The 69974-nt window shown below is 49.8% G+C and overlaps 1 protein-coding gene across 1 annotated transcript; it reads left to right on the top strand.

The window, feature by feature from the left end:
- The first annotated feature begins 32441 nt into the window (after positions 1–32441).
- Positions 32442–69625, top strand: s27a2 (Very long-chain acyl-CoA synthetase). Its single transcript, NM_001141797.1, is given in 10 exon segments — positions 32442–32968; positions 33274–33483; positions 37727–37885; positions 46307–46431; positions 64707–64901; positions 65397–65487; positions 65718–65913; positions 66437–66534; positions 68458–68588; positions 69037–69625. Coding segments are annotated over 10 exon segments (1857 nt in total). The 5' UTR covers positions 32442–32493; the 3' UTR covers positions 69214–69625.
- Positions 69626–69974: the final 349 nt, after the last annotated feature.

The following is a 69974-nucleotide window of genomic DNA, read 5'->3' as shown; positions in this document are numbered from 1 at the left end:
ATATAATGTCACAAAAACCCAGAAGACAGCTAAATGCAGCACTAACCTTTGATGATCTTCATCAGATGACACACCTAGGACATTATGTTATACAATACATGCATGTTTTGTTCAATCAAGTTCATATTTATATCAAAAACCAGCTTTTTACATTAGCATGTGACGTTCAGAACTAGCATACCCCCCGCAAACTTCCGGGGAATTTACTAACAATTTACTAAATTACTCACAATAAACGTTCACAAAAAAACATACCAATTATTTTAAGAATTATAGATACAGAACTCCTTTGTGCAATCGAGGTGTCCGATTTTAAAATAGCTTTTCGGTGAAAGCACATTTTGCAATATTCTCAGTAGATAGCCCAGCCATCACGGCTAGCCATTTAGACACCCACCAAGTTTAGCCCTGACCAAAGTCAGATTTACTATTACAAAAGTTTGATTACCTTTGTTGTCTTCGTCAGAATGCACTCCCAGGACTGCTACTTTAATAACAAATGTTGGTTTGGTCCAAAATAATCCATCGTTATATCCAAATAGCGGCGTTTTATTCGTGCGTTCCAGACACTATCCGAAATGGTAAATCAGGGTCACGAGCATGGCGCAATTCGTGACAAAAAATGTCTAAATATTCCATTACCGTACTTCGAAGCTGTTTAAAATCCATTTTTATGCCATTTTTCTCGTAAAAAAGCGATAATATTCCGACCGGGAATCTCCGTTTAGGTAAACAGAGGAAAGAAAACAAAGCATTCGGTCGACGCGGGCACGCGCCTGAGTCTCACAGTACTGTAACCAGCCACTACCCAAACGCCCTACTTTTTTTCAGCCAGAGCCTGCAAAGCCACGATTCAGCTTTTTTCCGCCTTCTGAGAGCCCATTGGAGCCGTAGGAAGTGTCACGTAACAGCAGAGATCCTTTGTAATGGATAGAGATGGCAAAGAAGGCCAAGAAATGGTCAGACAGGGTACTTCCTGTACAGAATCTTCTCAGGTTTTGACCTGCCATTTGAGTTCTGTTATACTCACAGACACCATTCAAACAGTTTTAGAAACTTTGGAGTGTTTTCTATCCAAAGCCAATAATTATATGCATATTCTAGTTACTGGGCAGGAGTAGTAACCAGATTAAATCGGGTATGTTTTTTATCCAGCCGTGTCAATACTGCCCCCTAGCCCTAACAGGTTAAAACCCACTACAGCTTCTGCCAAGAGGTTTGAGCCTGTTTGGCGCAGCTGCTTATATGGGCATCTCCTCATTGCCCTGGGCTAGGTTTCTGGTTTGAGTCCAGTGTTTCCAAACTGCATCCCAAATGGCACCATATTCCCTATATAGTGTACTACTTTGACTTGAGCCCTATTCCCTATATAGTGTACAACTTTGACTAGAGCCCTATTCCCTATATAGTGTAATACTTTGCCTTGAGCCATATTCCCTATATATTGTACTGCTTTGACTAGAGCCCTATTCCCTATATAGTGCACTACTTTGCCTAGAGCCCTATTCCCTATATAGTGCACTACTTTGACTAGAGCTCTATTCCCTATATAGTGCACTACTTTGACTAGAGCTCTATTCCCTATATAGTGCACTGCTTTGACTAGAGCTCTATTCCCTATATAGTGCACTACTTTGACTAGAGCTCTATTCCCTATATAGTGCACTACTTTGACTAGAGCTCTATTCCCTATATAGTGCACTACTTTGACTAGAGCCCAAAGGCCCTGTTCAGAAGTTGCGCATTATACAGTATAGACACAGCCCAAATACACAGACAACCCCCCCCCCCCTTCCCCACGCATTACAGTTGAACAAAATGGAGGGTACTACAGGTGTAGAGTATCACTCCTTGAAGTACCCTACGTAGTACTGTACTGGCCATGATATGGTGCTTTAAACCTGATCTGAGAAGCACATCATTCCCATGCCACTGCTCACTACTAGCGCCAAGCTCCTTGTGCGTAGGGTCCAGGGCAGAGCTGGAGCTTGAACACTCACATTTCCAGAGCTGGGCAGATTTTGAAGTTATGAAATGATGAAACTTGGCTCTAGGAGGACCCTATATAATTATGTATTACGATAACATAGATAGGTCAACCACATTGAATGCATTGGTTACTTGCCTGTCAAAGTGCAAGATTGTATTGATAGGTATCCAAGCAGTGCATGTAGAGGCAGACTACTGCATGGCTATTTGACCAAGAAGGAGAGTGATGCAGTGCTGCATCACATGACCTGGACTCCCCAATCACCCCACCTCAACTCAATTGAGACGTAGGTAGGGGATGTTGACAGAAGCAGGTGAGTGAGGGCTGGTAGGGGATGCTGAGAGAAGCAGGTGAGTGAGGGCTGGTAGGGGTTTGCTGAGAGAAGCAGGTGAGTGAGGGCTGGTAGGGGTTTGCTGAGAGAAGCAGGTGAGTGAGGGCTGGTAGGGGTTTGCTGAGAGAAGCAGGTGAGTGAGGGCTGGCTGATCCCTGCTGCCTCACCTGATATGAGCAGGAAAGTGAAGCAGATATTTTTAGACCTGCTCATACAAAAGACAAGAGACTGTTGCTTAAATTCAACTAAATGTGGAGAGGGGAAAACTAGAGGAGAGGGGAGAGCTGGAGGAGAGAGGGAAGAGCTGGAGGAGAGAGGGGAGAGCTAGAGGAGAGCGGGGAGAGCTAGAAAAGAGGGGAGAGCTGGAGGAGAGGGGAGAGCTAGAAGAGAGGGGAGAGCTAGAAGAGAGGGGAGAGCTGGAGGAGAGGGGAGAGCTAAAGGAGAGCTAGGAGCGAGAGCTGGAGGAGAGGGGAGAGCTAGAAGAGAGGGGAGAGCTGGAGGAGAGGGGAGAGCTAGAAGAGAGGGGAGAGCTGGAGGAGAGGTGAAGTAGCTAGAATAGAGGGGAGAGCTGGAGGAGAGCGGGGAGAGCTAGAAGAGAGGGGAGAGCTAGAAGAGAGGGGTGAGCTAGAAGAGAGGGGAGAGCTAGAAGAGAGGGGAGAGCTGGAGGAGAGGGGAGAGCTAGAGGAGAGCTAGAAGAGAGAGCTGGAGGAGAGGGGAGAGCTAGAAGAGAGGGGAGAGCTGGAGGAGAGGTGAAGTAGCTAGAATAGAGGGGAGAGCTGGAGGAGAGCGGGGAGAGCTAGAAGAGAGGGGAGAGCTAGAAGAGAGGGGAGAGCTAGAAGAGAGGGGTGAGCTAGAAGAGAGGGGAGAGCTAGAAGAGAGGGGAGAGCTAGAGGAGAGCTAGAAGAGAGAGCTGGAGGAGAGGGGAGAGCTAGAAGAGAGGGGAGAGATAGAAGAGAGGAGATAGCTAAAAGAGAGGGAAGAGCTCGAAGAGAGGGGAGAGCTAGAAGAGAGGGGAGAGCTAGAAGAGAGGGGGGAGCTAGAAGAGAGGGGAGAGCTAGAAGAGAGGGGAGAGCTAGAAGAGAGGGGAGAGCTAGAAGAGAGGGGAGAGCTAGAAGAGAGGGGAGAGCTGTAGGAGAGGGGAGAGCTAGAAGAGAGGGGAGAGCTGAAGGAGAGGGGAGAGCTAGAAGAGAGGGGAGAGCTGGAGGAGAGGTGAAGTAGCTAGAATAGAGGGGAGAGCTGGAGGAGAGCGGGGAGAGCTAGAAGAGAGGGGAGAGCTAGAAGAGAGGGGTGAGCTAGAAGAGAGGGGAGAGCTAGAAGAGAGGGGAGAGCTGGAGGAGAGGGGAGAGCTAGAGGAGAGCTAGAAGAGAGAGCTGGAGGAGAGGGGAGAGCTAGAAGAGAGGGGAGAGCAGGAGGAGAGGTGAAGTAGCTAGAATAGAGGGGAGAGCTGGAGGAGAGCGGGGAGAGCTAGAAGAGAGGGGAGAGCTAGAAGAGAGGAGAGAGCTAGAAGAGAGGGGTGAGCTAGAAGAGAGGGGAGAGCTAGAAGAGAGGGGAGAGCTAGAGGAGAGCTAGAAGAGAGAGCTGGAGGAGAGGGGAGAGCTAGAAGAGAGGGGAGAGATAGAAGAGAGGAGATAGCTAAAAGAGAGGGAAGAGCTCGAAGAGAGGGGAGAGCTAGAAGAGAGGGGAGAGCTAGAAGAGAGGGGGGAGCTAGAAGAGAGGGGAGAGCTAGAAGAGAGGGGAGAGCTAGAAGAGAGGGGAGAGCTAGAAGAGAGGGGAGAGCTAGAAGAGAGGGGAGAGCTGTAGGAGAGGGGAGAGCTAGAAGAGAGGGGAGAGCTGAAGGAGAGGGGAGAGCTAGAAGAGAGGGGAGAGTTGGAGGAGAGCAGGGAGAGCTAGAGGAGAGCTAGAAGAGAGAGCTGGGGGAGAGGGGAGAGCTAGAAGAGAGGGGAGAGCTAGAAGAGAGGGGAGAGCTGGAGGAGAGGGGAGAGCTAGAAGATAGGGGAGAGCTGGAGGAGAGCGGGGAGAGAGGGGAGAGCTAGAGGAGAGCTAGAAGAGAGAGCTGGAGGATAAGGGGAGCTAGAAGAGAGGGGAGAGCTGGAGGAGAGCTAGAAGAGAGAGCTGGAGGATAGGGGAGAGCTAGAAGAGAGGGGAGAGCTAGAGGAGAGCTAGAAGAGAGAGCTGGAGGATAGGGGAGAGCTAGAAGAGAGGGGAGAGCTAGAAGAGAGGGGAGAGCTGTAGGAGAGCTAGAAGAGAGAGCTGGATGATAGGGGAGAGCTAGAAGAGAGGGGAGAGCTAGAAGAGAGGGGAGAGCTGTAGGAGAGGGGAGAGCTAGAAGAGAGGGGAGAGCTGAAGGAGAGGGGAGAGCTAGAAGAGAGGGGAGAGTTGGAGGAGAGTGGGGAGAGCTAGAGGAGAGCTAGAAGAGAGAGCTGGGGGAGAGGGGAGAGCTAGAAGAGAGGGGAGAGCTGGAGGAGAGGGGAGAGCTAGAAGAGAGGGGAGAGCTGGAGGAGAGGTGAAGTAGCTAGAATAGAGGGGAGAGCTGGAGGAGAGCGGAGAGCTAGAAGCGAGGGGAGAGCTAGAAGAGAGGGGAGAGCTAGAAGAGAGGGGAGAGCTAGAAGAGAGGGGAGAGCTAGAGGAGAGCTAGAAGAGAGAGCTGGAGGAGAGGGGAGAGCTAGAAGAGAGGGGAGAGATAGAAGAGAGGAGATAGCTAAAAGAGAGGTTAGAGCTCGAGGAGAGGGGAGAGCTAGAAGAGAGGGGAGAGCTGGAGGAGTGCAGGAAGAGCTAGAAGAGAGGGGAGAGCTAGAAGAGAGGGGAGAGCTGGAGGAGAGGGGAGAGCTGGAGGAGAGGGGAGAGCTAGAAGAGAGGGGAGAGCTAGAGGAGAGCTAGAAGAGAGAGCTGGAGGATAGGGGAGAGCTAGAAGAGAGGGAAGAGCTAGAAGAGAGAGGAGAGCTGGAGGAGAGCTGGAGAGAGGGGAGAGCTAGAGGAGAGCTAGAAGAGAGAGCTGGGGGATAGGGGAGAGCTAGAAGAGAGGGGAGAGCTGGAAGAGGGGGAGAGCTGGAGGAGAGCTGGAGAGAGGGGAGAGCTAGAGGAGAGCAAGTAGAGAGAGCTGGAGGATAGGGGAGAGCTAGAAGAGAGGGGAGAGCTAGAAGAGAGGGGAGAGCTAGAAGAGAGGGGAGAGCTGTAGGAGAGGGGAGAGCTAGAAGAGAGGGGAGAGCTGAAGGAGAGGGGAGAGCTAGAAGAGAAGGGAGAGTTGGAGGAGAGCGGGGAGAGCTAGAGGAGAGCTAGAAGAGAGAGCTGGGGGAGAGGGGAGAGCTAGAAGAGAGGGGAGAGCTGGAGGAGAGCGGGGATAGCTAGAAGAGAGGGGAGAGCTAGAAGAGAGGGGAGAGCTGGAGGAGAGGGGAGAGCTAGAAGATAGGGGAGAGCTGGAGGAGAGCGGGGAGAGAGGGGAGAGCTAAAAGAGAGGGGAGAGCTAGAGGAGAGCTAGAAGAGAGAGCTGGAGGATAGGGAGAGCTAGAAGAGAGGGGAGAGCTGGAGGAGAGCTAGAAGAGAGAGCTGGAGGATAGGGGAGAGCTAGAAGAGAGGGAAGAGCTAGAAGAGAGGGGAGAGCTGGAGGAGAGCGGGAGAGAGGGGAGAGCTAGAAGAGAGGGGAGAGCTAGAGGAGAGCTAGAAGAGAGAGCTGGAGGATAGGGGAGAGCTAGAAGAGAGGGGAGAGCTAGAAGAGAGGGGAGAGCTGTAGGAGAGGGGAGAGCTAGAAGAGAGGGGAGAGCTGAAGGAGAGGGGAGAGCTAGAATAGAGGGGAGAGTTGGAGGAGAGCGGGGAGAGCTAGAAGAGAGAGCTGGGGGAGAGGGGAGAGCTAGAAGAGAGGGGAGAGCTGGAGGAGAGGGGAGAGCTAGAAGAGAGGGGAGAGCTGGAGGAGAGGTGAAGTAGCTAGAATAGAGGGGAGAGCTGGAGGAGAGCAGGGAGAGCTAGAAGAGAGGGGAGAGCTAGAAGAGAGGGGAGAGCTAGAAGAGAGGGGAGAGCTAGAAGAGAGGGGAGAGCTAGAAGAGAGGGGAGAGCTAGAGGAGAGCTAGAAGAGAGAGCTGGAGGAGAGGGGAGAGCTAGAAGAGAGGGGAGAGCTGGAGGAGAGGGGAGAGCTAAAGGAGAGCTAGGAGAGAGAGCTGGAGGAGAGGGGAGAGCTAGAAGAGAGGGGAGAGCTAGAGGAGAGAGCTGGAAGAGAGGGGAGAGCTGGAGGAGAGGTGAAGTAGCTAGAATAGAGGGGAGAGCTGGAGGAGAGCGGGGAGAGCTAGAAGAGAGGGGAGAGCTAGAAGAGAGGGGTGAGCTAGAAGAGAGGGGAGAGCTGGAGGAGAGCAGGGAGAGCTAGAAGAGAGGGGAGAGCTAGAGGAGAGGGGAGAGATAGAAGAGAGGAGATAGCTAAAAGAGAGGGAAGAGCTCGAAGAGAGGGGAGCTAGAAGAGAGGGGAGAGTTGGAGGAGAGCGGGGAGAGCTAGACGAGCGCTAGAAGAGAGAGCTGGGGGAGAGGGGAGAGCTAGAAGAGAGGGGACAGCTGGAGGAGAGCGGGGAGAGCTAGAAGAGAGGGGAGAGCTAGAAGAGAGGGGAGAGCTGGAGGAGAGGGGAGAGCTAGAAGATAGGGGAGAGCTGGAGGAGAGCGGGGAGAGAGGGGAGAGCTAAAAGAGAGGGGAGAGCTAGAGGAGAGCTAGAAGAGAGAGCTGGAGGATAGGGAGAGCTAGAAGAGAGGGGAGAGCTGGAGGAGAGCTAGAAGAGAGAGCTGTAAAATAGGGGAGAGCTAGAAGAGAGGGAAGAGCTAGAAGAGAGGGGAGAGTTGGAGGAGAGCGGGAGAGAGGGGAGAGCTAGAAGAGAGGGGAGAGCTAGAGGAGAGCTAGAAGAGAGAGCTGGAGGATAGGGGAGAGCTAGAAGAGAGGGGAGAGCTAGAAGAGAGGGGAGAGCTGTAGGAGAGGGGAGAGCTAGAAGAGAGCTAGACGAGAGAGCTGGGGGAGAGGGGAGAGCTAGAAGAGAGGGGAGAGCTGGAGGAGAGGGGAGAGCTAGAAGAGAGGGGAGAGCTGGAGGAGAGGTGAAGCAGCTAGAATAGAGGGAAGAGCTGGAGGAGAGCGGGGAGAGCTAGAAGAGAGGGGTGAGCTAGAAGAGAGGGGAGAGCTAGAAGAGAGGGGAGAGCTGGAGGAGAGGTGAAGTAGCTAGAATAGAGGGAAGAGCTGGAGGAGAGGGGAGAGCTAGAAGAGAGGGGAGAGCTGGAGGAGAGGTGAAGTAGCTAGAATAGAGGGAAGAGCTGGAGGAGAGCGGGGAGAGATAGAAGAGAGGGGTGAGCTAGAAGAGAGGGGAGAGCTAGAAGAGAGGGGAGAGCTAGAAGAGAGGGGAGAGCTGGAGGAGAGGGGAGAGCTAGAAGAGAGGGGAGAGCTAGAGGAGAGGGGAGAGATAGAAGAGAGGAGATAGCTAAAAGAGAGGGAAGAGCTCGAAGAGAGGGGAGCTAGAAGAGAGGGGAGAGTTGGAGGAGAGCAGGGAGAGCTAGACGAGCGCTAGAAGAGAGAGCTGGGGGAGAGGGGAGAGCTAGAAGAGAGGGGACAGCTGGAGGAGAGCGGGGAGAGCTAGAAGAGAGGGGAGAGCTAGAAGAGAGGGGAGAGCTGGAGGAGAGGGGAGAGCTAGAAGATAGGGGAGAGCTGGAGGAGAGCGGGGAGAGAGGGGAGAGCTAAAAGAGAGGGGAGAGCTAGAGGAGAGCTAGAAGAGAGAGCTGGAGGATAGGGAGAGCTAGAAGAGAGGGGAGAGCTGGAGGAGAGCTAGAAGAGAGAGCTGTAAAATAGGGGAGAGCTAGAAGAGAAGGAAGAGCTAGAAGAGAGGGGAGAGTTGGAGGAGAGCGGGAGAGAGGGGAGAGCTAGAAGAGAGGGGAGAGCTAGAGGAGAGCTAGAAGAGAGAGCTGGAGGATAGGGGAGAGCTAGAAGAGAGGGGAGAGCTAGAAGAGAGGGGTGAGCTAGAAGAGAGGGGAGAGCTAGAAGAGAGGGGAGAGCTAGAGGAGAGCTAGAAGAGAGAGCTGGAGGAGAGGGGAGAGCTAGAAGAGAGGGGAGAGATAGAAGAGAGGAGATAGCTAAAAGAGAGGGAAGAGCTCGAAGAGAGGGGAGAGCTAGAAGAGAGGGGAGAGCTAGAAGAGAGGGGGGAGCTAGAAGAGAGGGGAGAGCTAGAAGAGAGGGGAGAGCTAGAAGAGAGGGGAGAGCTGTAGGAGAGGGGAGAGCTAGAAGAGAGGGGAGAGCTGAAGGAGAGGGGAGAGCTAGAAGAGAGGGGAGAGTTGGAGGAGAGCAGGGAGAGCTAGAGGAGAGCTAGAAGAGAGAGCTGGGGGAGAGGGGAGAGCTAGAAGAGAGGGGAGAGCTAGAAGAGAGGGGAGAGCTGGAGGAGAGCTAGAAGAGAGAGCTGGAGGATAGGGGAGAGCTAGAAGAGAGGGGAGAGCTAGAGGAGAGCTAGAAGAGAGAGCTGGAGGATAGGGGAGAGCTAGAAGAGAGGGGAGAGCTAGAAGAGAGGGGAGAGCTGTAGGAGAGCTAGAAGAGAGAGCTGGATGATAGGGGAGAGCTAGAAGAGAGGGGAGAGCTAGAAGAGAGGGGAGAGCTGTAGGAGAGGGGAGAGCTAGAAGAGAGGGGAGAGCTGAAGGAGAGGGGAGAGCTAGAAGAGAGGGGAGAGTTGGAGGAGAGTGGGGAGAGCTAGAGGAGAGCTAGAAGAGAGAGCTGGGGGAGAGGGGAGAGCTAGAAGAGAGGGGAGAGCTGGAGGAGAGGGGAGAGCTAGAAGAGAGGGGAGAGCTGGAGGAGAGGTGAAGTAGCTAGAATAGAGGGGAGAGCTGGAGGAGAGCGGAGAGCTAGAAGAGAGGGGAGAGCTAGAAGAGAGGGGAGAGCTAGAAGAGAGGGGAGAGCTAGAGGAGAGCTAGAAGAGAGAGCTGGAGGAGAGGGGAGAGCTAGAAGAGAGGGGAGAGATAGAAGAGAGGAGATAGCTAAAAGAGAGGGAAGAGCTCGAGGAGAGGGGAGAGCTAGAAGAGAGGGGAGAGCTGGAGGAGTGCAGGAAGAGCTAGAAGAGAGGGGAGAGCTAGAAGAGAGGGGAGAGCTGGAGGAGAGGGGAGAGCTAGAAGAGAGGGGAGAGCTAGAGGAGACCTAGAAGAGAGAGCTGGAGGATAGGGGAGAGCTAGAAGAGAGGGAAGAGCTAGAAGAGAGAGGAGAGCTGGAGGAGAGCTGGAGAGAGGGGAGAGCTAGAGGAGAGCTAGAAGAGAGAGCTGGGGGATAGGGGAGAGCTAGAAGAGAGGGGAGAGCTGGAAGAGGGGGAGAGCTGGAGGAGAGCTGGAGAGAGGGGAGAGCTAGAGGAGAGCAAGAAGAGAGAGCTGGAGGATAGGGGAGAGCTAGAAGAGAGGGGAGAGCTAGAAGAGAGGGGAGAGCTAGAAGAGAGGGGAGAGCTGTAGGAGAGGGGAGAGCTAGAAGAGAGGGGAGAGCTGAAGGAGAGGGGAGAGCTAGAAGAGAAGGGAGAGTTGGAGGAGAGCGGGGAGAGCTAGAGGAGAGCTAGAAGAGAGAGCTGGGGGAGAGGGGAGAGCTAGAAGAGAGGGGAGAGCTGGAGGAGAGCGGGGATAGCTAGAAGAGAGGGGAGAGCTAGAAGAGAGGGGAGAGCTGGAGGAGAGGGGAGAGCTAGAAGATAGGGGAGAGCTGGAGGAGAGCGGGGAGAGAGGGGAGAGCTAAAAGAGAGGGGAGAGCTAGAGGAGAGCTAGAAGAGAGAGCTGGAGGATAGGGAGAGCTAGAAGAGAGGGGAGAGCTGGAGGAGAGCTAGAAGAGAGAGCTGGAGGATAGGGGAGAGCTAGAAGAGAGGGAAGAGCTAGAAGAGAGGGGAGAGCTGGAGGAGAGCGGGAGAGAGGGGAGAGCTAGAAGAGAGGGGAGAGCTAGAGGAGAGCTAGAAGAGAGAGCTGGAGGATAGGGGAGAGCTAGAAGAGAGGGGAGAGCTAGAAGAGAGGGGAGAGCTGTAGGAGAGGGGAGAGCTAGAAGAGAGGGGAGAGCTGAAGGAGAGGGGAGAGCTAGAATAGAGGGGAGAGTTGGAGGAGAGCGGGGAGAGCTAGAAGAGAGAGCTGGGGGAGAGGGGAGAGCTAGAAGAGAGGGGAGAGCTGGAGGAGAGGGGAGAGCTAGAAGAGAGGGGAGAGCTGGAGGAGAGGTGAAGTAGCTAGAATAGAGGGGAGAGCTGGAGGAGAGCAGGGAGAGCTAGAAGAGAGGGGAGAGCTAGAAGAGAGGGGAGAGCTAGAAGAGAGGGGAGAGCTAGAAGAGAGGGGAGAGCTAGAAGAGAGGGGAGAGCTAGAGGAGAGCTAGAAGAGAGAGCTGGAGGAGAGGGGAGAGCTAGAAGAGAGGGGAGAGCTGGAGGAGAGGGGAGAGCTAAAGGAGAGCTAGGAGAGAGAGCTGGAGGAGAGGGGAGAGCTAGAAGAGAGGGGAGAGCTAGAGGAGAGAGCTGGAAGAGAGGGGAGAGCTGGAGGAGAGGTGAAGTAGCTAGAATAGAGGGGAGAGCTGGAGGAGAGCGGGGAGAGCTAGAAGAGAGGGGAGAGCTAGAAGAGAGGGGTGAGCTAGAAGAGAGGGGAGAGCTGGAGGAGAGCAGGGAGAGCTAGAAGAGAGGGGAGAGCTAGAGGAGAGGGGAGAGATAGAAGAGAGGAGATAGCTAAAAGAGAGGGAAGAGCTCGAAGAGAGGGGAGCTAGAAGAGAGGGGAGAGTTGGAGGAGAGCGGGGAGAGCTAGACGAGCGCTAGAAGAGAGAGCTGGGGGAGAGGGGAGAGCTAGAAGAGAGGGGACAGCTGGAGGAGAGCGGGGAGAGCTAGAAGAGAGGGGAGTGCTAGAAGAGAGGGGAGAGCTAGAAGAGAGGGGAGAGCTGGAGGAGAGGGGAGAGCTAGAAGATAGGGGAGAGCTGGAGGAGAGCGGGGAGAGAGGGGAGAGCTAAAAGAGAGGGGAGAGCTAGAGGAGAGCTAGAAGAGAGAGCTGGAGGATAGGGAGAGCTAGAAGAGAGGGGAGAGCTGGAGGAGAGCTAGAAGAGAGAGCTGTAAAATAGGGGAGAGCTAGAAGAGAGGGAAGAGCTAGAAGAGAGGGGAGAGTTGGAGGAGAGCGGGAGAGAGGGGAGAGCTAGAAGAGAGGGGAGAGCTAGAGGAGAGCTAGAAGAGAGAGCTGGAGGATAGGGGAGAGCTAGAAGAGAGGGGAGAGCTAGAAGAGAGGGGAGAGCTGTAGGAGAGGGGAGAGCTAGAAGAGAGCTAGACGAGAGAGCTGGGGGAGAGGGGAGAGCTAGAAGAGAGGGGAGAGCTGGAGGAGAGGGGAGAGCTAGAAGAGAGGGGAGAGCTGGAGGAGAGGTGAAGTAGCTAGAATAGAGGGAAGAGCTGGAGGAGAGCGGGGAGAGCTAGAAGAGAGGGGTGAGCTAGAAGAGAGGGGAGAGCTAGAAGAGAGGGGAGAGCTGGAGGAGAGGTGAAGTAGCTAGAATAGAGGGAAGAGCTGGAGGAGAGGGGAGAGCTAGAAGAGAGGGGAGAGCTGGAGGAGAGGTGAAGTAGCTAGAATAGAGGGAAGAGCTGGAGGAGAGCGGGGAGAGATAGAAGAGAGGGGTGAGCTAGAAGAGAGGGGAGAGCTAGAAGAGAGGGGAGAGCTAGAAGAGAGGGGAGAGCTGGAGGAGAGGGGAGAGCTAGAAGAGAGGGGAGAGCTAGAGGAGAGGGGAGAGATAGAAGAGAGGAGATAGCTAAAAGAGAGGGAAGAGCTCGAAGAGAGGGGAGCTAGAAGAGAGGGGAGAGTTGGAGGAGAGCGGGGAGAGCTAGACGAGCGCTAGAAGAGAGAGCTGGGGGAGAGGGGAGAGCTAGAAGAGAGGGGACAGCTGGAGGAGAGCGGGGAGAGCTAGAAGAGAGGGGAGAGCTAGAAGAGAGGGGAGAGCTAGAAGAGAGGGGAGAGCTGGAGGAGAGGGGAGAGCTAGAAGATAGGGGAGAGCTGGAGGAGAGCGGGGAGAGAGGGGAGAGCTAAAAGAGAGGGGAGAGCTAGAGGAGAGCTAGAAGAGAGAGCTGGAGGATAGGGAGAGCTAGAAGAGAGGGGAGAGCTGGAGGAGAGCTAGAAGAGAGAGCTGTAAAATAGGGGAGAGCTAGAAGAGAAGGAAGAGCTAGAAGAGAGGGGAGAGTTGGAGGAGAGCGGGAGAGAGGGGAGAGCTAGAAGAGAGGGGAGAGCTAGAGGAGAGCTAGAAGAGAGAGCTGGAGGATAGGGGAGAGCTAGAAGAGAGGGGAGAGCTAGAAGAGAGGGGAGAGCTGTAGGAGAGGGGAGAGCTAGAAGAGAGCTAGACGAGAGAGCTGGGGGAGAGGGGAGAGCTAGAAGAGAGGGGAGAGCTGGAGGAGAGGGGAGAGCTAGAAGAGAGGGGAGAGCTAGAAGAGAGGGGAGAGCTAGAAGAGAGGGGAGAGCTGGAGGAGAGGTGAAGTAGCTAGAATAGAGGGGAGAGCTGGAGGAGAGCGGGGAGACCTAGAAGAGAGGGGAGAGCTAGAAGAGAGGGGAGAGCTGTAGGAGAGGGGAGAGCTAGAAGAGAGCTAGACGAGAGAGCTGGGGGAGAGGGGAGTTCTAGAAGAGAGGGGAGAGCTGGAGGAGAGGGGAGAGCTAGAAGAGAGGGGAGAGCTGGAGGAGAGGTGAAGTAGCTAGAATAGAGGGAAGAGCTGGAGGAGAGCGGGGAGAGCTAGAAGAGAGGGGTGAGCTAGAAGAGAGGGGAGAGCTAGAAGAGAGGGGAGAGCTAGAAGAGAGGGGAGAGCTGGAGGAGAGGGGAGAGCTAGAAGAGAGGGGAGAGCTAGAAGAGAGGGGAGAGCTAGAAGAGAGGGGAGAGCTGGAGGAGAGGTGAAGTAGCTAGAATAGAGGGGAGAGCTGGAGGAGAGCGGGGAGACCTAGAAGAGAGGGGAGAGCTAGAAGAGAGGGGTGAGCTAGAAGAGAGGGGAGAGCTAGAAGAGAGAGCTGAGGATAGGGGAGAGCTAGAAGAGAGGGGAGAGCTGTAGGAGAGGGGAGAGCTAGAAGAGAGCTAGACGAGAGAGCTGGGGGAGAGGGGAGAGCTAGAAAAGAGGGGAGAGCTGGAGGAGAGGGGAGAGCTAGAAGAGAGGGGAGAGCTGGAGGGGAGGTGAAGTAGCTAGAATAGAGGGAAGAGCTGGAGGATAGCGGGGAGAGCTAGAAGAGAGGGGTGAGCTAGAAGAGAGGGGAGAGCTAGAAGAGAGGGGAGAGCTAGAAGAGAGGGGAGAGCTGGAGGAGAGGGGAGAGCTAGAAGATAGGGGAGAGCTGGAGGAGAGCGGGGAGAGAGGGGAGAGCTAAAAGAGAGGGGAGAGCTAGAGGAGAGCTAGAAGAGAGAGCTGGAGGATAGGGAGAGCTAGAAGAGAGGGGAGAGCTGGAGGAGAGCTAGAAGAGAGAGCTGTAAAATAGGGGAGAGCTAGAAGAGAGGGAAGAGCTAGAAGAGAGGGGAGAGTTGGAGGAGAGCGGGAGAGAGGGGAGAGCTAGAAGAGAGGGGAGAGCTAGAGGAGAGCTAGAAGAGAGAGCTGGAGGATAGGTGAGAGCTAGAAGAGAGGGGAGAGCTAGAAGAGAGGGGAGAGCTGTAGGAGAGGGGAGAGCTAGAAGAGAGCTAGACGAGAGAGCTGGGGGAGAGGGGAGAGCTGGAGGAGAGGGGAGAGCTAGAAGAGAGGGGAGAACTGGAGGAGAGGTGAAGTAGCTAGAATAGAGGGAAGAGCTGGAGGAGAGCGGGGAGAGCTAGAAGAGAGGGGTGAGCTAGAAGAGAGGGGAGAGCTGGAGGAGAGCGGGGAGAACTAGAAGAGAGGGGTGAGCTAGAAGAGAGGGGAGAGCTAGAAGAGAGGGGAGAGCTAGAAGAGAGGGGAGAGCTGGAGGAGAGGGGAGAGCTAGAAGAGAGGGGAGAGCTAGAAGAGAGGGGAGAGCTGGAGGAGAGGTGAAGTAGCTAGAATAGAGGGGAGAGCTGGAGGAGAGCGGGGAGACCTAGAAGAGAGGGGAGAGCTAGAAGAGAGGGGTGAGCTAGAAGAGAGGGGAGAGCTAGAAGAGAGAGCTGAGGATAGGGGAGAGCTAGAAGAGAGGGGAGAGCTAGAAGAGAGGGGAGAGCTGTAGGAGAGGGGAGAGCTAGAAGAGAGCTAGACGAGAGAGCTGGGGGAGAGGGGAGAGCTAGAAAAGAGGGGAGAGCTGGAGGAGAGGGGAGAGCTAGAAGAGAGGGGAGAGCTGGAGGAGAGGTGAAGTAGCTAGAATAGAGGGAAGAGCTGGAGGAGAGCGGGGAGAGCTAGAAGAGAGGGGTGAGCTAGAAGAGAGGGGGGAGAGCTAGAAGAGAGGGGAGAGCTAGAAGAGAGGGGAGAGCTAGAAGAGAGGGGAGAGCTGGAGGAGAGGGGAGAGCTAGAAGATAGGGGAGAGCTGGAGGAGAGCGGGGAGAGAGGGGAGAGCTAAAAGAGAGGGGAGAGCTAGAGGAGAGCTAGAAGAGAGAGCTGGAGGATAGGGAGAGCTAGAAGAGAGGGGAGAGCTGGAGGAGAGCTAGAAGAGAGAGCTGTAAAATAGGGGAGAGCTAGAAGAGAGGGAAGAGCTAGAAGAGAGGGGAGAGTTGGAGGAGAGCGGGAGAGAGGGGAGAGCTAGAAGAGAGGGGAGAGCTAGAGGAGAGCTAGAAGAGAGAGCTGGAGGATAGGGGAGAGCTAGAAGAGAGGGGAGAGCTAGAAGAGAGGGGAGAGCTGTAGGAGAGGGGAGAGCTAGAAGAGAGCTAGACGAGAGAGCTGGGGGAGAGGGGAGAGCTGGAGGAGAGGGGAGAGCTAGAAGAGAGGGGAGAACTGGAGGAGAGGTGAAGTAGCTAGAATAGAGGGAAGAGCTGGAGGAGAGCGGGGAGAGCTAGAAGAGAGGGGTGAGCTAGAAGAGAGGGGAGAGCTGGAGGAGAGCGGGGAGAGCTAGAAGAGAGGGGTGAGCTAGAAGAGAGGGGAGAGCTAGAAGAGAGGGGAGAGCTAGAAGAGAGGGGAGAGCTGGAGGAGAGGGGAGAGCTGGAGGAGAGGGGAGAGCTAGAAGATAGGGGAGAGCTGGAGGAGAGCGGGGAGAGAGGGGAGAGCTAAAAGAGAGGGGAGAGCTAGAGGAGAGCTAGAAGAGAGAGCTGGAGGATAGGGAGAGCTAGAAGAGAGGGGAGAGCTGGAGGAGAGCTAGAAGAGAGAGCTGTAAAATAGGGGAGAGCTAGAAGAGAGGGAAGAGCTAGAAGAGAGGGGAGAGTTGGAGGAGAGCGGGAGAGAGGGGAGAGCTAGAAGAGAGGGGAGAGCTAGAGGAGAGCTAGAAGAGAGAGCTGGAGGATAGGGGAGAGCTAGAAGAGAGGGGAGAGCTAGAAGAGAGGGGAGAGCTGTAGGAGAGGGGAGAGCTAGAAGAGAGCTAGACGAGAGAGCTGGGGGAGAGGGGAGAGCTAGAAGAGAGGGGAGAGCTGGAGGAGAGGGGAGAGCTAGAAGAGAGGGGAGAGCTGGAGGAGAGGTGAAGTAGCTAGAATAGAGGGAAGAGCTGGAGGAGAGCGGGGAGAGCTAGAAGAGAGGGGTGAGCTAGAAGAGAGGGGAGAGCTAGAAGAGAGGGGAGAGCTGGAGGAGAGGTGAAGTAGCTAGAATAGAGGGAAGAGCTGGAGGAGAGGGGAGAGCTAGAAGAGAGGGGAGAGCTGGAGGAGAGGTGAAGTAGCTAGAATAGAGGGAAGAGCTGGAGGAGAGGGGGGAGAGATAGAAGAGAGGGGTGAGCTAGAAGAGAGGGGAGAGCTAGAAGAGAGGGGAGAGCTAGAAGAGAGGGGAGAGCTGGAGGAGAGGGGAGAGCTAGAAGAGAGGGGAGAGCTAGAGGAGAGGGGAGAGATAGAAGAGAGGAGATAGCTAAAAGAGAGGGAAGAGCTCGAAGAGAGGGGAGCTAGAAGAGAGGGGAGAGTTGGAGGAGAGCGGGGAGAGCTAGACGAGCGCTAGAAGAGAGAGCTGGGGGAGAGGGGAGAGCTAGAAGAGAGGGGACAGCTGGAGGAGAGCGGGGAGAGCTAGAAGAGAGGGGAGAGCTAGAAGAGAGGGGAGAGCTAGAAGAGAGGGGAGAGCTGGAGGAGAGGGGAGAGCTAGAAGATAGGGGAGAGCTGGAGGAGAGCGGGGAGAGAGGGGAGAGCTAAAAGAGAGGGGAGAGCTAGAGGAGAGCTAGAAGAGAGAGCTGGAGGATAGGGAGAGCTAGAAGAGAGGGGAGAGCTGGAGGAGAGCTAGAAGAGAGAGCTGTAAAATAGGGGAGAGCTAGAAGAGAAGGAAGAGCTAGAAGAGAGGGGAGAGTTGGAGGAGAGCGGGAGAGAGGGGAGAGCTAGAAGAGAGGGGAGAGCTAGAGGAGAGCTAGAAGAGAGAGCTGGAGGATAGGGGAGAGCTAGAAGAGAGGGGAGAGCTAGAAGAGAGGGGAGAGCTGTAGGAGAGGGGAGAGCTAGAAGAGAGCTAGACGAGAGAGCTGGGGGAGAGGGGAGAGCTAGAAGAGAGGGGAGAGCTGGAGGAGAGGGGAGAGCTAGAAGAGAGGGGAGAGCTAGAAGAGAGGGGAGAGCTAGAAGAGAGGGGAGAGCTGGAGGAGAGGTGAAGTAGCTAGAATAGAGGGGAGAGCTGGAGGAGAGCGGGGAGACCTAGAAGAGAGGGGAGAGCTAGAAGAGAGGGGAGAGCTGTAGGAGAGGGGAGAGCTAGAAGAGAGCTAGACGAGAGAGCTGGGGGAGAGGGGAGTTCTAGAAGAGAGGGGAGAGCTGGAGGAGAGGGGAGAGCTAGAAGAGAGGGGAGAGCTGGAGGAGAGGTGAAGTAGCTAGAATAGAGGGAAGAGCTGGAGGAGAGCGGGGAGAGCTAGAAGAGAGGGGTGAGCTAGAAGAGAGGGGAGAGCTAGAAGAGAGGGGAGAGCTAGAAGAGAGGGGAGAGCTGGAGGAGAGGGGAGAGCTAGAAGAGAGGGGAGAGCTAGAAGAGAGGGGAGAGCTAGAAGAGAGGGGAGAGCTGGAGGAGAGGTGAAGTAGCTAGAATAGAGGGGAGAGCTGGAGGAGAGCGGGGAGACCTAGAAGAGAGGGGAGAGCTAGAAGAGAGGGGTGAGCTAGAAGAGAGGGGAGAGCTAGAAGAGAGAGCTGAGGATAGGGGAGAGCTAGAAGAGAGGGGAGAGCTGTAGGAGAGGGGAGAGCTAGAAGAGAGCTAGACGAGAGAGCTGGGGGAGAGGGGAGAGCTAGAAAAGAGGGGAGAGCTGGAGGAGAGGGGAGAGCTAGAAGAGAGGGGAGAGCTGGAGGGGAGGTGAAGTAGCTAGAATAGAGGGAAGAGCTGGAGGATAGCGGGGAGAGCTAGAAGAGAGGGGTGAGCTAGAAGAGAGGGGAGAGCTAGAAGAGAGGGGAGAGCTAGAAGAGAGGGGAGAGCTGGAGGAGAGGGGAGAGCTAGAAGATAGGGGAGAGCTGGAGGAGAGCGGGGAGAGAGGGGAGAGCTAAAAGAGAGGGGAGAGCTAGAGGAGAGCTAGAAGAGAGAGCTGGAGGATAGGGAGAGCTAGAAGAGAGGGGAGAGCTGGAGGAGAGCTAGAAGAGAGAGCTGTAAAATAGGGGAGAGCTAGAAGAGAGGGAAGAGCTAGAAGAGAGGGGAGAGTTGGAGGAGAGCGGGAGAGAGGGGAGAGCTAGAAGAGAGGGGAGAGCTAGAGGAGAGCTAGAAGAGAGAGCTGGAGGATAGGTGAGAGCTAGAAGAGAGGGGAGAGCTAGAAGAGAGGGGAGAGCTGGAGGAGAGGGGAGAGCTAGAAGAGAGGGGAGAGCTAGAAGAGAGGGGAGAGCTGGAGGAGAGGTGAAGTAGCTAGAATAGAGGGGAGAGCTGGAGGAGAGCGGGGAGACCTAGAAGAGAGGGGAGAGCTAGAAGAGAGGGGTGAGCTAGAAGAGAGGGGAGAGCTAGAAGAGAGAGCTGAGGATAGGGGAGAGCTAGAAGAGAGGGGAGAGCTAGAAGAGAGGGGAGAGCTGTAGGAGAGGGGAGAGCTAGAAGAGAGCTAGACGAGAGAGCTGGGGGAGAGGGGAGAGCTAGAAAAGAGGGGAGAGCTGGAGGAGAGGGGAGAGCTAGAAGAGAGGGGAGAGCTGGAGGAGAGGTGAAGTAGCTAGAATAGAGGGAAGAGCTGGAGGAGAGCGGGGAGAGCTAGAAGAGAGGGGTGAGCTAGAAGAGAGGGGGGAGAGCTAGAAGAGAGGGGAGAGCTAGAAGAGAGGGGAGAGCTAGAAGAGAGGGGAGAGCTGGAGGAGAGGGGAGAGCTAGAAGATAGGGGAGAGCTGGAGGAGAGCGGGGAGAGAGGGGAGAGCTAAAAGAGAGGGGAGAGCTAGAGGAGAGCTAGAAGAGAGAGCTGGAGGATAGGGAGAGCTAGAAGAGAGGGGAGAGCTGGAGGAGAGCTAGAAGAGAGAGCTGTAAAATAGGGGAGAGCTAGAAGAGAGGGAAGAGCTAGAAGAGAGGGGAGAGTTGGAGGAGAGCGGGAGAGAGGGGAGAGCTAGAAGAGAGGGGAGAGCTAGAGGAGAGCTAGAAGAGAGAGCTGGAGGATAGGGGAGAGCTAGAAGAGAGGGGAGAGCTAGAAGAGAGGGGAGAGCTGTAGGAGAGGGGAGAGCTAGAAGAGAGCTAGACGAGAGAGCTGGGGGAGAGGGGAGAGCTGGAGGAGAGGGGAGAGCTAGAAGAGAGGGGAGAACTGGAGGAGAGGTGAAGTAGCTAGAATAGAGGGAAGAGCTGGAGGAGAGCGGGGAGAGCTAGAAGAGAGGGGTGAGCTAGAAGAGAGGGGAGAGCTGGAGGAGAGCGGGGAGAGCTAGAAGAGAGGGGTGAGCTAGAAGAGAGGGGAGAGCTAGAAGAGAGGGGAGAGCTAGAAGAGAGGGGAGAGCTGGAGGAGAGGGGAGAGCTGGAGGAGAGGGGAGAGCTAGAAGATAGGGGAGAGCTGGAGGAGAGCGGGGAGAGAGGGGAGAGCTAAAAGAGAGGGGAGAGCTAGAGGAGAGCTAGAAGAGAGAGCTGGAGGATAGGGAGAGCTAGAAGAGAGGGGAGAGCTGGAGGAGAGCTAGAAGAGAGAGCTGTAAAATAGGGGAGAGCTAGAAGAGAGGGAAGAGCTAGAAGAGAGGGGAGAGTTGGAGGAGAGCGGGAGAGAGGGGAGAGCTAGAAGAGAGGGGAGAGCTAGAGGAGAGCTAGAAGAGAGAGCTGGAGGATAGGGGAGAGCTAGAAGAGAGGGGAGAGCTAGAAGAGAGGGGAGAGCTGTAGGAGAGGGGAGAGCTAGAAGAGAGCTAGACGAGAGAGCTGGGGGAGAGGGGAGAGCTAGAAGAGAGGGGAGAGCTGGAGGAGAGGGGAGAGCTAGAAGAGAGGGGAGAGCTGGAGGAGAGGTGAAGTAGCTAGAATAGAGGGAAGAGCTGGAGGAGAGCGGGGAGAGCTAGAAGAGAGGGGTGAGCTAGAAGAGAGGGGAGAGCTAGAAGAGAGGGGAGAGCTGGAGGAGAGGTGAAGTAGCTAGAATAGAGGGAAGAGCTGGAGGAGAGGGGAGAGCTAGAAGAGAGGGGAGAGCTGGAGGAGAGGTGAAGTAGCTAGAATAGAGGGAAGAGCTGGAGGAGAGGGGGGAGAGATAGAAGAGAGGGGTGAGCTAGAAGAGAGGGGAGAGCTAGAAGAGAGGGGAGAGCTAGAAGAGAGGGGAGAGCTGGAGGAGAGGGGAGAGCTAGAAGAGAGGGGAGAGCTAGAGGAGAGGGGAGAGATAGAAGAGAGGAGATAGCTAAAAGAGAGGGAAGAGCTCGAAGAGAGGGGAGCTAGAAGAGAGGGGAGAGTTGGAGGAGAGCGGGGAGAGCTAGACGAGCGCTAGAAGAGAGAGCTGGGGGAGAGGGGAGAGCTAGAAGAGAGGGGACAGCTGGAGGAGAGCGGGGAGAGCTAGAAGAGAGGGGAGAGCTAGAAGAGAGGGGAGAGCTAGAAGAGAGGGGAGAGCTGGAGGAGAGGGGAGAGCTAGAAGATAGGGGAGAGCTGGAGGAGAGCGGGGAGAGAGGGGAGAGCTAAAAGAGAGGGGAGAGCTAGAGGAGAGCTAGAAGAGAGAGCTGGAGGATAGGGAGAGCTAGAAGAGAGGGGAGAGCTGGAGGAGAGCTAGAAGAGAGAGCTGTAAAATAGGGGAGAGCTAGAAGAGAAGGAAGAGCTAGAAGAGAGGGGAGAGTTGGAGGAGAGCGGGAGAGAGGGGAGAGCTAGAAGAGAGGGGAGAGCTAGAGGAGAGCTAGAAGAGAGAGCTGGAGGATAGGGGAGAGCTAGAAGAGAGGGGAGAGCTAGAAGAGAGGGGAGAGCTGTAGGAGAGGGGAGAGCTAGAAGAGAGCTAGACGAGAGAGCTGGGGGAGAGGGGAGAGCTAGAAGAGAGGGGAGAGCTGGAGGAGAGGGGAGAGCTAGAAGAGAGGGGAGAGCTAGAAGAGAGGGGAGAGCTAGAAGAGAGGGGAGAGCTGGAGGAGAGGTGAAGTAGCTAGAATAGAGGGGAGAGCTGGAGGAGAGCGGGGAGACCTAGAAGAGAGGGGAGAGCTAGAAGAGAGGGGAGAGCTGTAGGAGAGGGGAGAGCTAGAAGAGAGCTAGACGAGAGAGCTGGGGGAGAGGGGAGTTCTAGAAGAGAGGGGAGAGCTGGAGGAGAGGGGAGAGCTAGAAGAGAGGGGAGAGCTGGAGGAGAGGTGAAGTAGCTAGAATAGAGGGAAGAGCTGGAGGAGAGCGGGGAGAGCTAGAAGAGAGGGGTGAGCTAGAAGAGAGGGGAGAGCTAGAAGAGAGGGGAGAGCTAGAAGAGAGGGGAGAGCTGGAGGAGAGGGGAGAGCTAGAAGAGAGGGGAGAGCTAGAAGAGAGGGGAGAGCTAGAAGAGAGGGGAGAGCTGGAGGAGAGGTGAAGTAGCTAGAATAGAGGGGAGAGCTGGAGGAGAGCGGGGAGACCTAGAAGAGAGGGGAGAGCTAGAAGAGAGGGGTGAGCTAGAAGAGAGGGGAGAGCTAGAAGAGAGAGCTGAGGATAGGGGAGAGCTAGAAGAGAGGGGAGAGCTGTAGGAGAGGGGAGAGCTAGAAGAGAGCTAGACGAGAGAGCTGGGGGAGAGGGGAGAGCTAGAAAAGAGGGGAGAGCTGGAGGAGAGGGGAGAGCTAGAAGAGAGGGGAGAGCTGGAGGGGAGGTGAAGTAGCTAGAATAGAGGGAAGAGCTGGAGGATAGCGGGGAGAGCTAGAAGAGAGGGGTGAGCTAGAAGAGAGGGGAGAGCTAGAAGAGAGGGGAGAGCTAGAAGAGAGGGGAGAGCTGGAGGAGAGGGGAGAGCTAGAAGATAGGGGAGAGCTGGAGGAGAGCGGGGAGAGAGGGGAGAGCTAAAAGAGAGGGGAGAGCTAGAGGAGAGCTAGAAGAGAGAGCTGGAGGATAGGGAGAGCTAGAAGAGAGGGGAGAGCTGGAGGAGAGCTAGAAGAGAGAGCTGTAAAATAGGGGAGAGCTAGAAGAGAGGGAAGAGCTAGAAGAGAGGGGAGAGTTGGAGGAGAGCGGGAGAGAGGGGAGAGCTAGAAGAGAGGGGAGAGCTAGAGGAGAGCTAGAAGAGAGAGCTGGAGGATAGGTGAGAGCTAGAAGAGAGGGGAGAGCTAGAAGAGAGGGGAGAGCTGTAGGAGAGGGGAGAGCTAGAAGAGAGCTAGACGAGAGAGCTGGGGGAGAGGGGAGAGCTGGAGGAGAGGGGAGAGCTAGAAGAGAGGGGAGAACTGGAGGAGAGGTGAAGTAGCTAGAATAGAGGGAAGAGCTGGAGGAGAGCGGGGAGAGCTAGAAGAGAGGGGTGAGCTAGAAGAGAGGGGAGAGCTGGAGGAGAGCGGGGAGAGCTAGAAGAGAGGGGTGAGCTAGAAGAGAGGGGAGAGCTAGAAGAGAGGGGAGAGCTAGAAGAGAGGGGAGAGCTGGAGGAGAGGGGAGAGCTAGAAGAGAGGGGAGAGCTAGAAGAGAGGGGAGAGCTGGAGGAGAGGTGAAGTAGCTAGAATAGAGGGGAGAGCTGGAGGAGAGCGGGGAGACCTAGAAGAGAGGGGAGAGCTAGAAGAGAGGGGTGAGCTAGAAGAGAGGGGAGAGCTAGAAGAGAGAGCTGAGGATAGGGGAGAGCTAGAAGAGAGGGGAGAGCTAGAAGAGAGGGGAGAGCTGTAGGAGAGGGGAGAGCTAGAAGAGAGCTAGACGAGAGAGCTGGGGGAGAGGGGAGAGCTAGAAAAGAGGGGAGAGCTGGAGGAGAGGGGAGAGCTAGAAGAGAGGGGAGAGCTGGAGGAGAGGTGAAGTAGCTAGAATAGAGGGAAGAGCTGGAGGAGAGCGGGGAGAGCTAGAAGAGAGGGGTGAGCTAGAAGAGAGGGGGGAGAGCTAGAAGAGAGGGGAGAGCTAGAAGAGAGGGGAGAGCTAGAAGAGAGGGGAGAGCTGGAGGAGAGGGGAGAGCTAGAAGATAGGGGAGAGCTGGAGGAGAGCGGGGAGAGAGGGGAGAGCTAAAAGAGAGGGGAGAGCTAGAGGAGAGCTAGAAGAGAGAGCTGGAGGATAGGGAGAGCTAGAAGAGAGGGGAGAGCTGGAGGAGAGCTAGAAGAGAGAGCTGTAAAATAGGGGAGAGCTAGAAGAGAGGGAAGAGCTAGAAGAGAGGGGAGAGTTGGAGGAGAGCGGGAGAGAGGGGAGAGCTAGAAGAGAGGGGAGAGCTAGAGGAGAGCTAGAAGAGAGAGCTGGAGGATAGGGGAGAGCTAGAAGAGAGGGGAGAGCTAGAAGAGAGGGGAGAGCTGTAGGAGAGGGGAGAGCTAGAAGAGAGCTAGACGAGAGAGCTGGGGGAGAGGGGAGAGCTGGAGGAGAGGGGAGAGCTAGAAGAGAGGGGAGAACTGGAGGAGAGGTGAAGTAGCTAGAATAGAGGGAAGAGCTGGAGGAGAGCGGGGAGAGCTAGAAGAGAGGGGTGAGCTAGAAGAGAGGGGAGAGCTGGAGGAGAGCGGGGAGAGCTAGAAGAGAGGGGTGAGCTAGAAGAGAGGGGAGAGCTAGAAGAGAGGGGAGAGCTAGAAGAGAGGGGAGAGCTGGAGGAGAGGGGAGAGCTAGAAGAGAGGGGAGAGCTAGAAGAGAGGGGAGAGCTAGAAGAGAGGGGAGAGCTGGAGGAGAGGTGAAGTAGCTAGAATAGAGGGGAGAGCTGGAGGAGAGCGGGGAGACCTAGAAGAGAGGGGAGAGCTAGAAGAGAGGGGTGAGCTAGAAGAGAGGGGAGAGCTAGAAGAGAGAGCTGAGGATAGGGGAGAGCTAGAAGAGAGGGGAGAGCTAGAAGAGAGGGGAGAGCTGTAGGAGAGGGGAGAGCTAGAAGAGAGCTAGACGAGAGAGCTGGGGGAGAGGGGAGAGCTAGAAAAGAGGGGAGAGCTGGAGGAGAGGGGAGAGCTAGAAGAGAGGGGAGAGCTGGAGGAGAGGTGAAGTAGCTAGAATAGAGGGAAGAGCTGGAGGAGAGCGGGGAGAGCTAGAAGAGAGGGGTGAGCTAGAAGAGAGGGGAGAGCTAGAAGAGAGGGGAGAGCTAGAGGAGAGCTAGAAGAGAGAGCTGGAGGAGAGGGGAGAGCTAGAAGAGAGGGGAGAGCTGGAGGAGAGGGGAGAGCTAGAAGAGAGGGGAGAGCTAGAAGAGAGGGGAGAGCTGGAGGAGAGGTGAAGTAGCTAGAATAGAGGGGAGAGCTGGAGGAGAGCGGGGAGACCTAGAAGAGAGGGGAGAGCTAGAAGAGAGGGGTGAGCTAGAAGAGAGGGGAGAGCTAGAAGAGAGGGGAGAGCTAGAAGAGAGGGGAGAGCTAGAGGAGAGCTAGAAGAGAGTGCTGGAGGAGAGGGGAGAGCTAGAAGAGAGGGGAGAGATAGAAGAGAGGAGATAGCTAAAAGAGAGGGAAGAGCTCGAGGAGAGGGGAGAGCTAGAAGAGAGGGGAGAGCTGGAGGAGTGCAGGAAGAGCTAGAAGAGAGGGGAGAGCTAGAAGAGAGGGGAGAGCTGGAGGAGAGGGGAGAGCTGGAGGAGAGGGGAGAGCTAGAAGAGAGGGGAGAGCTAGAGGAGAGCTAGAAGAGAGAGCTGGAGGATAGGGGAGAGCTAGAAGAGAGGGAAGAGCTAGAAGAGAGAGGAGAGCTGGAGGAGAGCGGGAGAGAGGGGAGAGCTAGAAGAGAGGGGAGAGCTAGAAGAGAGCTAGAAGAGAGAGCTGGGGGATAGGGGAGAGCTAGAAGAGAGGGGAGAGCTGGAAGAGGGGGAGAGCTGGAGGAGAGCGGGAGAGAGGGGAGAGCTAGAGGAGAGCTAGAAGAGAGAGCTGGAGGATAGGGGAGAGCTAGAAGAGAGGGGAGAGCTAGAGGAGAGGGGAGAGCTGAAGGAGAGGGGAGAGCTAGAAGAGAGGGGAGAGTTGGAGGAGAGCGGGGAGAGCTAGAGGAGAGCTAGAAGAGAGAGCTGGGGGAGAGGGGAGAGCTAGAAGAGAGGGGAGAGCTGGAGGAGAGGGGAGAGCTAGAAGATAGGGGAGAGCTAGAAGAGAGGGGAGAGCTAGAAGAGAGGGGAGAGCTGGAGGAGAGGTGAAGTAGCTAGAATAGAGGGGAGAGCTGGAGGAGAGCGGGGAGACCTAGAAGAGAGGGGAGAGCTAGAAGAGAGGGGTGAGCTAGAAGAGAGGGGAGAGCTAGAAGAGAGAGCTGAGGATAGGGGAGAGCTAGAAGAGAGGGGAGAGCTAGAAGAGAGGGGAGAGCTGTAGGAGAGGGGAGAGCTAGAAGAGAGCTAGACGAGAGAGCTGGGGGAGAGGGGAGAGCTAGAAGAGAGGGGAGAGCTGGAGGAGAGGTGAAGTAGCTAGAATAGAGGGAAGAGCTGGAGGAGAGCGGGGAGAGCTAGAAGAGAGGGGTGAGCTAGAAGAGAGGGGGGAGAGCTAGAAGAGAGGGGAGAGCTAGAAGAGAGGGGAGAGCTAGAAGAGAGGGGAGAGCTGGAGGAGAGGGGAGAGCTAGAAGATAGGGGAGAGCTGGAGGAGAGCGGGGAGAGAGGGGAGAGCTAAAAGAGAGGGGAGAGCTAGAGGAGAGCTAGAAGAGAGAGCTGGAGGATAGGGAGAGCTAGAAGAGAGGGGAGAGCTGGAGGAGAGCTAGAAGAGAGAGCTGTAAAATAGGGGAGAGCTAGAAGAGAGGGAAGAGCTAGAAGAGAGGGGAGAGTTGGAGGAGAGCGGGAGAGAGGGGAGAGCTAGAAGAGAGGGGAGAGCTAGAGGAGAGCTAGAAGAGAGAGCTGGAGGATAGGGGAGAGCTAGAAGAGAGGGGAGAGCTAGAAGAGAGGGGAGAGCTGTAGGAGAGGGGAGAGCTAGAAGAGAGCTAGACGAGAGAGCTGGGGGAGAGGGGAGAGCTAGAAGAGAGGGGAGAGCTGGAGGAGAGGGGAGAGCTAGAAGAGAGGGGAGAGCTGGAGGAGAGGTGAAGTAGCTAGAATAGAGGGAAGAGCTGGAGGAGAGCGGGGAGAGCTAGAAGAGAGGGGTGAGCTAGAAGAGAGGGGAGAGCTAGAAGAGAGGGGAGAGCTAGAAGAGAGGGGAGAGCTGGAGGAGAGGGGAGAGCTAGAAGAGAGGGGAGAGCTAGAAGAGAGGGGAGAGCTAGAAGAGAGGGGAGAGCTGGAGGAGAGGTGAAGTAGCTAGAATAGAGGGGAGAGCTGGAGGAGAGCGGGGAGACCTAGAAGAGAGGGGAGAGCTAGAAGAGAGGGGTGAGCTAGAAGAGAGGGGAGAGCTAGAAGAGAGAGCTGAGGATAGGGGAGAGCTAGAAGAGAGGGGAGAGCTAGAAGAGAGGGGAGAGCTGTAGGAGAGGGGAGAGCTAGAAGAGAGCTAGACGAGAGAGCTGGGGGAGAGGGGAGATCTAGAAAAGAGGGGAGAGCTGGAGGAGAGGGGAGAGCTAGAAGAGAGGGGAGAGCTGGAGGAGAGGTGAAGTAGCTAGAATAGAGGGAAGAGCTGGAGGAGAGCGGGGAGAGCTAGAAGAGAGGGGTGAGCTAGAAGAGAGGGGAGAGCTAGAAGAGAGGGGAGAGCTAGAGGAGAGCTAGAAGAGAGAGCTGGAGGAGAGGGGAGAGCTAGAATAGAGGGGAGAGCTGGAGGAGAGGGGAGAGCTAGAAGAGAGGGGAGAGCTAGAAGAGAGGGGAGAGCTGGAGGAGAGGTGAAGTAGCTAGAATAGAGGGGAGAGCTGGAGGAGAGCGGGGAGACCTAGAAGAGAGGGGAGAGCTAGAAGAGAGGGGTGAGCTAGAAGAGAGGGGAGAGCTAGAAGAGAGGGGAGAGCTAGAAGAGAGGGGAGAGCTAGAAGAGAGGGGAGAGCTAGAAGAGAGGGGAGAGCTAGAGGAGAGCTAGAAGAGAGTGCTGGAGGAGAGGGGAGAGCTAGAAGAGAGGGGAGAGATAGAAGAGAGGAGATAGCTAAAAGAGAGGGAAGAGCTCGAGGAGAGGGGAGAGCTAGAAGAGAGGGGAGAGCTGGAGGAGTGCAGGAAGAGCTAGAAGAGAGGGGAGAGCTAGAAGAGAGGGGAGAGCTGGAGGAGAGGGGAGAGCTGGAGGAGAGGGGAGAGCTAGAAGAGAGGGGAGAGCTAGAGGAGAGCTAGAAGAGAGAGCTGGAGGATAGGGGAGAGCTAGAAGAGAGGGAAGAGCTAGAAGAGAGAGGAGAGCTGGAGGAGAGCGAGAGAGAGGGGAGAGCTAGAAGAGAGGGGAGAGCTAGAAGAGAGCTAGAAGAGAGAGCTGGGGGATAGGGGAGAGCTAGAAGAGAGGGGAGAGCTGGAAGAGGGGGAGAGCTGGAGGAGAGCGGGAGAGAGGGGAGAGCTAGAGGAGAGCTAGAAGAGAGAGCTGGAGGATAGGGGAGAGCTAGAAGAGAGGGGAGAGCTAGAGGAGAGGGGAGAGCTGAAGGAGAGGGGAGAGCTAGAAGAGAGGGGAGAGTTGGAGGAGAGCGGGGAGAGCTAGAGGAGAGCTAGAAGAGAGAGCTGGGGGAGAGGGGAGAGCTAGAAGAGAGGGGAGAGCTGGAGGAGAGCGGGGAGAGCTAGAAGAGAGGGGAGAGCTAGAAGAGAGGGGAGAGCTAGAAGATAGGGGAGAGCTAGAAGAGAGCCAGAAGAGAGAGCTGGGGGATAGGGGAGAGCTAGAAGAGAGGGGAGAGCTGGAAGAGGGGGAGAGCTGGAGGAGAGCGGGAGAGAGGGGAGAGCTAGAGGAGAGCTAGAAGAGAGAGCTGGAGGATAGGGGAGAGCTAGAAGAGAGGGGAGAGCTAGAAGAGAGGGGAAAGCTGTAGGAGAGGGGAGAGCTAGAAGAGAGGGGAGAGCTAGAGGAGAGGGGAGAGCTGAAGGAGAGGGGAGAGCTAGAAGAGAGGGGAGAGCTGGAGGAGAGCGGGGAGAGCTAGACGAGAGGGGAGAGCTAGAAGAGAGGGGAGAGCTAGAAGAGAGGGGAGAGCTGGAGGAGAGGGGAGAGCTAGAAGAGAGGGGAGAGCTAGAGGAGAGCTAGAAGAGAGAGCTGGAGGATAGGGAGAGCTAGAAGAGAGGGGAGAGCTAGAGGAGAGCTAGAAGAGAGGGGAGAGCTAGAAGAGAGGAGAGCACTAGAAGAGAGGGGAGAGCTGGAGGAGAGGGGAGAGCTAGAAGACAGGGGAGAGCTGGAGGAGAGCGGGGAGAGCTGGAGGAGAGAGGGGAGAGCTGGAGGAGAGAGGGGAGAGCTGGAGGAGAGCGGGAGAGCTGGAGGAGAGAGGGGAGAGCTGGAGGAGAGATGGGAGAGATAGAGGAGAGAGGGGAGAGCTGAGAGAGGGGAGAGCTAGAGGAGAGAGGAGAGCTAGAGAGGAGATGGGAGAGCTAGAAGAGAGGGGAGAGCTAGAAGAGAGGGGAGAGCTAGAGGATGGAGCTGGAGGAGAGGGAAGAGCTAGAGGAGAGGGGAGAGCAGAGGGAGGAAGGTAGGAACTCCTTTCACTGTTTCCTATGGCCTTCTTAACTTCTATGGGCTACGTGGGACGCTAGCGTCCCACCTGCGGGACACAGCCAGTGAAATATCAGGGCGGCAAATTCAAAAACAACAAAATGTTCTAAATCAACTTTCTCAAACATACATCTATTTTACACCATTTTAAAGATAGACTTCTCATTTTAGATGACATTTGAGTCATTTAGCAGACGCTCTTATCCAGAGCAACTTACAGTAGTGAATACATACATTTCATGCATTCTTAATTTTTTTTACTGGCCCCCCATGGGAATCAAACCCACAACCTTGGCGTTGCACACACCATGCTGGCGTTGCAAACACCATGTTCTACCAACAGAGCCACAGGGAAGCCTCCTTGATGTAACCACATTGTTCGATTTCAAAAAGGCTTTACAGCGAAAGCAAAACATTAGATTATGTTAGGAGAGTACATAGACAAAAATAATCACACAGCCATTTTCCAAGCAAGGACATGTGTCAATAAAACCCAAAACACAGCTAAATGAAGCACTAACCTTTGACGGTCTTCATCAGATGACACTCCTATGACATTATGTTACACAATACATGTAAGTTTTGTTCGATAAAGTTCATATTTATATCCAAAAACAGCATTCTACATTGGCGCATGATGTTCAGAAAATGTATTCCCACCCAAACGTCCGGTGAATGTGCACATCAATTTACAAAAATACTCATCATAAACGTTGACAAAATATATAACAATTATTTAAAGAATTATAGATAGACTACTCCTGGATGCAACCGCTGTCAGATTTTAAAATAGCTTTACGGAGAAAGCGCATTTTTCAATATTCTGAGTACATAGTTCAGCCATCACGGCAAGCTATTCAGACACCCGCCAAGTTCGGGGCAACCTAAACTCAGAATTAGTATTAGAAATATTCTCTTACCTTTGCTGATCTTCGTCAGAATGCACTCCCAGGACTGCTACTTCCACAGGAAATGTTGTTTTTGTTCGAAATAATCCATATTTATGTACAAATACCTCCGTTTTGTTCGTGCGTACAGATCACTTATCCAAAGGCATAACGCGCGAGCGCGGAACCAGAGATGAAAAGTCAAAATGTTCCATTACCGTACTTAGAAGCATGTCAAACGATGTTTAAAATCAATCTTTATGGTATTTTTTACGTAAAATTGCGATAATATTCCAACCGGACAATAGCATATTCATTCAAGAAGAAAAAGAAGGAATGGTGCGTTCGCGTGACCGCGCATATCCAATCCCTTTGTTGCCAGGCAGTCCACTCAGAAACTGAGCTCCTATTATCTGCCCAGTGACAGGAGAATGCTCAAACCACTTTCTGAAGGCTGTTGACAGCCAATGGAAGCCTTAGGAAGTGCAACGTCCCCCACAGACACTGTAGTTTTGATAGAGAATCAAAAGAAGAACTACAATTCTCAGACTTTCCACTTCCTGCTTGGATTTTCCTCAGGTTTTTGCCTGCCATATGAGTTCTGTTATACTCACAGACACCATTCAAACAGTTTTAGAAACTACTTCAGAGTGTTTTCTATCCAAATCTACTAATCATATGCATATTCTAGTTTCTGGGCCAGAGTAGTAACCTGTTTAAATTGGGTACGTTTTTCATCCAGCCGTGAAAATACTGCCTCCTAGCCCAGACAGGTTAATGTAACAATAGGATGTGGCAACTGGCATATAGTACACACACACACACACACACACACACACACACACACACACACACACACACACACACACACACACACACACACACACACACACACACACACACACACACACACACACACACACAGACGTACTAGCGGTCTAAATACTAAAGCTGTAAATTGGCCTGCGTTCAAAAGTGCCATTAATCATTGATCCATGTGTTGTTGTTCAGCGTTCACTTGGGTGGCAGGAAGCCTAGTGGTTAGAGTGTTGGGTCAGTAACCGAAAGGTTGCTAGATTGAATCCCCTGTCAAAGTGCAAGATTGTATTGATAGGTATCCAAGCAGTGCATGCAGAGGCAGACTACTGTATGGCTATTTGACCAAGAAGGAGAGTGATGCAGTGCTGCATCAGATGACCTGGACTCCACAATCACCCCACCTCAACTCAATTGAGACGGGTTAGGATGAGTTGGATTGCAGAGTGAAGGAAAAGCAGTCAACAAGTGCCCAGCATATGTGGGAACTCCTTCAAAACTGTTGGAAAAGCATTCCAGGTGAAGCTGGTTGAGAGAATGCCAAGAGTGTGCAAAGCTATCATCAAGGCAAAGGGTAGCTACTTTGAAGAATCTAAAATGTATTTTGAATTGTTCAACACTTTTTTGGTTACTACATGATTCCATATCTGTTAGGGGTGGGGAGAATTGCTGTTGTTTTGCTCATCTCATGCTTTTGTTCACATTTTGTCATGATGCTGAGAGAACATTTTGCTGTTTTAAAGCTTATTTCCTGCTATTCTACCCATTTTTCTATCACATGCTACCTAGGGCCCCACCCAAAGATAGGCTTGGGGCCCTGGGGCACGTGCCCTGCATGCCCATCTGGAAATCCCACTCTGAGCGCATTAGCTCAATCACCACGAGGATATCCTAGATCCAGTTAATATGAGTAGTCTGAAAGCAGGCTAACTCTGCTCCCTCCCTGCAGCCTCAAATGTTGATTTTGTAGTCAATTAACCATTTTGTTGTGGATTTTGATTTGTGCTTGGTGTTATTGGTGTGTGTGTGTGTGTGTGTGTGTGTGTGTGTGTGTGTGTGTGTGTGTGTGTGTGTGTGTGTGTGTGTGTGTGTGTGTGTGTGTGTGTGTGTGTGTGTGTGTGTGTGTGTGTGTGTGTGTGTGTGTGTGTGTGTGTGTGTGTGTGTGTGTGTGTGTGTGTGTGTGGCACCTGGGTCATTAGAATGAACATGACCCTGGTGTACTGTGAATAAGGTAAAGGGTCTCAGTCTAGTAAATAAGCCCTTCCAACCCCACAACCTGACTCACTGACTGTAACCTACATTCTTTACTGTCCTGTTGTGGTGTCAATCTGATTAGGGATCAGCAGGAAGGCATCTAAGTGACATAAAGCGTCCTGTCAGCCAGGAGCCATCTGCTAACTTCCATTTTATCTCAGGCAGAGCCGCCTCTGCCTATACGCAGACTACGTGCTAACCGTCAGGGTCAGTCGGCGTCTCAACTTACTGTTGAGAGATAGCATAGTAGAATACACAATGTGCAATTTTTAAACGTGGTTGTGCATCAGCAGTTTTCCTCTTGTTATGTCAGTTACTGACAGTCAATCAGTTAGCCATGTCAGCTAACAATTTACAGATTGCCAGTTATCTAAACCTTGTAGAAACATGGGCCGAATTATTGACCGGGCACACAAGGCACGTGCCCAGGGGCCCTGACCTCCATTGGGCCAGCATTTATTCTGTTAGTCACTCTCACTCAGATATCGGTTGATTATGACATACAGTACCAGTCAAAAATTTGGACACACCTACTCATTCAAGTGTTTTTCTTTATTTTTACTATTTTCTACATTGTAGAATAATAGTGAAGACATCAAAACTATAAAATAACATATATGGAATCATGTATCTTATTATTGCTTGTTATAGCCTAATGTTAGCTAGCTAACATTGAACCTGGTTGGTAAGCTACCTGCACTTTGCAAGCATCCATTTTAATACTGCGACAACTGTTAGCCAGTTAGGTGGTGTGCTTGACTGCTGTTGTTAGGACAGAACGCTCGGATCAACCCTTAAAGAGATTGGTGGAGCTAAAGCTTAAGAGGGTGTGAGCGATACTGAATGGGTGTAGACAAAGAAGAGCTCTCCAGTAGGTACCAAAACATTCAAAGGCCATTTTCTCAAAAGTGAGGTTACAGTTTTATCAACGTTCAAAGCAGAATTACTTTGCCATTGTTCATCGAATGCAGTGTATGATATACAATTTTGTAGCTCTGTGTCTCTGCTTTTATCCAATGTAAAATGTTGCTACATAAGACCGATTCAAGGCGGTCAGCCACAAATGTTATCTTCGCAGCCATGAGGTGGACCCCTAAATTGTTATGCCTGCGACGTTGGGGGTCAACCAAATCTCGTGGAGGGCCCCCAAAACGCTAGAGGCGGCTCTGTGTGTGCAGTTCTGTGTGTGCGGCTCTGTGTGTGTATTGTGAGCTGTAAGAGGGTGTTTAATATGGGATTTCAGAAGAAAGAATGAAAAACGTGGGCCTGCTGCACTATTAAATACTCAATGCCACGCCCTCACTTGAAAAAAAAACATGTTTGGTCGAGTTGAGCCATTCCACATTTGGAAGAAAAAAACTCGCCCGCAAAGGCAGTACTGTAAGCTGAGAATCTATAATTCACCCAGAAGCATAGGAGCTCGACGTTGTGCTCAACAATGTACTTGGTTTCTATCCTTTTTGCCAGTTTGGCCATTACACCGCTAGTTCTTAAAATGTTCTTCCCTTACTTCTGGAAAGATGCATTCTACCTCGCGAACTTGGTTCGTACTTTGCTGAAGTTTGTTTTACGGAGGAGAAGAAAACCGTTATTTTTGGTTTTGGACCGATTTTTGGAGCAGTCGGTCGCGCATGCCGACAGACCGTTCATCGTGTTTGAAAATAAAACCTATTCGTATCTGGACACGGACAGAAGAAGCAACAAAATAGCCAATGCTTTACAGAGGCACTCGAAGCTGCGACCGGGGGATAACGTGGCTCTTTTTATGGGAAACGAACCTGCCTTCATCTTCACCTGGCTGGCCCTGGCCAAACTGGGATGTCCCGTAGCGCTTCTCAACTATAACATCAGATCTAGATCTCTGCTGCACTGCTTCAACTGTTGCAGCGCCAAGCTGCTCATAGCAGCCGAAGGTAAGTGATCAGTACCACTGGTTCAGTAGGCAGAGAAACTCATCCTGAGGCTAATTCCTCATAGGCAGACGTGTCTGGTTGAGATTACTACATTATGACAATAGGTGTTGTTATTAGTTTATCAGAGACATGCACATCCACACTGATGGAATGAAAAAGACAAACGTGTGTCATAGCCTATTGGAACACAAATGATAATGATAATCACATGATCGGTCATTCAATCACATGGGGGCGAAAGCTTTTTTTTAAATTCTCTGCAGTCCAGTTTTGATGAAATATTGAATGTTGAGTTGTTTTCTCAGAGCTGCAGGAAGCGGTGGAGGAAGTGCTTCCATCCCTGAGGGAGCAGAGTGTGTGTGTCTACCTGATGACTAAACAGTGTGACACACCTGGCATGGAGGGGTTCTCTGACCAGGTGGAGGAAGCATCGGACACACCTCTCCCTCAGGCCCTCCGCTCAGACATCACCTTCAAAAGCCCAGCTGTCTACATCTACACCTCTGGGACCACAGGTGAGGGAGGACGGAGGGGAAGGGAGAGGTACAGGTGAGGGGGAGGGCGGAGGGGAAGGGAGAGGGAGGGGTACAGGTGAGGGGGAGGACGGAGGACGGAGGGGAAGGGAAGGGAGGGGTACAGGTGAGGGGGATACGGAGGGTAAGGGAGAGGGAGGGGTACAGGTGAGGGGGAGGACGGAGGGGAAGGGAGAGGGAGGGGTACAGGTGAGGGGGATACGGAGGGGAAGGGAGAGGGAGGGGTACAGGTGAGGGGGATATGGAGGGTGAAGGGAGAGGGAGGGGTACAGGTGAGGGGGAGGACGGAGGGGAAGGGAGAGGGAGGGGTACAGGTTAGGGGGAGGACGGAGGGGAAGGGAGAGGGAGGGGTACAGGTGGGGGAGGACGGAGGGGAAGGGAGAGGGAGGGGTACAGGTGAGGGGGAGGACGGAGGGGAAGGGAGAGGGAGGGGTACAGGTGAGGGGGAGGAAGGAGGGGAAGGGAGAGGGAGGGGTACAGGTGAGGGGGAGGACGGAGGGGAAGGGAGAGGGAGGGGTACAGGTGAGGGGGAGGACGGAGGGGAAGGGAGAGGGAGGGGTACAGGTGAGGGGGAGGACGGAGGGGAAGGGAGAGGGAGGGGTACAGGTGAGGGGGATGACGGAGGGGAAGGGAGAGGGAGGGGTACAGGTGAGGGGGAGGATGGAGGGGAAGGGAGAGGGAGGGGTACAGGTGGGGGGGAGGACGGAGGGGAAGGGAGAGGGAGGGGTACAGGTGAGGGGGAGGACAGAGGGGAAGGGAGAGGGAGGGGTACAGGTGAGGGGGATACGGAGGGGAAGGGAGAGGGAGGGGTACAGGTGAGGGGGAGGACGGAGGGGAAGGGAGAGGGAGGGGTACAGGTGAGGGGGATACGGAGGGGAAGGGAGAGGGAGGGGTACAGGTGAGGGGGAGGACGGAGGGGAAGGGAGAGGGAGGGGTACAGGTGAGGGGGAGGACGGAGGGGAAGGGACAGGGAGGGGTACAGGTGAGGGGGAGGACGGAGGGGAAGGGAGAGGGAGGGGTACAGGTGAGGGGGATACGGATGGGAGAGGGAGGGGTACAGGTGAGGGGGAGGACGGAGAGGAAGGGAGAGGGAGGGAGAGGTACAGAAGCAGTATAGAACCCCCCCTGTCTTCTGCCTGAAGCAGCCACTGTATATGACCCCCCTGTCTTCTGCCTGAAGCAGCCACTGTATATGATCCCCCCCTGTCTTCTGCCTGAAGCAGCCACTGTATATGATCCCCCCCGTCTTCTGCCTGAAGCAGCCACTGTATATGACCCCCCCCTGTCTTCTGCCTGAAGCAGCCACTGTATATGACCCCCCCCTGTCTTCTGCCTGAAGCAGCCAGTGTATATGATCCCCCCTGTCTTTTGCCTGAAGCAGCCACTGTATATGACCCCCCCTGTCTTCTGCCTGAAGCAGCCACTGGCCCCCCCTGTCTTCTGCCTGAAGCAGCCACTGTATATGATCCCCCCCTGTCTTCTGCCTGAAGCAGCCACTGCATATGATCCCCCCTGTCTTCTGCCTGAAGCAGCCACTGTATATGACCCCCCCCTGTCTTCTGCCTGAAGCAGCCACTGTATATGATCCCCCCCTGTCTTCTGCCTGAAGCAGCCACTGCATATGATCCCCCCTGTCTTCTGCCTGAAGCAGCCACTGTATATGACCCCCCCCCCCCCCTGTCTTCTGCCTGAAGCAGCCAGTGCATATGATCCCGCCGTCTTCTGCCTGAAGCAGCCACTGTATATGATCCCCCCCTGTCTTCTGCCTGAAGCAGCCACTGTATATGACCCCCCCGTCTTCTGCCTGAAGCAGCCACTGTATATGATCCCCCCTGTCTTCTGCCTGAAGCAGCCACTGTATATGACCCCCCCTGTCTTCTGCCTGAAGCAGCCACTGTATATGATCCCCCCTGTCTTCTGCCTGAAGCAGCCACTGCATATGATCCCCCCTGTCTTCTGCCTGAAGCAGCCACTGTATATGACCCCCCCCCCTGTCTTCTGCCTGAAGCAGCCAGTGCATATGATCTCCGCCGTCTTCTGCCTGAAGCAGCCACTGTATATGATCCCCCCCTTTCTTCTGCCTGAAGCAGCCACTGTATATGACCCCCCCCGTCTTCTGCCTGAAGCAGCCACTGTATATGACCCCCCCCTGTCTTCTGCCTGAAGCAGCCACTGCATATGATCCCCCCCTGTCTTCTGCCTGAAGCAGCCACTGTATATGACCCCCCCTGTCTTCTGCCTGAAGCAGCCACTGTATATGATCCCCCCTGTCTTCTGCCTGAAGCAGCCACTGTATATGACCCCCTCTGTCTTCTGCCTGAAGCAGCCACTGTATATGATCCCCCCTGTCTTCTGCCTGAAGCAGCCACTGTATATGATCCCCCCTGTCTTCTGCCTGAAGCAGCCACTGCATATGATCCCCCCCTGTCGTCTGCCTGAAGCAGCCACTGTATATGACCCCCCCTGTCTTCTGCCTGAAGCAGCCACTGTATATGATCCCCCCCTGTCTTCTGCCTGAAGCAGCCACTGTATATGACCCCCCCTGTCTTCTGCCTGAAGCAGCCACTGTATATGATCCCCCATGTCTTCTGCCTGAAGCAGCCACTGTATATGACCCCCCCGTCTTCTGCCTGAAGCAGCCACTGTATATGATCCCCCCCTGTTTTCTGCCTGAAGCAGCCACTGTATATGAGCCCCCCCTGTCTTCTGCCTGAAGCAGCCACTGTATATGACCCCCCCTGTCTTCTGCCTGAAGCAGCCACTGTGTATGATCCCCCCTGTCTTCTGCCTGAAGCAGCCACTGTATATGACCCCCCCTGTCTTCTGACTGAAGCAGCCACTGTATATGATCCCCCCCTGTCTTCTGCCTGAAGCAGCCACTGCATATGATCCCCCCCTGTCTTCTACCTGAAGCAGCCACTGCATATGATCCCCCCCTGTCTTCTGCCTGAAGCAGCCACTGCATATGATCCCCCCTGTCTTCTGCCTGAAGCAGCCACTGTATATGATCCCCCCCTGTCTTCTGCCTGAAGCAGCCACTGTATATGACCCCCCCTGTCTTCTGCCTGAAGCAGCCACTGTATATGATCCCCCATGTCTTCTGCCTGAAGCAGCCACTGTATATGACCCCCCCGTCTTCTGCCTGAAGCAGCACTGTATATGATCCCCCCCTGTCTTCTGCCTGAAGCAGCCACTGTATATGACCCCCCCCCCGTCTTCTGCCTGAAGCAGCCACTGTATATGACCCCCCCTGTCTTCTGCCTGAAGCAGCCACTGCATATGATCCCACCCTGTCTTCTGCCTGAAGCAGCCACTGTATATGACCCCCCCTGTCTTCTGCCTGAAGCAGCCACTGTATATGATCCCCCTGTCTTCTGCCTGAAGCAGCCACTGTATATGACCCCCCCTGTCTTCTGCCTGAAGCAGCCACTGTATATGATCCCCCCTGTCTTCTGCCTGAAGCAGCCACTGTATATGATCCCCCCTGTCTTCTGCCTGAAGCAGCCACTGCATATGATCCCCCCCTGTCGTCTGCCTGAAGAAGCCACTGTATATGACCCCCCCTGTCTTCTGCCTGAAGAAGCCACTGTATATGATCCCCCCCTGTCTTCTGCATGAAGCAGCCACTGTATATGACCCCCCCTGTCTTCTGCCTGAAGCAGCCACTGTATATGACCCCCCCTGTCTTCTGCCTGAAGCAGCCACTGTATATGATCCCCCCCTGTCTTCTGCCTGAAGCAGCCACTGTATATGACCCCCCCTGTCTTCTGCCTGAAGCAGCCACTGTATATGATCCCCCCTGTCTTCTGCCTGAAGCAGCCACTGTATATGACCCCCCCCCCCCCGTCTTCTGCCTGAAGCAGCCACTGCATATGATCCCACCTGTCTTCTGCATGAAGCAGCCACTGTACATGATCTCCCCCGTCTTCAGCCTGAAGCAGCCACTGTATATGGTCCCCCCTGTCTTCTGCCTGAAGCAGCCACTGCATATGATCCCCCCTGTCTTCTGCCTGAAGCAGCCACTGTATATGATCCACCCCCTGTCTTCTGCCTGAAGCAGCCACTGTATATGATCCCCCCTGTCTTCTGCCTGAAGCAGCCACTGCATATGATCCCCCTTGTCTTCTGCCTGAAGCAGCCACTGTATATGACCCCCCCCTGTCTTCTGCCAGGGCCCATTCTACTTCTGTAACTCATCTCTCTCCTCTGTCTGTTACTCCTGTAGGTCTGCCTAAAGCAGCAGTGCTGAATCAGAACCGGCTGCTGGCAGCCCTGGCCGTGCTGGACTCCACCGGTGTCATACCAGGTGATGTCATCTACCTCAACCTGCCCCTCTACCACACCGCCGGCTTCATCATCGGCTTCATAGGATCCATAGAGACAGGTGAGTTTATATAGGATCCATAGAGACAGGTGAGTTTATAAGGATCCATAGAGACAGGTGAGTTTATATAGGATCCATAGAGACAGGTGAGTTTATAAGGATCCATAGAGACAGGTGAGTTTATAAGGATCCATAGAGACAGGTGAGTTTATAAGGATCCATAGAAACAGGTGAGTTTATATAGGATCCATAGAGACAGGTGAGTTTATAAGGATCCATAGAGACAGGTGAGTTTATATAGGATCCATAGAGACAGGTGAGTTTATATAGGATCCATAGAGACAGGTGAGTTTATAAGGATCCATAGAGACAGGTGAGTTTATATAGGATCCATAGAGACAGGTGAGTTCATATAGGATCCATAGAGACAGGTGAGTTTATATAGGATCCATAGAGACAGGTGAGTTTATATAGGATCCATAGAGACAGGTGAGTTTATATAGGATCCATAGAGACAGGTGAGTTTATATAGGATCCATAGAGACAGGTGAGTTTATAAGGATCCATAGAGACAGGTGAGTTTATATAGGATCCATAGAGACAGGTGAGTTTATATAGGATCCATAGAGACAGGTAAGTTTATAAGGATCCATAGAGACAGGTGAGTTTATATAGGATCCATAGAGACAGGTGAGTTTATAAGGATCCATAGAGACAGGTGAGTTTATATAGGATCCATAGAGACAGGTGAGTTTATAAGGATCCATAGAGACAGGTGAGTTTATATAGGATCCATAGAGACAGGTGAGTTTATAAGGATCCATAGAGACAGGTGAGTTTATAAGGATCCATAGAGACAGGTGAGTTTATAAGGATCCATAGAGACAGGTGAGTTTATATAGGATCCATTTCCCTCACGCTTAATATTGAGGTAGTAGGTGGGTAGGGGTTAATATTGAGGTAGTAGGTGGGGGGTAGGGGTGGTGGGAGGGGATATTGAGGTAGTAGGTGGGTATGGGGTAATATTGAGGTAGTAGGTGGGTAGGGGTTAATATTGAGGTAGTAGGTGGGTAGGGGTTAATATTGAGGTAGTAGGTGGGTATGGGGTTATTATTGAGGTAGTAGGTGGGTATGGGTTAAGATTGAGGTAGTAGGTGGGTAGGGGTAATATTGAGGTAGTAGGTGGGTAGGGGTAATATTGAGGTAGTAGGTGGGTAGGGGTTAATATTGAGGTAGTAAGTGGGTATGGGGTTAATATTGAGGTAGTAAGTGGGTAGGGGCTTAATATTGAGGTAGTAGGTGGGTTGGGGTTAGTTTTGAGGTAGTAGGTGGGTAGGGTTAATATTGAGGTAGTAGGTGGGTTGGGGTAATATTGAGGTAGTAGGTGGGTAGGGGGTAATATTGAGGTAGTAGGTGGGTAGGGAGTAACATTGAGGTAGTAGGTGGGTAGGGGTTAATATTGAGGTAGTAGGTGGGTAGGGGTTAATATTGAGGTAGTAGGTGGGTAGGGATTAATATTGAGGTAGTAGGTGGGTAGGGCTAATATTGAGGTAGTAGGTGGGTATTGGGTTAATATTGAGGTAGTAAGTGGGTATGGGGTTAATATTGAGGTAGTAAGTGGGTATGGGGTTAATATTGAGGTAGTAAGTGGGTATGGGGTTAATATTGAGGTAGTAGGTGGGTATGGGGTAATATTGAGGTAGTAAGTGGGTATGGGTTAAATATTGAGGTTGTAGGTGGGTAGGGGATTAATTTTGAGGTAGTAGGTGGGTAGGGGGTAATATTGAGGTAGTAGGTGGGTAGGGGTTAATATTGAGGTAGTAGGTGGGTTGGGGGTTAATATTGAGGTAGTAGGTGGGTTGGGGCTTAATATTGAGGTAGTAGGTGGGTTGGGGGTTAGTTTTGAGGTAGTAGGTGGGTAGGGTTTAATATTGAGGTAGTAGGTGGGTAGGGGTTAATATTTAGGTAGTAGGTGGGTTGGGGTGATATTGAGGTAGCAGGTGGGTAGGGGTTAATATTGAGGTAGTAGGTGGGTAGGGATTAATATTGAGGTAGTTGGTGGGTAGGGGTTAATATTGAGGTAGTAGGTAGGTAGGGGGAATAATGTGGCTTGGCCTTTCTAGTTGAAGCCTTTACTTAGCCATTTACTCCCCTCCTCCCCCCAATGGGAAATCAAATGAAAGAGGTCTTTGTGAACGTAAACCCGGTAGTCTGAACACAGCCAAAGCCACTGGGCGGAAAAAACTAAACAGCAAATGGGTTAGTCTGTCCTTTCTTCCTTTTCTCCTCCGTCCCAACTGGCACCCTTTTCCCTTTATAGTGCACTACTTTTGACCAAGACCCATGCACTATGTAGGGAATAGGGTGCCATCTGAGATGCCAACTCTCTTAGTGAGACCGGTTTCCTGAGTTCTCCAAGTGGGCTATAGTTAATTTCACTCCTCTGTTTGACCTCAGAGCAGAGCAGAGGAACAGCCTCTTTTTTACCTTGCCTGAGAGAACTATGGTTCTGGAATGTCAGGGTTGGTTTAAAGCCAGCCCAGGTTTTCCCCCTCACCACTTAACACGACCAGGAAAAGCTCCTGGCTCTAGTCGAGACTATGTTTAGAGACTATGTTTAGGGCCCAGAGTTTTCCCTCACCACGTAATCTGACCAGGACAGATTCTAAACAAGGCTCTAGTTAGAGACTATGTTTAGGGCCCGGAGTTTTCCCTCACCACGTAATCTGACCAGGACAGATTCTAAACAAGGCTCTAGTTAGAGACTATGTTTAGGGCCCGGAGTTTTCCCTCACCACGTAATCTGACCAGGACAGATTCTAAACAAGGCTCTAGTTAGAGACTATGATTAGGGCCCAGAGTTTCCCCTCACCACGTAATCTGACCAGGACAGATTCTAAACAAGGCTCTAGTTAGAGACTATGATTAGGGCCCAGAGTTTCCCCTCACCACGTAATCTGACCAGGACAGATTCTAAACAAGGCTCTAGTTATGGTCTAATGTATAAATGGGGCCTGGAGGTTGCCCAGGGGTTGATTGTAATTGTTCTGGGAACTAATGTTTGATGCTAAATGACTAAAATGTCAAATGAGACAGCAGAGGGAGCACGCCCTCTTCCACATCGACAGGAGAAGGTGAAAAGCTTCACGTTTTACACATCACGGACAATCTGAAATTGTCCACCCACACAAACAGTGTGGTGAAGAAGGCGCAACAACACCTCTCCAACCTCAGGAGGCTGAAGAAATGTGTCTTGGCCCCCAGAGCCACGGCCGGTTCACTTCACTACCATCCAGAAGGCCAAGTCAGTACAGGAGCATCAAAGCTGAGCTCGAGAGACTGAAAAACAGCTTCTATCTCAAGACCATCAGACTGTTAAATAGTCACCACTATCTGTCTCGTACCCAGTACCCTACACTGAACTTTAGTCACTGTCACTAGCTGGCTATCATCCGGTTACTCTACCACGCACCTTAGAGGCTGCTTCCCTATGTACACAGTCATGGAACACTGGGCACTGTAATAATGGAACACTGGGCACTGTAATAATGGAACACTGGGCACTTTAATAATGGAACACTGGGCACTTTAAAGTTTACATACTGTTTTACCCACTTCATATGTATATATCTGTTGAATGCATTCAGTTGAACAACTGACTAGGTATCCCCCTTTCCCTTTCCTTTCCCTTATACTGTATTCCAGTTACGGCCATCCTATTCAACTATTGCTGTACATGTACTATTCTTCAGCAATACTACATATTCCATACATATACTGTCCATATTGTATAACACTGCCGGTCAAAAGTTTTAGAACACCTACTCATTCAAGGGGTTTTCTTTATTTTTACTATTTTCTACATTGTATAATAATAGTGAAGACATCAAAACTATGAAATAACACATATGGAAACATGTAGTAACCAAAGAAGTGTTAAACAAATCAAAATATATGATATATTTGAGATTCTTCGAAGTAATCATCCTTTGCCTTGATGACAGCTTTTCACGCTCTTGGCATTCTCTTAATCAGCTTCACCTGGAATACTTTTCCAACAGTCTTGAAGGAGTTCCCACATACTGTATACTGAGCACTTGTTGGATGCTTTTCCTTCTCTCTGCGGTCCAACTCATCCCAAACCATCTCAATTGGTTTGAGGTCAGGTGATTGTGGAGGCCAGGTCATCTGATGCAGTACTGCATCACTCTCCATCTTGGTCAAATAGCCCTTACACAACCTGGAGGTGGGTTGGGTCATTGTCCTGTTGAAAAACAAATGATAGTCCCACTAAGCGAAACCAGATAGGATGGCGTATCGCTGCAGAATGCCGTGGTAGCCATGCTGGTTAAGTGTGCCTTGAATTCTAAATAAATCACTGACAGTGTCACCAGCAAAGCACCCCCACACATCACACCTCCTCCTCCATGCTTCACGGTGGAAACCACACATGTAGAGATCATCCGTTCACCTACTCTACGTCTCACAAAGACACAGCGGCTGGAACCAAAAATCTCAAATTTGGACTCATCAGACCAAAGGACAGATTTCCACCGGTCTAATGTCCATTGCTCGTGTTTATTGGCCCAAGAAAGTCTCTTATTATTATTGGTGTCCTTTAGTAGTGGTTTCTTTGCAGCAATTTGACAATGATTCACACAGTCTCTTCTGAAATGTTGATGTTGAGATGTGTCTGTAACTTGAACTCTGTGAATCATTTATTTGGGATGCAATTTCTGAGGCTGGTAACTCCAATGAACTCATCCTCTGCAGCAGAGGTAGCTCCGGGTCTTCCTTTCCTATGGCGGTCCTCGTGAGTTTGATCATAGCGCTTGATAGTTTTTGCGACTGCACTTGAAGAAACTTTCAAAGTTCTAGAAATGTGCCGCATTGACTGACCTTCATGTCTTAAAGTAATGATGAACTGTTGTTTCTCTTTGCTTATTTGAGCTGTTCTTGCCATAATATGGACTTGGTCTTTTACCAATTAGGGCTATCTTCTGTATACCACCCCCCACCACACAACTGATTGGCTCAAAGAAATTCCACAAATGAACTTTTAACAAGGCTCACCTGTTAATTGAAATGCATTCCAGGTGATTACCTCATGAAGTTGGTTGAGAGAATGCCAAGCGTGTGCAAACTGTCATCAAGGCAAAGGGTGGCTATAGATTTGTATAACACTTTTTTTGTTTAGTACATGATTAAATATGTGTTATTTCATAGTTTTGATGTCTTCACTATTATTCTACAATGTAGAAAATTGTAAAAAATAAAGAAAAACGCTTGAATGAGTAGGTGTGTACAAACTTACTGTATATATACACTCGGGATTTTGACGTTCCTTGTCCTAATATTGATATATTTCTTAATTCCATTCTTTTACTTTTTAGACTTGTTTGTATTGTTGTGTATTGTTAGATGTTACTGCACTGTTGGAGCTTGGAACACAAGCATTTCACTACACCCGCAATAACATCTGCTGAAGATGTGCATGCGACCAATAACATTTTATTTGAAATGTCCCGGTCAGGTCATGTGGTTAGGAAAAACTCCAAGCTGATTTATGATGCACATGCAGTACCAGCTTAGTACTTTCTTTTGTCCACAAAAAAAGGCACCATTTCCTCTGATGGGTGCATATTTAAGGGACATTTAGTACTGAAGTGAATACAACAGGTTCACAGCATATGTGGCAACTTTTCTGCTCTCACGGCCATTACAAGGTCATTTATAAGAGCACTGTCCTGCTCATTCCTGTTCCTGCCTGGGTGTTAGGGTTTTTTATGATGATGATGATTTTTGACTTTGACTCATTCCTCTCTGCCTCCTTCTTTCCACTCCTCTCCTCTTTTGACCTCACCCTCTCACCTTCCCCCCCTACTCACAAGGCAGGCAATACGCTTCACCTTATCTTTACTAGATGCTGTTCTTCCACTAATCTCATTGCAACTCCGCTCCAAATCTCCGACCACTACCTTGTATCCTTTTCCCTCTTGCTCTCATCCAACACTTCTCACTCTGCCCCTACTCGGATGGTATTGCGCCGTCCCAACCTTCGCTCTCTCTCTCCCGCTACTCTCTCCTCTTCCATCCTATCATCTCTTCCCTCTGCTCAAACCTTCTCCAACCTATCTCCTGATTCTGCCTCCTCAACCCTCCTCTCCTCCCTTTCTGCATCCTTTGATTTTCTCTGTCCCCTATCCTCCAGGCCGGCTCGGTCCTCCCCTCCTGCTCCGTGGCTCGACGACTCACTACGAGCTCACAGAACAGGGCTCCGGGCAGCCGAGCGGAAATGGAGGAAAACTCGCCTCCCTGCGGACCTGGCATCCTTTCACTCCCTCCTCTCTACATTCTCCTCTTCTGTCTCTGCTGCTAAAGCCACTTTCTACCACTCTAAATTCCAAGCATCTGCCTCTAACCCTAGGAAGCTCTTTGCTACCTTCTCCTCCCTCCTGAATCCTCCTCCCCCCCCCCCCCCCCCTCCTCCCTCTCTGCGGATGACTTCGTCAACCATTTTGAAAAGAAGGTTGACGATATCCGATCCTCGTTTGCTAAGTCAAACGACACCGCTGGTCCTGCTCACACTGCCCTACCCTGTGCTTTGACCTCTTTCTCCCCTCTCTCTCCAGATGAAATCTCGCGTCTTGTGACGGCCGGCCGCCCAACAACCTGCCCACTTGACCCTATCCCCTCCTCTCTTCTCCAGACCATTTCCGGAGACCTTCTCCCCTACCTCACCTCGCTCATCAACTCATCCTTGACCGCTGGCTACGTCCCTTCCGTCTTCAAGAGAGCGAGAGTTGCACCCCTTCTGAAAAAACCTACACTCAATCCCTCCGATGTCAACAACTACAGACCAGTATCCCTTCTTTCTTTTCTCTCCAAAACTCTTGAACGTGCCGTCCTTGGCCAGCTCTCCTGCTATCTCTCTCAGAATGACCTTCTTGATCCTAATCAGTCAGGTTTCAAGACTGGGCATTCAACTGAGACTGCTCTTCTCTGTGTCACGGAGGCTCTCCGCACTGCTAAAGCTAACTCTCTCTCCTCTGCTCTCATCCTTCTAGACCTATCTGCTGCCTTTGATACTGTGAACCATCAGATCCTCCTCTCCACCCTCTCCGAGTTGGGCATCTCTGGCGCGGCCCACGCTTGGATTGCGTCCTACCTGACAGGTCGCTCCTACCAGGTGGCGTGGCGAGAATCTGTCTCCGCATCATGCGCTCTCACCACTGGTGTCCCCCAGGGCTCTGTTCTAGGCCCTCTCCTATTCTCGCTATACACCAAGTCACTTGGCTCTGTCATATCCTCACATGGTCTCTCCTATCATTGCTATGCAGACGACACACAATTAATCTTCTCCTTTCCCCCTTCTGATAACCAGGCGGCGAATCGCATCTCTGCATGTCTGTCAGACATATCAGTGTGGATGACGGATCACCACCTCAAGCTGAACCTCGGCAAGACGGAGCTGCTCTTCCTCCCGGGGAAGGACTGCCCGTTCCATGATCTCGCCATCACGGTTGACAACTCCCTTGTGTCCTCCTCCCAGAGTGCTAAGAACCTTGGCGTGATCCTGGACAACACCCTGTCGTTCTCCACTAACATCAAGGCGGTGACCCGATCCTGTAGGTTCATGCTCTACAACATTCGCAGAGTACGACCCTGCCTCACACAGGAAGTGGCGCAGGTCCTAATCCAGGCACTTGTCATCTCCCGTCTGGATTACTGCAACTCGCTGTTGGCTGGGCTCCCTGCCTGTGCCATTAAACCCCTACAACTCATCCAGAACGCCGCAGCCCGTCTGGTGTTCAACCTTCCCAAGTTCTCTCACGTCACCCCGCTCCTCCGCTCTCTCCACTGGCTTCCAGTTGAAGCTCGCATCCGCTACAAGACCATGGTGATTGCCTACGGAGCTGTGAAGGGAACGGCACCTCCATACCCTCAGGCTCTGATCAGGCCCTACACCCAAACAAGGGCACTGCGTTCATCCACCTCTGGCCTGCTGGCCCCCCTACCTCTGAGGAAGCACAGTTCCCGCTCAGCCCAGTCAAAACTGTTCGCTGCTCTGGCACCCCAATGGTGGAACAAGCTCCCTCACGACGCCAGGACAGCGGAATCAATCACCACCTTCCGGAGACACCTGAAACCCCACCTCTTTAAGGAATACCTAGGATAGGATAAAGTAATCCTTCTAACCCCTCCCTTAAAAGATTTAGATGCACTATTGTAAAGTGGTTGTTCCACTGGATATCATAAGGTGAATGCACCAATTTGTAAGTCGCTCTGGATAAGAGCGTCTGCTAAATGACTTAAATCTAATGTAAAATGATGATGATGATGCACACTGCTGACTTACCATAACAGTTTTGTCAGCATTTCAGGTCTGCCATTGGTTGATATGAAGCGATATCACCTGCAGGTTCTTAAAACTGATATTTTCATTGTTCCTCCCTCATCTCTTCTATTTGTCCATCCCAGGCTCCACCATCATTCTGAGGAGGAAGTTCTCGGCCTCTCAGTTCTGGGATGAATGCAGGAAGTACAACGTTACCGTGGTCCAGTACATCGGAGAGGTGTTACGCTACCTCTGTAACACACCCAAGGTAAGCAACCTCAGCTGCAAGCTTTATACAAGGTGACCTTCATTTTGTCATTCATTGTTATTACATAGTAGTTGCTATGGTTCGTAGCATCCTGTCCAGGGGGTTTATGACATAGTAATGACATAGTAGTTGCTATGGTTCGTAGCATCCTGTTCAGGGGGTTTATGACATAGTAATGACATAGTAGTTGCTATGGTTCGTAGCATCCTGTCCAGGGGGTTTATGACATAGTAATGACATAGTAGTTGCTATGGTTCGTAGCATCCTGTCCAGGGGGTTTATGACATAGTAATGACATAGTAGTTGCTATGGTTCGTAGCATCCTGTCCAGGGGGTTTATGACATAGTAATGACATAGTAGTTGCTATGGTTTCTAGCATCCTGTCCATGGGGTTTATGACATAGTAATGACATAGTAGTTGCTATGGTTCGTAGCATCCTGTCCAGGGGGTTTATGACATAGTAATGACATAGTAGTTGCTATGGTTGTAGCATCCTGTTCAGGGGGTTTATGACATAGTAATGACATAGTAGTTGCTATGGTTCGTAGCATCCTGTCCAGGGGGTTTATGACATAGTAATGACATAGTAGTTGCTATGGTTCGTAGCATCCTGTCCAGGGGGTTTATGACATAGTAATGACATAGTAGTTGCTATGGTTGTAGCATCCTGTCCAGGGGGTTTATGACATAGTAATGACATAGTAGTTGCTATGGTTCGTAGCATCCTGTCCAGGGGGTTTATGACATAGTAATGACATAGTAGTTGCTATGGTTGTAGCATCCTGTTCAGGGGGTTTATGACATAGTAATGACATAGTAGTTGCTATGGTTCGTAGCATCCTGTCCATGGGGTTTATGACATAGTAATGACATAGTAGTTGCTATGGTTCGTAGCATCCTGTCCAGGGGGTTTATGACATAGTAATGACATAGTAGTTGCTATGGTTCGTAGCATCCTGTCCAGGGGGTTTATGACATAGTAATGACATAGTAGTTGCTATGGTTCGTAGCATCCTGTCCAGGGGGTTTATGACATAGTAATGACATAGTAGTTGCTATGGTTCGTAGCATCCTGTCCAGGGGGTTTATGACATAGTAATGACATAGTAGTTGCTATGGTTCGTAGCATCCTGTCCGGGGGTTTATGACATAGTAATGACATAGTAGTTGCTATGGTTTCTAGCATCCTGTCCGGGGGTTTATGACATAGTAATGACATAGTAGTTGCTATGGTTCGTAGCATCCTGTCCAGGGGGTTTATGACATAGTAATGACATAGTAGTTGCTATGGTTCGTAGCATCCTGTTCAGGGGGTTTATGACATAGTAATGACATAGTAGTTGCTATGGTTCGTAGCATCCTGTTCAGGGGGTTTATGACATAGTAATGACATAGTAGTTGCTATGGTTCGTAGCATCCTGTTCAGGGGGTTTATTTGTACATCAAGCTGCTTCATGCCACATAAGCAGGAGGTATGGACCCTTTCTGGCTCGGAAAAGGCATACATATTCTCTCTGGGATAGGGTATATGACTGACCAGGCATGTTTTCAGCCATGTTTCAGACAAGGATTTAAAAGTATTTCACATTATATTTTTGACCCAGGGCTGTAGAGTACACACTAATAATAACAACATGATAGTAGGCCACTTGGCAGCATGCAGGGATCATGCGGGGGCCATGAGGAACCCATGCCGGGGCCATGCTGCAATCAATTCCAACATTTCTGGTGTTTTCCATGCAAGGGCCATGCTGGAATCAAACCCCACATCTCTGGTGTTTTCATGCAGGGGCCATGCTGGAATCAATTCTCACATCTCTGGTGTTTTCCATGCAGGGGCCATGCTGGAATCAATTCTCACATCTCTGGTGTTTTCCATGCAGGGGCCATGCTGGAATCAATTCTCACATCTCTGGTGTTTTCCATGCAGGGGCCATGCTGGAATCAGTTCCACATCCCTGGTGTTTTCCATGCAGGGGCCATGCTGGAATCAGTTCCCACATCTCTGGTGTTTCAATGCGGGGGCCATGCTGGAATCAGTTCTCACATCTCTGGTGTTTTCCATGCAGGGGCCATGCTGGAATCAAACCCCACATCTCTGGTGTTTTCCATGCGGGGGCCATGCTGGAATCAATTCTCAAATCTCTGGTGTTTTCCATGCGGAGGCCATGCTGGAATCAATTCTCAAATCTCTGGTGTTTTCCATGCGGGGGCCATGCTGGAATCAAACCCCACATCTCTGGTGTTTTTCATGCAGGGGCCATGCTGGAATCAATTCTCACATCTCTGGTGTTTTCCATGCAGGGGCCATGCTGGAATCAAACCCCACATCTCTGGTGTTTTTCATGCAGGGGCCATGCTGGAATCAATTCTCACATCTCTGGTGTTTTCCATGCAGGGGCCATGCTGGAATCAATTCTCACATCTCTGGTGTTTTCCATGCAGGGGCCATGCTGGAATCAGTTCCCACATCCCTGGTGTTTTCCATGCAGGGGCCATGCTGGAATCAGTTCCCACATCTCTGGTGTTTCAATGCGGGGGCCATGCTGGAATCAGTTCTCACATCTCTGGTGTTTTCCATGCAGGGGCCATGCTGGAATCAAACCCCACATCTCTGGTGTTTTCCATGCGGGGGCCATGCTGGAATCAATTCTCAAATCTCTGGTGTTTTCCATGCGGAGGCCATGCTGGAATCAATTCTCAAATCTCTGGTGTTTTCCATGCGGGGGCCATGCTGGAATCAGTTCTCAAATCTCTGGTGTTTTCCATGCAGGGGCCATGCTGGAATCAGTTCTCACATCTCTGGTGTTTCAATGCGGGGGCCATGCTGGAATCAAACCCCACATCTCTGGTGTTTCCGGCATCTTCCATGCTCTAACCCACTGAGCTATGGTGAACCCACATGTTAGACTAGTGTCACAGACTACAGTTGCATACTAGTGTCAGACTAGTGTCACAGACTACAGTTATAGACTCGTTTTACAGACTCGTGTTACAGACTAGTGTTACAGACTGGCATTACAGACTAGTGTTAGACTGGTGTCACAGACTAGTGTTACAGACTAGTGTCACAGACTAGTGTTACAGACTCGTGTTACAGACTAGTGTTACAGACTAGTGTCACAGACTAGTGTCACAGACTAGTGTCACAGACTAGTGTCACAGACTGGCATTACAGACTAGTGTTACAGACTAGTGTTACAGACAAGTGTTAGACTAGTGTCACAGACTAGTGTCACAGATTAGTGTCACAGACTAGTGTCACAGACTGGCATTACAGACTAGTGTCACAGACTAGTGTTACAGACTGGCATTACAGACTAGTGTCACAGACTAGTGTTACAGACTAGTGTTACAGACTAGTGTCATAGACTAGTGTCACAGACTAGTGTTACAGACTAGTGTCACAGACTAGTGTCACAGACTAGTGTCACAGACTGGCATTACAGACTAGTGTCACAGACTAGTGTCACAGACTAGTGTCACAGACTAGTGTCACAGACTGGCATTACAGACTAGTGTTACAGACTAGTGTCACAGACTAGTGTCACAGACTAGTGTCACAGACTGGCATTACAGACTAGTGTCACAGACTAGTGTCACAGACTAGTGTCACAGACTGGCATTACAGACTAGTGTCACAGACTAGTGTCACAGACTAGTGTCACAGACTGGCATTACAGACTAGTGTCACAGACTAGTGTCACAGACTAGTGTCACAGACTACAGTTACAGATTAGTGTTACAGACTGGCATTACAGACTAGTGTCACAGACTAGTGTCACAGACTAGTGTTACAGACTGGCGTTACAGACTGGCGTTACAGACTAGTGTCACAGACTAGTGTTACAGACTAGTGTTACAGACTAGTGTTACAGACTGGCATTACAGACTAGTGTTACAGACTGGCATTACAGACTAGTGTTACAGACTAGTGTCACAGACTGGCATTACAGACTAGTGTTACAGACTGGCATTACAGACTAGTGTTACAGACTGGCATTACAGACTAGTGTTACAGACTGGCATTACAGACTAGTGTTACAGACTAGTGTCACAGACTAGTGTCACAGACTAGTGTCACAGACTAGTGTTACAGACTGGCATTACAGACTAGTGTTACAGACTAGTGTTACAGACTAGTGTTACAGACTGGCATTACAGACTAGTGTTACAGACTGGCATTACAGACTAGTGTTACAGACTAGTGTTACAGACTTGTGTCACAGACTAGTGTCACAGACTAGTGTCACAGACTGGCATTACAGACTAGTGTCACAGACTAGTGTCACAGACTGGCATTACAGACTAGAGTTACAGACTGGCATTACAGACTAGTGTTACAGACTGGCATTACAGACTAGTGTTACAGACTGGCATTACAGACTAGTGTTACAGACTGGCATTACAGACTAGTGTTACAGACTAGTGTTACAGACTCGTGTTACAGACTCGTGTTACAGACTAGTGTTACAGATTAGTGTCACAGACTAGTGTCACAGACTGGCATTACAGACTAGTGTCACAGACTGGCATTACAGACTAGTGTCACAGACTAGTGTTACAGACTAGTGTTACAGACTAGTGTCACAGACTAGTGTCACAGACTAGTGTTACAGACTAGTGTCACAGACTAGTGTTACAGACTAATGTCACAGACTAGTGTCACAGACTAGTGTTACAGACTGGCATTACAGACTAGTGTCACAGACTAGTGTTACAGACTGGCATTACAGACTAGTGTCACAGACTAGTGTCACAGACTAGTGTTACAGACTGGCATCACAGACTAGTGTCACAGACTAGTGTTACAGACTAGTGTTACAGACTAGTGTTAGACTAGTGTCACAGACTAGTGTTAGACTAGTGTCACAGACTAGTGTCACAGACTCGTTTTACAGACTAGTGTTACAGACTCGTTTTACAGACTCGTGTCACAGACTAGTGTCACAGACTAGCGTTAACAGACTAGCGTTAACAGACTAGTGTTACAGACTAGTGTCACAGACTGGCATTACAGACTAGCGTTAACAGAATAGTGGAATCCAGATTGTTCAAGTCAAGTGATCTTCTTCCCAGTATTCAGACAGATGGGTTAGGTTACACCAGAGGCAGGGTGCCACAGAGAGCTTTTTCTGCATGTTCAAATACTATTTGAAATGTTCAAATACTTTGAGTCAGTGTTTTCTGACTGAGCGTTCCTGGACAGGTTGATGGGTGGGGTTTGGACTTGTTGGACTTGGTTCCATTGGTTCCATTGGTTCCATTGCATCAGGCATGTTCAATCAAGCACATCTAAACTATTCAAAAGATTCCAAATACTACTTGAAGCCAGGTGTGGTTTATGCCCAGGCTTTGTGGCGCGAACTGCTCCCTCTGTGTGTCCAATCAGACCGAGACCCTCTCAGCCACTTCCAAATCTCTCCAGCGAGGTTGTTTTACAACCCGGCCACAGCTGTAGCGTCAGAAATAGAATCATTAGGATTCCCAGTGTCACCTTACTGTTATCAATGTCACTGACGTGGAAAGTTCTAAAGTGATATTTTCAATTGAGTTGGATTGAATCCAGACAATTGATCGAGTTGAAAATGTCATTGATAGGTTAGGGTTCAATCTGGATATTATGGTAGAAGACGTTTCTCATCTACCTCTTTTTGGAGGTAAAAATATGCAGGCAGTTGGGAGATGCCATTTTATGGAAGATGCTATCACCTTTTATTTTCTGGACTAAGCTACATGCAGACAGTTCTGGACTAGGCTACATGCAGACAGTTCAGGTCTAGGCTACATGCAGACAGTTCAGGTCTAGGCTACATGCAGACAGTTCAGGTCTAGGCTACAGTACATGCAGACAGTTCTGGACGAGGCTACAGTATATGCAGACAGTTCTGGACTAGGCTACAGTACATGCAGACAGTTCTGGACTAGGCTACAGTACATGCAGACAGTTCTGGACTAGGCTACATGCAGACAGTTCTGGACTAGGCTACAGTACATGCAGGCAGTTCTGGACGAGGCTACATGCAGGCAGTTCTGGACTAGGCTACATGCAGGCAGTTCTGGACTAGGCTACATGCAGACAGTTCTGGACTAGGCTACATGCAGACAGTTCAGGTCTAGGCTACATGCAGACAGTTCTGGACTAGGCTACATGCAGACAGTTCAGGTCTAGGCTACATGCAGACAGTTCAGGTCTAGGCTACATGCAGACAGTTCAGGTCTAGGCTACATGCAGACAGTTATGGTCTAGGCTACATGCAGACAGTTCTGGACTAGGCTACATGCAGGCAGTTCTGGACTAGGCTACATGCAGGCAGTTCTGGACTAGGCTACATGCAGACAGTTCTGGACTAGGCTGCATGCAGGCAGTTCTGGACTAGGCTACAGTACATGCAGACAGTTCTGGACTAGGCTACATGCAGACAGTTCAGGACTAGGCTACATGCAGACAATTCAGGTCTAGGCTACATGCAGACAGTTCTGGACGAGGCTACATGCAGGCAGTTCTGGACTAGGCTACATGCAGACAGTTCAGGACTAGGCTACATGCAGACAGTTCTGGACTAGGCTACAGTACATGCAGGCAGTTCTGGACTAGGCTACAGTACATGCAGACAGTTCTGGACTAGGCTACATGCAGACAGTTCTGGACTAGGCTACATGCAGACAGTTCTGGACTAGGCTACATGCAGACAGTTCTGGACTAGGCTACATGCAGACAGTTCTGGACTAGGCTACATGCAGACAGTTCTGGACTAGGCTACATGCAGACAGTTCTGGACTAGGCTACATGCAGACAGTTCTGGACTAGGCTACATGCAGACAGTTCTGGACTAGGCTACATACAGACAGTTCTGGACTAGGCTACATGCAGGCAGTTCTGGACTAGGCTACATGCAGACAGTTCTGGTCTAGGCTACATGCAGACAGTTCAGGTCTAGGCTACATGCAGACAGTTCAGGTCTAGGCTACATGCAGACAGTTATGGTCTAGGCTACATGCAGACAGTTCTGGACTAGGCTACATGCAGACAGTTCTGGACTAGGCTACATGCAGACAATTCAGGTCTAGGCTACATGCAGACAGTTCTGGACTAGGCTACATGCAGGCAGTTCTGGACTAGGCTACATGCAGACAGTTCAGGACTAGGCTACATGCAGACAGTTCTGGACTAGGCTGCATGCAGGCAGTTCTGGACTAGGCTACAGTACATGCAGACAGTTCTGGACTAGGCTACATGCAGACAGTTCTGGACTAGGCTACATGCAGACAGTTCTGGTCTAGGCTACATGCAGACAGTTCTGGACTAGGCTACATGCAGACAGTTCTGGACTAGGCTACAGTACATGCAGACAGTTCTGGACTAGGCTACATGCAGACAGTTCTGGACTAGGCTACATGCAGACAGTTCTGGACGAGGCTACATGCAGGCAGTTCTGGACGAGGCTACATGCAGACAGTTCTGGACTAGGCTACATACAGACAGTTCTGGACTAGGCTACATGCAGGCAGTTCTGGACTAGGCTACATGCAGACAGTTCTGGACTAGGCTACATGCAGACAGTTCTGGACTAGGCTACATGCAGACAGTTCTGGTCTAGGCTACATGCAGACAGTTCTGGACTAGGCTACATGCAGACAGTTCTGGACTAGGCTACATGCAGACAGTTCTGGACTAGGCTACATGCAGACAGTTCTGGACTAGGCTACATGCAGACAATTCAGGTCTAGGCTACATGCAGACAGTTCTGGACGAGGCTACATGCAGGCAGTTCTGGACTAGGCTACATGCAGACAGTTCAGGACTAGGCTACATGCAGACAGTTCTGGACTAGGCTACATGCAGACAGTTCTGGACTAGGCTACAGTACGTGCAGACAGTTCTGGACTAGGCTACATGCAGACAGTTCTGGACTAGGCTACATGCAGACAGTTCTGGACTAGGCTACATGCAGACAGTTCTGGACTAGGCTACAGTACATGCAGACAGTTCTGGACTAGGCTACATGCAGACAGTTCTGGACTAGGCTACATGCAGACAGTTCTGGACTAGGCTACATGCAGGCAGTTCTGGATGAGGCTACATGCAGACAGTTCTGGACTAGGCTACATGCAGGCAGTTCTGGACGAGGCTACATGCAGGCAGTTCTGGACTAGGCTACATGCAGACAGTTCTGGACGAGGCTACATGCAGACAGTTCTGGACGAGGCTACATGCAGACTGTTCTGTCTTCTTCTCAACACCAAAACTCCCGAAAGGAGCCTTTCCCCAGAATTCATGTGGAGAGACTTTTATAAGACTTTTCTGACTAGCATCCCGTTGACCCCCCAACGAGCCCAACCCCTAACCTTAAACCCTAAACTAATTGTAACCAATTCAGAAATTAAATATTGGTTTGCACGTCATCCACGTCCCCTTACTTTTTATGGCCGTCATATTTCAGGGCCCTCAAAGGCGTGGCCTGGATAGCAATGTAAACATTCTGTGTTCCCAACATTGTAAGTGAACCCCTCTCCACGTACAGACACACCATGTGACCCTCCCACAGCCTAATGGTCTACAGCTACATATCAAATGGCAACCTATTCCCTCTATAGTTTCACCAGAGCAACAGTAGTGGACTAGAGTATAAAGGGAATAGGTTGCCATTTAGGACGCACCCTCGTGGGTCTGATCTGGTGGTCCTCTCAGAATAGCTAGTGGCCTTTACTTAGGAACTCAACCATGTGTAATGACAGTCAGTGGTAGGCTGGGGGCTGGGGCTGGGGGCTGAGGCTTAGGCTGGGAAACCAAATCTCTGGGTCAGGGAAGGGGAATGTAATCACGTATGGCGGGTCATATTTTCAAACCTTTTATTGGGATAGTTCAAAATAATGTTAGGTTAGAATGTTATAGAACGTTTGGTTAGAATGTTATAGAACGTTAGGTTAGAATGTTATAGAATGTTAGGTTAGAATGTTATAGAATGTTAGGTTAGAATGTTATAGAACGTTAGGTTAGAATGTTATAGAACGTTAGGTTAGAATGTTATAGAACGTTAGGCTAGAATGTTATAGAACGTTAGGCTAGAATGTTATAGAACGTTAGGCTAGAATGTTATAGAACGTTAGGCTAGAATGTTATAGAACGTTAGGCTAGAATGTTACAGAACGTTAGGTTAGAATGTTAGGTTAGAATGTTATAGAACGTTAGGTTAGAATGTTATAGAACGTTAGGTTAGAATGTTACGTTACAATGTAATAGAATGTTAGGTTAGAATGTTATAGAACGTTAGGTTAGAATGTCATAGAACATTAGGTTAGAATGTTATAGAACGTTTGGTTAGAATGTTATAGAACGTTTGGTTAGAATGTTATAGAATGTTAGGTTAGAATGTAATAGAATGTTATGTTAGAATGTTATAGAACGTTAGGCTAGAATGTTACAGAACGTTAGGTTAGAATGTTAGGTTAGAATGTTATAGAACGTTAGGTTAGAATGTTATAGAACGTTAGGTTAGAATGTTACGTTACAATGTAATAGAATGTTAGGTTAGAATGTTATAGAACGTTAGGTTAGAATGTCATAGAACATTAGGTTAGAATGTTATAGAACGTTTGGTTAGAATGTTATAGAACGTTTGGTTAGAATGTTATAGAATGTTAGGTTAGAATGTTATAGAATGTTAGGTTAGAATGTTATAGAATGTTAGGTCAGAATGTTATAGAATGTTAGGTCAGAATGTTATAGAATGTTAGGTTAAAATGTTATAGAACGTTAGGTTAGAATGTAATAGAATGTTAGGTTAGAATGTAATAGAATGTTATGTTAGAATGTTATAGAACGTTAGGTTAGAATGTTATAAAACATTAGGTTAGAATGTTAGTTTAGAATGTTATAGAACCTAATATAATGTTAGCTTACAATGTTAGTTTTCTTTTCAGTTTTTTCCAAATGGCTTTTGGAACTGAATGTACTGTACCTAGATATTGTTACACGGAGTGGAATAGGGGAACCCAAGAGCAGACTCAGACAAGGAGACTGGGATGAAGTAACCAAAGTATTTATAGAAACACGGGGAAGATGGAGTGCAGGTCAGGGGAAGCTCGGGCGGGTTGCAGGAAACCAGGTGAGGAGGCTGAGACTGGAGCGAGAGGGGTTGGGACAGGGTAAGCAAGTCCGGAGGGGAATCCAAGGGAGTAGCAGAGTGGGGAATCCAGGACAGAGTAGGATGATGAGACGTGGGACTGGAGACAGGGACCAGAGTCAGAGCGGGCAGAACTGTAGCGGAGAGGAAAACAGCTTCAGGCAAGGAAAACAGACACAAAAAACAGGCACGCGCCAATCCCTTTAGCGGGATCGATTTGACAACATCCAGTGAAATGGCAGCGCGCCAAATTCAAACTTCAGGAATATCAATATTCAAACGCATTAAAATAATTTTTCAACCAGGCTGGTGTGACACAAAACTCAGAAATATCCATATAATAAATGCCTTACCTTTGAAGATCTCCTTCTTTTTGCAATCCCAAATGTCTCATTGACACAATGAATGGTCATTTTGTTCGATAAATTCCTTCTTTATATCCCCAAAATGTCAATTTATTTGGCGCGTTTGATTCAGAAATACACCGGTTCCAACTCGCCCAACATGACTACAAAGTATCTAATAAGTTACCTGTAAACTTGGTCCAAACATTTCAAACAACGTTCCTAATCCAACCTCAGGTATCCTAAAATGTAAATAATCGATAAAATTGAAGACGGAATAAACTGTTTCCAATACCGGATAAAAACAACGTGAAGCGTGTTCCAGTTCACGCGCAGCGAAACAGTAGAGTCCACCTGGAGTGACACTTACAAAGAACAGCCATACTTCCTAATTTCTCAAAAGAAAAACATCGAACAATTTCGAAAGACTGTTGACATCTAGTGGAAGCCATAGGAACTACAACCAGGTTCTTCATAAATAGGGCTTCCCATAGAAAATAATTGGAAAACACAATGACCTCGAATTGTGCTCGGGCTTCGCCTGCCAAATCAGTTCTGTTATAGTCACAGACATTATTCTAACAGTTTTAGAAACTTCAGAGTGTTTTCTATCCAAATCTACTAATTATATGCATATCCTAGCTTCTGGGCCTGAGTAGCAGGCAGTTTACTTTGGGTTCGCTTTTCATCCAGACGTCAAAATACTGCCCCCTAGCCCAAAGAAGTTAACCACTTGTGTTCTGGCTCTGGCCCAACCCATTGTTTTCTGGGACCAATCAGAAAGTTTAGAATGTGTTTGTGTTCTAGAAATTGACAGGGAGGAACTCAGATCCAGACTCATTGCAGAGAAGAAACTAACGTCCGTGGGTGTGGCATAGCGTTTGGCCAATGCAAGGCGTTTGGGAAGCCAGGCAAAGATATTGGTACTTTAAGGTTTTGATTTACATTCTGAAAACAATTTGTGATGGCAAGGTCATACTGAGGTTACATGATATCCACTTGAGTTGTTTTTAAAATGTCTGTTTTACTGCCTGGAACTCAAACCAACTGTACAGACTCCTGTCTCTAATGTTAATACACTATATGACTGTAGAGACTCCTGTCTCTATGACTGTACAGACTCCTGTCTCTAATGGTAATACACTATATGACTGTAGAGACTCCTGTCTCTAATGGTAATACACTATATGACTGTAGAGACTCCTGTCTCTAATGGTAATACACTATATGACTGTACAGACTCCTGTCTCTAATGGTAATACACTATATGACTGTAGAGACTCCTGTCTCTAATGGTAATACACTATATGACTGTACAGACTCCTGTCTCTAATGGTAATACACTATATGACTGTAGAGACTCCTGTCTCTATGACTGTAGAGACTCCTGTCTCTTATGGTAATACACTATATGACTGTACATACTCCTGTCTCTAATGGTAATACACTATATCACTGTTCAAATATTTTTTTTATTAGAAAATCATTATTGTTCACCCAATGTATACATTTGTCTTTTTATTTTATTTTATTTATTTCACCTTTATTTAAGGCAAGTTGAGAACAAGTTCTCATTTACAATTGCGACCTGGCCAAGATAAAGCAAAGCAGTTAGACAACATACAAGTTGTACACAGAGTTACACATAGAGTAAAACAAACATACAGTCAATGATACAGTGGAAAAATAAGTCTATATGCAATGTAAGCAAATGAGGTGAGATAAGGGAGGTAAAGGCAAAAAAGGCCATGGTGGCAAAGTAAAGTGGGGGGGGGGGGGGGGAAGTATTTGATTCCCTGCTGATTTTGTACGTTTGCCCACTGATAAAGAAAGGATCAGTCTGTAATTTTAATGGTATGTTTATTTGAACAGTGAGAGACAGAATAACAACAAAAATATCCAGAAAAACGCATGTCAAAAATGTTATAAATTGATTTGCATTTTAATGAGGGAAATAAGTATTGGACCCCCTCTCAATCAGAAAGATTTCTGGCTCCCAGGTGTCTTTTATACAGGTAACGAGCTGAGATTAGGAGCACACTCTTAAAGGGAGTGCTCCTAACCGCAGCTTGTTACCTGTAAAAAAGACACCTGTCCACAGAAGCAATCAATCAATCAGATTCCAAACTCTCCATCATGGCGAAGGCCAAAGAGCTCTCCAAGGATATCAGGGACTAGATTGTAGACCTACACAAGGCTGGAATGGGCTACAAGACCATCGCCAAGCAGCTTGGTGAGAAGGTGACAACATTTGGTGCGATTATTCGCAAATGAAAAAAACACAAAAGAACTGTCAATATCCCTTGGCCTGGGGCTCCATGCAAAATCTCACCTCGGGGAGTTGCAATGATCATGAGAACGGTGAGGAATCAGCCCAGAACTACACAGGAGGATCTTGTCAATGACCTCAAGGCAGCTGGGACCAAAGTCACCAAGAAAACAATTGGTAACACATTACACCGTGAAGGACTTAAATCCTGCAGCGCCCGCAAGGTCCCCCTGCTCAAGAATACATATACATGCCCGTCTGAAGTTTGCCAATGAACATCTTAATGATTCAGAGGACAACTGGTGAAAGTGTTGTGGTCAGATGAGACCAAAATGGAGCTCTTTGGCATCAACTCAACTCGCCGTGTTTGGATGAGGAGGAATGCTGCCTATGACCCCAACAACACCATCTCCACCGTCAAACATGGAGGTGGAAACATTATGCTTTGGGGGTGTTTTTCTGCTAAGGGGACAGGACAACTTCACCGCATCATTTGACGGGGCCATGTACTGTCAAATCTTGGGTGAGAACCTCCTTCCCTCAGCCAGGGTATTGAAAATGGGTCGTGGATGGGCATTCCAGCATGACAATGACCCAAACACACGGCCAAGGCAACAAAGGAGTGGCTCAAGAAGAAGCACATTAAGGTCCTGGAGTGGCCTAGCCAGTCTCCAGACCTTAATCCCATAGAAAATCTGTGGAGGGAGCTGAAGGTTCGAGTTGCCAAACGTCAGCCTCGAAACCTTAATGACTTGGAGAAGATCTGCAAAGAGGAGTGGGACAAAATCCCTCCTGAGATGTGTGCAAACCTGGTGGCCAACTACAAGAAACGTCTGACCTCTGTGATTGCCAACAAGGGTTTTGCCACCAAGTACTAAGTCATGTTTTGCAGAGGGGTCAAATACTTATTTCCCTCATTAAAATGCAAATCCTTTTAACATTTTTGACATGCATTTTTCTGGATTTTGTTGTTGTTATTCTGTCTCTCACTGTTCAAATAAACCTACCATTAAAATTATAGACTGATCATTTCTTTGTAAGTGGGCAAACGTACAAAAATCAGCAGGGGATCAAATACTTTTTTCCCCCACTGTACATACAATATAGCAAGTAAAACACTGGAATGGTAGATTTGTAGTAGCAGATAGTGCAAAATAGAAATAATGGGGTGCAAAGGAGCAAAATAAATCAAATAAATAAATACAGTAGGGGAAGAGGTAGTTGTTTGGGCTAAATTATAGATGGGCTATGTACAGATGCAGTGATCTGTGAGCTGCTCTGACAGCTGGTTCTTAAAGCTAGTGAGGGAGATAAGTGTTTTCAGTTTCAGAGATTTTTGTAGTTCGTTCCAATCATTGGCAGCAGAGAACTGGAAGGAGAGGCGGCCAAAGGAGGAATTGGCTTTGGGGGTGACCAGAGAGATATACCTGCTGGAGCGCGTGCTACAGGTAGGTGCTGCTATGGTGACCAGTGAGCGGAGATAAGGGGGGACTTTACCTAGCAGGGTCTTGTAGATGACCTAGAGCCAGTGGGTTTGGCGACGATTATGACGCGAAGGCCAGCCAACGAGAGCGTACAGGTCGCAGTGGTGGGTAGTATATGGGGCTTTGTTGACAAAACGGATGGCACTGTGATAGGCTGCATCCAGTTTGTTGAGTAGGGTATTGGAGGCCATTTTGAAAATGACATCGCCGAAGTCGAGGATCGGTAGGATGGTAAGTTTTACGAGGGTATGTTTGGCAGCATGAGTGAAGGATGCTTTGTTGCGAAATAGGAAGCCAATTCTAGATTTAACTTTGGATTGGAGATGTTTGATGTGAGTCTGGAAGGAGAGTTTACAGTCTAACCAGACACCTAGGTATTTGTAGTTGTCCACATATTCTAAGTCAGAACCGTACAGAGTAGTGATGCTGGACAGGCGGGCAGGTGCAGGCAGCGATCGGTTGAAGAGTATGCATTTAGTTTTACTTGTATTTAGGAGCAGTTGGAGGCCACGGAAGGAGAGTTGTATGGCATTGAAGCTCGTCTGGAGGGTTGTTAACACAGTGTCCAAAGAAGGGCCAGAAGTATACAGAATGGTGTCGTCTGCGTAGAGGTGGATCAGAGACTCACCAGCAGCAAGAGCGACATCATTGATGTATACAGAGAAAAGACTTGGCCCAAGAATTGAACCCTGTGGTACCCCCATAGAGACTGCCAGAGGTCCTGACAACAGGCCCTCCGATTTGACACACTGAACTGTATCAGAGAAGTAGTTGGTGAACCAGGCGATGCAATCATTTGAGAAACCAAGTCTATTGAGTCTGCCGATGAGGATGTGGTGATTGACAGAGTCGAAAGCTTTGGCCAGGTCAATGAATACGGCAGCACAGTATTGTTTCTTATCGATGGCGGTTACGATATCGTTTAGGACCTTGAGCGTGGCTGAGGTGCACCAATGACCAGCTCTGAAACCAGATTGCATAGCGGAGAAGGTGCGGTGGGATTCGAAATGGTCGGTAATCTGTTTGTTGACTTGGCTTTCGAAGACCTTAGAAAGGCAGGGTAGGATGGATATAGGTCTGTAGCAATTTGGGTCAAGAGTGTCCCCTCCTTTGAAGAGGGGGATGACCGCAGCTGCTTTCCAATCTATGGGAATCTCAGACGACACGAAAGAGAGGTTGAACAGGCTAGTAATAGGGGTTGCAATAATTCCGGCAGATAATTTTAGAAAGAAAGGGTCCAGATTGCCTAGCCCGGATGATTTGTAGGGGTCCAGATTTTGCAGCTCTTTCAGAACATCAGCTGAATGAATTTGGGAGAAGGAGAAATGGGGAAGGCTTGGGTGAGTAGCTGTGGGGGGTGCAGTGCTGTTGACTGCAGTAGGGTTAGCCAGGTGGAAAGCATGGCCAGCCGTAGAAAAATGCTTATTGAAATTCTCAATTATAGTGGGTTTATCGGTGGTGACAGAGTTTCCTTTCCTCAGTGCAGTGGGCAGTTGGGAGGAGGTGTTCTTATTCTCCATGGACTTTACAATGTCCCAGAACTTTTTGAGTTTGAGTTGCAGGAAGCAAATTTCTGCTTGAAAAAGCTAGCCTTGGCTTTTCTAACTGCCTGTGTATATTGGTTTCTAACTTTCCTGAAAAGTTGCATATCACGGGGGCTGTTCGATGCTAATGCAGAATGCCACAGGATGTTTTTGTGTTGGTTAAGGGCAGTCAGGTCTGGGGAGAACCAAGGGCTATATCTGTTTCTGGTTCTACATTTCTTGAATGGGGCATGCTTATTTAAGATGGTGAGGAAGGCATTTAAAAAAAAAAATAACCAGGCATCCTCTACTGACGGGATGAGGTCAATATCCTTCTAGGATACCAGGGCCAGGTCGATTAGAAAGGCTTGCTTGCTGAAATGTTTCAGGGAGCGTTTGACAGTGATGAGTGGAGGTCGTTTGACAGCTGACCCATTACGGATGCAGGCAATGAGGCAGTGATAGCTGAGATCTTGGTTGAAAACAGCAGAGGTGTACTTAGTGGGCAAGTTGGTTAGGATGATATCTATGAGGGTGCCAGTGTTTACGGCTTTGGGGTGGTACCTGGTGGGTTCATTAATAATTTGTGTGAGATTGAGGGCATCAAGCTTGGATTGTAGGATGGCTGGGGTGTTAAGCATGTCCCAGTTTAGGTCACCTAGTACCACGAGCTCTGAAGATAGATGGGGGGGCAATCAGTTCATATATGGTGTCCAGAGCACAGCTGGGGGCCGAGGGTGGTCTATAGCAGGCGGCAACGGTGAGAGACTTGTTTTTAGAGAGATGGATTTTTAAAAGTAGAAGTTCAAATTGTTTGGGTACAGACCTGGATAGTAGGACAGAACTCTGCAGGCTCTCTCTGCAGTAGATTGCAACACCGCCCCTTTGGCCGTTCTATCTTGTCTGAAAACATTGTAGTTAAACTCTGAAATCTTCATCCCTTTGGCGGACTTCCTAAGTCAGGATTCAGACACGGCTAGGACACCCGGGTTGGCAGAGTGTGCTAAAGCAGTGAATAAAACAAACTTAGGGAGGAGGCTTCTAATGTTAACATGCATGAAACCAAGGCTATTACGGTTACAGAAGTCATCAAAAGAGGGCGCCTGGGGAGTAGGAGTGGAGCTAGGCACTGCAGGGCCTGGATTCACCTCTACATCACCAGAGGAAGAGAGAAGGATGAGGATAAGGGTACGGATAAAAGCTATAAGAATTGGTCGTCTGTGACGTCCGGAATAGAGAGAACAAGGAGCAGGTTTCTGGGGGCGATAAAATAGCTTCAAGGTATAATGTACAGACAAAGGTATGGTAGGATGTGAATACAGTGGAGGTAAACCTAGGCATTTAGTGATGATGAGAGAGATATTGTCTCTAGAAACATCATTGAAACCAGAAGATGTCATAGCATGTGTGGGTGGAGGAACTGAGAGGTTGGATAAGGTATAATGAGCAGGGCTAGAGGCTCTACAGTGAAATAAGTCAATAAACACTAACCAGAACAGCAATGGACAAGGCATATTGACATTAAGGAGAGGCATGCTTAGCCGAGTGATCAAAGGGTCCAGTGAGAATTAGATAACTAGCCGAGCCATAGGTAGCAAGCTGGTAGAAGATGGAGGGAGGTCTGTTTTTAGCCACCTCGTGCGTTTCCGTCTGTAGATTCGTGGGGTTCTGTGTGGTAGGGGGGACCAGTCCAATTGGCAAAATAGTTAGTTATAGTGGCCCAAGAAAATTGTCCGATAGACCTATTCAGATAGCAGCCGATAAGACAGCTAACGATTAGCCGGCCGCAGATGGGCGATCAGGTTACGTCGCGACGGAGGGGCCAGTTGGATAACTCCCTCGGGCAGATAACGTCGGTGGTCCAGTCGAGAAGGCCCGATGGGGCTCCGCATCGGCAGTAAAACGGGTCCGGATAGGTGATTGTAGCCCAGGAGAGGCTGATGGAACTCTTCAGCTGGCTAGCTCCGGAATAGCCCAGTAGTGGCTGATGGAACTCTTCAGCTGGCTAGCTCCGGAATAATTTATGTTAACTCCGGGACCGACGTTGCCAATAGTCACTCAGGTAGCAGCTAGCTAACTGCAAGATCCAGGTGGAAATGTCCAGAGCCTGCGGTAGAAAACCGGGGATATGGAAAGAGAATAGGTCCGATATGCTCTGGTCTGAGTCGCGCTGTACAAAAACTGGCGATAGCTTTTCAAGCTAGTGGATAGCTGAGGACCGCTAACCGTGGCTAGCTGAACTCCAACGTTAGCCAGTGAACTGGCTAACCTCTGGCTAGCTTCTGTTGTGGATTTCAGATGAGGTAAATAATACTTTTTTTTTTAAATTGGTGAGGCGGGTTGCAGGAGAGTGTTTTGAGGTTGAGTTTTTAGAAAAAAAAGATGTAAAAAGATATGCAAAGAAAATATATATACATACACACGGGACACGACAAGAGGAGGACAAAGGACGTCTGAACTGATTGACATACAAAAAATAAAAGCATGTAAAAGATGAATGTTTGTGTTTTTCTCCCAACGTTGCAGAGAGACAACGACAGAGAGCACAACGTCAGGCTGGCCATTGGTAACGGTGTGAGAGCAGAGATATGGAGGGAATTCCTGAACCGCTTTGGGAACATCTACGTGAGGGAGTTTTATGCTTCAACTGAGGGCAATGTGGGATTGATCAACTACACCGGGAAGATAGGAGCTATCGGACGAGTCAACTACCTACACCGGGTAAGGACTGACTCCTGAACAGCCCTGTGTCCTGGGCCCGGATTCATAATGCCTCTCAGAGTGATGATCCCTGTTCACGAAACCTTATTCATTATGATCTAAAAGGATAAACTGGATCCTAGATCAGCACTCCTACTCTGAGACACTTTATGACTAAGGGGCCTGAAGATCTGACTCCTAAAAGAACCAGGGTTGGGGACAATTCCATTTAATTTCAGTTACTGAATTGAAATGGAATTGACTCCAACTCTACTGAGATATCATGCTTCCCTCTACATTTATATGACATTTGAATCATTTAGAAGATGCTCTTATCCAGACTCACAGTTAGTACATTTATCTTAAGATAGCTAGACACTTTTATTTGTATTAATTGGTAAAGGTAGTACTTCTTACATTGGACATTTTATCAGGGTTGGGGTCCGAACATCAACTGAAATTCCGTGTCTTTATCACAGTGATGTCATAGAGGTGTCTCTCCTGTCTCTCTTATAGAAGCTGTTTCCTTATGCTCTGATTAAATACGACACAGAGAGAGATGAACCAATCAGAGACTCTACCGGACTGTGTGTAGAAGCTCCTAAAGGTGAGATGCTGTTTCATAGGTGTGTTAGTGTTGGCCTTAATTTAACCAGGGAGGTTATTGTGGACACATTCTGGTGTACAATAACGACCTGAAAATCACACCTATCTCAATGTACATTATGCTATTCATGTGTGGGGGTTTGACCCTTTCCCTAAGGAAGAGACAGGAATGTTGGTGTGGGTATACATTATGGTGTGTGTGTGTGTGTGTGTGCGTTTGTCTTCCTGAAGGTGAGACAGGACTGTTGGTGTCCAAGATCACAGACATCGCTCCTTTTGTTGGATACGCTAACAGCCAGCAGACAGAGAAGAAGAGACTGAGAGACGTGATTCAGAAAGGAGATCTGTACTTTAACAGTGGAGACCTGCTGAAGATAGGCCAGGACAACTTTATTTACTTTCAGGATCGAGTCGGAGATACATTCAGGTACATGTCCTGACCTACAGTATGGCATTACAAATATATGGAACCATATTATATTATATTTAGTGGAGTTGTATTGACCCCTACAGGTAGAAGGTATAGAACATATTATATTATATTATATTTAGTTGAGTTGTATTGACCCCTACAGGTAGAAGGGAGAGAACATATTATATTGAGTTGAGTTGTATTGACCCCTACAGGTGGAGGGAGAGAACATATTATATTATATTAGTTGAGTTGTATTGACCCCTACAGGTGGAAGGGAGAGAACATATTATATTTAGTTGAGTTGTATTGACCCCTACAGGTGGAGGGAGAGAACATATTATATTTAGTTGAGTTGTATTGACCCCTACAGGTAGAAGGGAGAGAACATATTATGTTTAGTTGAGTTGTATTGACCCCTACAGGTGGAAGGGAGAGAACATATTATATTATATTTAGTTGAGTTGTATTGACCCTACAGGTAGAAGGGAGAGAACATATTATATTATATTTAGTGGAGTTGTATTGACCCCTACAGGTGGAAGGGAGAGAATGTGGCCACAACTGAAGTAGCTGACATCCTCACCCTGATAGACTTTGTCCAAGAGGCAAATGTCTACGGTGTTCAAGTACCAGGTAAATCTAACCCTAACCTTAATCCAAGTACCAGGTAAATCTAACCCTAACCTTAATCCAAGAACCAGGTAAATCTAACCCTATCCTTAATCCAAGTACCAGGTAAATCTAACCTTAATCCAAGTACCAAGTAAATCTAACCCTAACCTTAATCCAAGTACCAGGTAAATCTAACCCTAACCTTAATCCAAGTACCAGGTAAATCTAACCCTAACCTTAATCCAAGTACCAGGTAAATCTAACCCTAACCTTAATCCAAGTACCAGGTAAATCTAACCCTAACCTTAATGCAAGTACCAGGTAAATCTAACCCTAACCTTAATCCAAGTACCAGGTAAATCTAACCCTAACCTTAATCCAAGTACCAGATCAATCTAACCCTAACCTTAATCCAAGTAGAAGTTAAATCTAACCCTAACCTTAATCCAAGTACCAGGTAAATCTAACCCTAACCTTAATCCAAGTACCAGGTAAATCTAACTCTAACCTTAATCCAAGTACCAGGTAAATCTAACCCTAACCTTAATCCATGTACCAGGTAAATCTAACCCTAACCTTAATCCAAGTAGCAGGGAACCCTAACCTTTACCTTAAAATCAAATTAACATAGTACAGAAATCCCCATAATAATCTGTCAGTTTAAACTAGAGATATCTTGCATTGGCGTCTCAATCCACCACATCCGCCGATGTCGCACTTCTGCATCTGCAGTGAAAGGTGACTGAGCTAGAGCGATGTTTGTCAGACCAATAGGACAAGCACTTCAGAACAAACTTGTTATTCAATGTGTTTGTATGGGCTAATAGCAGTAAGGACAAATTCACTTTTACATCAAATCAGTTTTTTCTATCTTTTTTTTTTTATACTTCAAGGGGTCTTAAAATTCAAAATCAAATATTGAAATTATCCTTGGTATGACCTTCTTAAAACAATTCCATATAGCTTAGTAGAACGCCCCCCCCCCCCCCCCCCCATCCATTAGACAGGGCTTAGACTGCAGAGGGTTTTACAGGGTAAGCAGTCCATTCACTCTGACATAATAAACCAATAGGTCCCAATCATAAGAATACAAAAACACAACCATCACTATAAGCATTTCCCAATTGAAATGTACAACTATTGCTTCCCATTGCAAACATCTTTTTCACATTCAACACACAAAGTAACCAGCGTTGCAAAATACATTTTGAAATCCATGTTATTCAATTATTGCACCCACACTGCTCGCACGCGCCAGTGAGCGTCTGCGTTGCCAAGGGCTAAAATAGAACTCCTTTCTATTGTGTTAAAATAGAAGTCCTTTCTATTGGTGACGCAGATCACGCTGCAAGTCTTGCCTCTCCCATCTCCTCATTGGTTTATAGAAGCAGGTACCCATCTCCTCATTGGTTATACCCACGTGGGTGATTGAAAGACGAACTGTGTTGCCGGTTGTGGTAATACTATGAAAGTTTAGATGCCAATCACCATATAAGTTCAAAGATGAAAAATCCTGGAAGGAGGAGAGATGACTAGGAATGATTCAGTTGACCGTTTTATGTGTGGATTAATTGTCGGAGTGGAGGACCTCGTGCATTTCAGGTGAAATAACAACTCAATGTTCATATCCCAGGACAAATTCGCTAGCAACAGCAAGCTAGCTAAATAAGACAAATTAGCTAACAATTGCAGGCAAACTAGCTAAATTGCCATACATGTTTAATGTTTTTCGACCTGTCCCCAAATTAATGTCATTGGTTCAGAGTTTGTTTTGATATTTTAACATGCGTGTCGTGATCGCTTTTGGTGTAGGGGGACAAAATGAATTTATGCACGATAGCGCACGATGGCGCATGCGCAGCCGGTTTGGGTTCCATGTCACAGTATGATGCGTTCTGGTTGTTTAGTTGTTGGAATGAGGGATTGTTGTGTTCTGTCTCCAAGGCAACGAGGGGAGGATAGGAATGGCTGCCGTCACGGTGAAGGGGGGAGAACAGTTTGACGGCAACAAAACATTCAGCCATGTAGCCAGCTACCTACCGGTGTATGCACGGCCCCGCTTCATACGCATCCAGGTAACTATTCAAAAGTCTTCCTTCCTTATATTACATCTATACTATCCAGGCTGTATCACATCCGGCTGTGATTGGGAGTCCCATAGGGCGACGCACAATTGGCCCAGTGTCGTCCGGGTTTGGCCGGGGGTAGGCCCTCATTGTAAAAAATAATTTGTTCTTAACTGACTTGCCTCGTTAAATAAATCTTAAATGTAAAAATAAAACCAATCTATAATGCTAAATTCATTGTTTTTGTAATGTTCTATTCTCCCTGACAGATCTCTCCCTGGAGATGAATAGTGAATAGTCCACTGAGCTAAAAGCCTGTGTGTGTTTACATGTCTCTCTACGCCCCCTCTCTCTTCTGTCTCTCTTCTGTCTCTCTTCTTTCTCTCTTCTGTCTCTCTTCTGTCTCTCTTCTGTCTCTCTTCTGTCTCTCTCTGTCTGTCTCTCCACCCCCATCCAGAATGCGGTGGAGGTGACGGGGACCTTCAAGCAGATGAAGGTGAGGTTAGTGGAGGAAGGTTTCGACCCGGCCAGCATCACAGACCCTCTGTACATCCTACAGGAGAGAAAGCAGAGTTACACACCAATGACTGGCCAGATCTACAGCTCCATAGTGGCAGGCATCATCAAGCTGTGAACAGATCTGTGGTGATACTACTCCTGGGTCCTATTCATTAGGGCATGCAATGGAAAACGTTTCAAAAATGTTTTGCAACGGAAAACAAAAATGAGCATTACTTAGTCCCTCCCTGTTTTAGTCCACGCCAGCCCTAATTCTTCACCTGCGGGATCGTCTGAGACCAGCCACCCGGACAGCTAATGAAACTTGGGAGTATTTCTGTCTGTAATAAAGCCCTTTTGTGGGGAAAAACTAATTCTGATTGGCTGGGCCTGGCTCCCAAGTGGGTGGGCCTATGCCCTCCTATGCCCACCCATGGCTGCGCTCCTGCCCAGTCATGTGAAATCCATAGATTAGGGCCTAATGAATTTATTTCAATTGACTGATTTCCTCATAAGAATTGTAACTCAATAAAATCATTGAAATTGTTGCATGTTGTGTTTCAATTTTTGTGTTTATATTAGTGAACCTTTGTGGAAACAGTGCCACTCTTCGTCCCAGCGACTGTAATAGTTCTTGTTTAAACAGAGGAGAGGAGTATCCGTCAGCGTGGTAAAACATTTTCTATAAAAACTCTTCACCCAAAAAAACTATCATAATAATTTCAGAAGCACAGTAACTACTCTCGTTACTGCCAGAACACTGCATTTCCTGTCCAGCCTGTTTTAGTCAGTAATAACTGTTACCTGGTATCCAGTCCAGCCTGTTTTAGTCAGTAATAACTGTTACCAGGTATCCAGTCCAGCCTGTTTTAGTCAGTAATAACTGTTACCTGGTAT

This window comes from Salmo salar, chromosome 26, assembly GCF_965601325.2.
Source record: "Salmo salar chromosome 26, fSalSal1, whole genome shotgun sequence".
Classification (NCBI taxonomy): domain Eukaryota; kingdom Metazoa; phylum Chordata; class Actinopteri; order Salmoniformes; family Salmonidae; genus Salmo; species Salmo salar.
Note: the sequence above shows the minus strand (reverse complement) of the source record. Positions and strands in the feature narration are given on the sequence as shown.